Source organism: Trachurus trachurus, assembly GCF_905171665.1.
Source record: "Trachurus trachurus genome assembly, chromosome: 5".
NCBI classification, from domain to species: domain Eukaryota; kingdom Metazoa; phylum Chordata; class Actinopteri; order Carangiformes; family Carangidae; genus Trachurus; species Trachurus trachurus.
This window is the reverse complement of record NC_139896.1, coordinates 2,413,798-2,485,886: the sequence shown is the minus strand read 5'-3', so window position 1 is coordinate 2,485,886 and position 72,089 is coordinate 2,413,798. Positions and strand designations below refer to the sequence as shown.

At 40.6% G+C, this 72,089-nt stretch overlaps 2 protein-coding genes across 2 annotated transcripts in view; both read right to left on the bottom strand.

The window, feature by feature from the left end:
- Nucleotides 1-14,598: 14,598 nt before the first annotated feature.
- LOC310985545 (separin-like) lies at nt 14,599-59,029 on the bottom strand (the record flags this gene model as incomplete). The annotated part of the gene is made up of 33 exons (XM_083971160.1): nt 14,599-14,964; nt 17,417-17,581; nt 18,292-18,375; nt 19,054-19,169; nt 23,115-23,219; nt 24,613-24,783; nt 25,463-25,612; nt 27,599-27,721; nt 28,945-29,072; nt 30,878-31,086; nt 32,444-32,657; nt 33,741-33,872; nt 35,304-35,721; nt 36,843-37,328; nt 38,579-38,827; nt 38,870-39,327; nt 40,674-40,783; nt 41,498-41,654; nt 42,231-42,371; nt 43,046-43,217; nt 44,248-44,364; nt 44,468-44,602; nt 45,288-45,427; nt 47,338-47,497; nt 47,636-47,780; nt 47,939-48,181; nt 49,670-49,863; nt 50,638-50,765; nt 52,020-52,131; nt 53,250-53,351; nt 54,158-54,934; nt 55,877-56,179; nt 58,949-59,029. 33 exons carry the CDS (start codon nt 59,027-59,029, stop codon nt 14,763-14,765), a joined length of 6,627 nt encoding a protein of 2,208 aa, XP_083827286.1. The 3' UTR covers nt 14,599-14,762.
- Nucleotides 59,030-61,213: 2,184 nt separating this feature from the next.
- pfkmb (phosphofructokinase, muscle b) overlaps nt 61,214-72,089 on the bottom strand; it is a 20,554-nt gene continuing 9,678 nt past the window's right edge. The window contains exons 10-22 of the mRNA XM_083972369.1: nt 70,431-70,556; nt 70,223-70,287; nt 70,070-70,133; nt 69,380-69,526; nt 69,158-69,228; nt 68,025-68,112; nt 67,660-67,812; nt 66,180-66,344; nt 64,794-64,855; nt 64,596-64,707; nt 64,397-64,496; nt 63,375-63,480; nt 61,214-61,469 (exon numbers count right to left, since the gene is read on the bottom strand). Coding sequence (XP_083828495.1) covers nt 61,328-61,469; nt 63,375-63,480; nt 64,397-64,496; nt 64,596-64,707; nt 64,794-64,855; nt 66,180-66,344; nt 67,660-67,812; nt 68,025-68,112; nt 69,158-69,228; nt 69,380-69,526; nt 70,070-70,133; nt 70,223-70,287; nt 70,431-70,556 — 1,401 coding nt within the window. The 3' untranslated portion in view covers nt 61,214-61,327. The remainder of the gene's footprint in view (nt 61,470-63,374; nt 63,481-64,396; nt 64,497-64,595; nt 64,708-64,793; nt 64,856-66,179; nt 66,345-67,659; nt 67,813-68,024; nt 68,113-69,157; nt 69,229-69,379; nt 69,527-70,069; nt 70,134-70,222; nt 70,288-70,430; nt 70,557-72,089) is intronic.

Here is a 72,089-nt window from a genome sequence, read left to right as displayed (position 1 = left end):
ATGTAGTCATTTTTCCACATCATAGTAGCAGTTTCTCTGCAAATTCTCTGCTGTTTTACAACATTATCATTTGTTTATGTCATGTCGGTCAAAATGAACTATACTTTTGAATGCTGAATAGTCTTTCCCTATAAAACTAATAGTCCTCATTTCATTGCTTGAGTCATTACATACAAAATTGTTGAACTAGTTTTCAAAATCTGTCAAACTAATTTTAAATGCTGGGAGAAGCACTGTGAATTCAATGATTCAAACATTTACAGTAAGGAACAACAGGTATGTATGGTATTGGACAGTAATTCAGCACTAAACAATCTGCACTGCTGTCATTGTGTCAGGCATTACTGTAAGATACAGTGGGACATTTACATTTAGACTCACAGCTTCACTAGAGAACAGATTTACTGTATTGTAATGTATTACAACAACCACAGTAAAGATGTCCCATCTTTACAGTACGGTACTGTACTACAGCATTTTACAAGTAGGAAGCACTTTGACAGTATTGTACACTACAGTAATAATGGTTGATGCAGTACATGTACTGTACATTACTGTAATTTTACTCTGCATCACATAGGATTACAAGACAACCTCACAGAGGTGGAAGAGACTGAGCCCATTACAAACAATGGCATAAGGTTGAAAGAGATACAATGTAAAGATGACATTACTGTATCTTTGGGAATATTGAATCTGTTTCAATCGCTACAATTGACAGAGTGATGTAGATGAAAATGTGACTGGAACGTCTGGATGTGCAGGAATGATTTACAGTACTCTGTAGGTTCACTTACTATATGTACTGCAACATTGTTTACGTAAAGTTGTACCCAAAGAGTGTTTCTTATGTTTGTTGTAGATGACTGTAGTGTATTTTTCCTTTGCACAACGCTGTGAACAAATCAGAATTGCAAAGAGCATAATGCAGTAGAAATGTGAAACATACATATTCAGTATCTCCACTAAATACAGTAATGTGTAACTTTACTGTAGTTTTCACATGGCTGTACTAGTAGTGTATAGTGCTGTCTGGAGCATTTTCAGGTAGTATCATCACTTTTTGCATTGGAAAACACTTAGAGAATAAAGTGTCCTAATGAAAACATGACAAAGCCTTTGACTATCTTGTTCATAAACGATGGTGTCAGGACTTCTCATTTTGACGACACTGACAGTTTCATTGACATGAGTTGACATGAATCCATTTTGAGCAAGTGACGCACTTTTGCAGGTCATCCACTAGGTTTTGCAGTTTGCAATAATTGTTCTGAGAAATGCACTAACTGTTGTGCAGATGTTAAGAGTGATGTGAGAAAAGCACCAAAGCGATTGAGAAAAACTGTAAGTCTAAAGTCTAAGTTCTTCTTTTTGTTTTACGGCGGTTGGGGGCATTCCCCTAGGGCGCACCTAGGGGAATGCCCCCCTGAATTCATTCATAAAAAGCATCATAAAGTCACATCCTCTAAGTTTGAAGCAGACCAGCTCTGATCTCAGAAAGTGAAAAAAGTTTCCTCACCAAGTCCAAAAGTTCAGAAATCTGCTTCTCCACGGTCCAGGTGAACTTTTTTCAGCAGCAGAAAGTCTGACTGACGGGATCAACATGTGGCCCAGTCACTGCCCATGGGAAACTGTATAGCCTACTTCCTGCCTCCTAAATGGGCGTGGCCACCGTCCCCACCTCGTTCTGTGTGTGTGGATTCATAAAATTTGTAGATAGATTAAAGTGAGATATTTATATTTTCTTATGATAACATTAAATACTTACACTACTACACTCCAGGACATTGCAGACACCCCGGCCACGTCCTTTTTGAACTCCTGCCCTCAGGGAGCTGACATACGGTCCATAAAAACACCGCACCAACAGACTCTTGCACAGTATTTTCCCCAAAGCGCATCCAGACTCTCAACAAACACACACAGTAATTTCACTACTCCATACACCCGGTTAGACCCCGCCTTTCCGAAAATAGACTTCCATTCATCGTAATAGCGGGGTTTTCTATTTTTTCTAAAGACCCCGCTATTCCGAAAAGGTTATTGGGGAAACCCCCCCACTCCGAACGGACAGACGGACGTAATCAGAAAGGAACCGGAGGCTGTGCAGTGCGCATTGATCCTTTTTTCCTTTTTGGGGTCAAACGGATCATACATGTGTAGGATCATGTGCATAATTAACTGCAAAACAAGCAAATACTTCATATTAATGACATATAATGTTCATTATGCTTCTAGCCTGTCTAGCCTCTACCTGGTCTTTTTACTAAACTTAACCAACTCCTTTCTTCATTGCCTAAACCTAACCAAAGCATCTCCCTCAGTCAGCTGTCAGCACGAGCAGCGGGTGTGGACTCACGCAGGGTTCAGCCGGGGTGGGGGGGTGGGTGTATTTCTTTTACTGTGTGGGAGATCTCCAACAACGGAGTCGGGGAGAAAGCAAGTGGGACATACAACACAGAGTGTAAACAACCTTGGACATTGGACAGCTGCAGGGGGAGGGTGTCGGAACAGCGGTGTTTCGAAGTGGGGGTATTTCGGAACAGCGGGGTGTTGGAGTGGAGGTGTGTCGGAAGAGCCGTCCCCCATACACCTATAGCCTACACCCAGTGGCGGCCTTAGACATCTTGGGGCCCGTTTCAATATTTCATATGAGACCCTACCCTGTTAAACATAACATTATTTGCCAGCTCTGTGCCCATGTGTCGCTGATGCTTTAAACCCTGAAAGGACACAGTAGGCTAAACGCACTATCCATGCATCCCAGGTACGCACAACACATTAAAGGAAAGGGAGGCAGAAATCTAGAAAAAAGCTTTGAGTTGAGTCCACACGGTTCTCATCCCCTCAGCCAGAGCAGCGAGTAGAGAAAAAACGTCTCTTTCTTACGTTTTAAAACGTCCAAATAATACGAATAAGGGCTGCTGCTCTGTGATTGGTCAAAATCAACCGTCACGGGTAGATTCTTTGCAGGCTGAAAACAGAGCCTAGGGGAGACGCAGACGTCTGATCTTTTTTCACATCACTTCATTTACATTATCCCCAAGGTTAGTGTGTAAGTTTTTGCCTAATACTGTCAAAAAAAAAGCTGCCTCCCTAGCCTTTAAGAGTTAAAATCACTACCAGGGCAAGAAACCAGGACTTAGCAGAAAAAACGAGGACTGAAGTTGGTTTTCATCAAAAAGCAAAATCATTTCAGACATTAACAGGAATCTTAACACAAAGAAAAACTACAGGCTTTAACAATATTCTGAATTTAAATTGGCAACAAAAGTAATGAGATCAAAGTGCTCCGCATTATTTCAATATTTCATATGAGGCCCTACCCTGACTACCCTAAAAAATAATAATAATAATAATAATAAATTTTATTTATTGGCGCCTTTCAAGAACCCAAGGTCACCTTACATGTAAGAAATGAGACAAAAACAAGAAACAAAAACAGATATAAATACAATAGCACATAGATGAATACATACAAAGAAAATACAGTGTGGCTAGAAACATAGATAAGGTGGATAAAATGGTTAGGGGACAGAGTGTTGTAGGGAGTAGGATAATTTAAAAAGGTGTGTCTTGAGGTGGGATTTGAAGGTGTCGATGGAGTCCAGAGTGCGTATGTGTAGTGGGAGTGAATTCCAGAGTCTAGGTGCAGAACAGCTAAAAGCCCGAGCACCAAGTGTGGTAAGTGAGAAAGAGGGGGTGGAAAGCAGGGCGGCGGATGAGGAACGGAGTGAACGGGGTGGGATATAAGGATGAAGCAAATTAGAGAGATATGGGGGGGCCTGGTTATGGAGAGCTTTGAATGTTAGCAGAAGGAGCTTGTAATGTATACGTTGATGAACAGGGAGCCAGTGAAGTTGCATGAGGACTGGTGTAATATGATCCGAGGACTTGGTACGGGTGATAATTCTGGCGGCGGTGTTCTGGATAGTCTGTAGGCGGTGGATGAGTTTCTGTGGTAGACCGGTGAGGAGGGAGTTGCAATAATCCAAGCGGGAAGTGACCAGGGCATTTACAAGGATTTCGGTGGAGTGCTGGGTGAGGGAGGGGCGGAGTCTGGAGATATTGCGGAGGTGGAAAAAGGCTGTGCGTGAGATGTTGTTGATGTGGGATGTGTATGAGAGGGTACTGTCCAAAATAACACCAAGGCTTTTAACTGCGGTTGAAGTGGAGACCAGACAGCCGTCAATGAGAATACTGGGGGGATGTGATTTGGAGAGTGATGATTTGGATCCGATGAGGAGAATTTCACTTTTATTGCCGTTGAGTTTTAACTTATTGTTTGACATCCAGTTTGTGATGGTTTGCAGGCAGTCGATAAGGGCAGTAGGTGGTGATATAGTGTCCGGTTTGGTGGTGATGTAAATTTGGGTGTCGTCAGCATAGCAGTGAAAGTGGATACCAAAGTGACGGAAGATATTGCCAAGAGGGAGGATATAGATGATGAAAAGTAGGGGACCAAGGACAGAACCTTGCGGAACACCGTGGGGGAGTGGTGAGGGTGATGATCTGGAATTTACTCCTTGAATAAACTGTGAACGGTCAGACAGGTAGGAATGGAACCACTGAAGAGGAATACCAGAGACCCCAGTGCCGGCCAAACGATCTAAGAGGATGGTGTGAGATATTGTGTCGAAGGCGGCACTGAGGTCTAAAAGTATGAGGATGGTGAGTAGGCCAGAATCCGCTGCTAAAAGAAGGTCGTTTGTAATTTGAATGAGAGCTGTTTCTGTGCTGTGATTGGGACGGAAACCAGACTGGAAAGGCTCAAAGAGGTTATTGTTTGATAGATGGTCTTGGAGTTGGCTGGCTACTGTACGTTCAAGGATTTTTGAGATGAATGGGAGGTTTGATATAGGGCGATAGTTATTGAATTCAGTGGGGTCTAAACCAGGTTTCTTTAATATGGGAGTGACTGAAGCGGTTTTGAGTAGGGAGGGAACAATACCATTTGACAGGGAGGAGTGCACAATTTCCGTGATGAGTGAGGAGAGTGTGGGGAGACAGACCTTGACCAATGTGGTAGGAAGTGGATCGAGTATAGAAGTAGCAGACCTGGAAGACATGATTAGTTGAGATACCTGTTGATTTGACGGAAGATGGAAGGCAGACAGGGTAGTGGTGGGCCGGACAGTAGCATTGAGCCAAGGAGTGTTTGACTGAGAAGACAGGGAGGGGGTGAGATGGTGATGTATGGAGTAAACTTTGTGATTGATAAAGTCCAAGAATTGCTGACACTGAGGGGCTGATGTGAAGCGTGTGGCAGTTTCTTTGGGCTTGAGAAGTTTGTTTACTGTGGAGAAAAGAGTCCTGGTGTTGTTTCCGTCGCGGTGGATGATGTTGGAGTAGAAGGCAGATTTGGCAGCATTTAGAGCAGTCTTGTAGGAGGTGATATGGTCCGAGTACATTTGAAGATGAACAGTGAGTCCGGTTTTCTTGGCAAGGCGCTCAAGGCGGCGGCCATGAGTTTTAAGCTGGCGGAGATCTGAGGTGAACCATGGAGCAGTCCTAGGGAAAGTCACTGTGCGGGTTTTTATTGGAGCCAGGGAGTCCAGTGCGGTGAGTAGTGTGCTGTTGTAGTGGTCGACAAGTTCAGTAACAGAGAGAGGGTGTGGATGAGAAATTGACATAGAAATTAAACTGTTGAGTTCTGTGGTGTTGATGTTCTTAATGTTACGGAAGGACATGATACGGTCTTGACGGAATTTGGAGACAGGAAGGTTGACATCAAAAGTTATGAATTTGTGATCTGACAAAGGGAGTTCTGTACCGGAAATATTAAATGGGACAATACCAGAGCAGCAGATCAGATCTAAAATATGGCCCTTATTGTGTGTTGGAAATGTGACATACTGTGTGAGGTTAAAACTATCCAGTGTGGAGATAAAGTCAATGGAAAAAATGTCATTAGGATTGTCAACATGAATATTAAAGTCCCCTGTTAAAATGATATTTGGAGTGATGGCACATAGATCTGCTAAGATAGATGAGAGTTCAGTGATGAAGGTGGAAGAGGCCTTAGGTGGACGGTAAACAGATACAATAATGGTGGGTACAGGTCCCTTTAACTGCACAGCCAGCACTTCAAATGATGATGAATCATTCACAGGAACGGGGAGTATTTTCAAACTCTCGCGATAGATCAGGGCCAGGCCACCGCCCCTACCGGAAGTGCGTGGTTTAGCAACGTAAACATACCCATGCGGCAAAGACTGATTTAAATGAAAAAAGTCATTAGGCTGCTGCCAGGTTTCAATGAGACAGACAATGTCCAAATTAGAGTCAGCAATAAAATCGGAAAGAAAGGTTGCTTTGTTCGTGAGAGACCGAATATTAAAAAGGGAGAGCTTGAGAGTGACGCTGGAAAGTTTCTGAGTCCGTAACACCGGGATTAACACAGAGTGGTCAACCGACCTCCTAACTCGGTTTGGCTCACGTGATCTCGCCGTCCAAAAGGGGGAAATGACGCGGCTGTTATCATCCCCGGAGCAAGGAGTGATTGTTCGGTTATTTATTATGAGTGTGGGAGAGAGAGGAAAGGAGAGAGCAGGCGGACAGGTATGTACACTTGTAAAAAGTCAATCTTGTGCGTAACGCACAGCGTGCCGGAGTTTGGCAGCGAGCATGCGGCATCCCAACACGCTCAGATGTAGACCGTCCTGCCCAAAGAAGGAGGGACGCTCCCAGAATAAGTCAAAATTGTGGATGAAGCAGATGTTATGTGCTGCGCAAACGGATTGGAGCCAGGTGTGGAGATACAGAATCCTGCTATAACGAACATCGCCACGGCCCATTGTGGGGAGCGGGCCAGAGATAAAAGCGGACTTTCCAGAGTTATTAAGAAGATTAAAAAGTTGAGCAAAGTGGACTTTTGTCAGCTCGATGGCGTATGGGTGGTGTCGTTCGTGCCACAGTGAACGATAACTTTTGTAATTGTGAGGGGCGCTGACTCCAGGAGACCAGGAAGTTTTTCCAGGATGTCGGCGGTCGTGGCTCCAGGAAAGCAGTGAGTAAGCGCATTCGCAAAGCGGATGTGCCGGACGATGGAGTCGCCAACGATCAGAGCAGTGGGGGGGAAGAGAGGAGTGGGTTCCAGGTTCACAGCAGTGTGAGATGGGACAGGAGCAGCAGCAGCAGCGGCGGGAGTGGAGGAAGAGGAGGCGGAGGAGGAGGATGGGAGATCCACAGCGGCTGCCGGAACACCAGGTGCGGGGCTGCGATCCAGTTTTGGAGACAGCTCTTCGGGTAGTTGAGGGCGGGGAAAGCCACCAGAGCGCCTGTTGACAGCCTCCCTCAGCAACTTGCGGCGGTAGGAGGACGACTTCCCCCGCTGTTTGTCCTGCTGAGAGGAGGCCGAGTGTTTGCCACGGACCACATCTGTCCAGGGCAGCAGGTGTGTGGACCGGTTTGGTGGGAAGGTGGCTGAGTCCTTAGGTCTGGCTCCAGACCTGAGCCATGTAGCGGCCGGAGATGGGAGCGCCGTCGCCGCAGCTGCCGCTGGAAGAGTCGACGCGTCTGGGGGGGAAGTTTCCACCGCTGCCGCCGCTGCATCTGGAGAGGAAGCTTCCACCGGCGCTGCCGCTGCATCTGGAGGAGAAGTTTCCACCGGCGCTGCCGCTGCATCTGGAGAAGAAGGAGGAGAACCAGCTACTGCAGCAGCATCGGCCTCGGGAACATCAGCAGGGACATCAGATGGTAGCATGGCAAAGCGGTTAGTGAGATTGAGGGACGGGGACGAGGCAGTGCGAGGACGCCCACTCTTCCCTGCTTTGCCCACTACCACTGACCAGGGGGCCTGTGAGCTGGGGGTTGAGCAGGAAGAGGGCCGGTGACAGAATGATGAAGAGGGGTCCCAGAGGATGGTGTCGGCGATGGCTGAGTTCATGGAGGAGATGATTTTGGACTGTGTGGCTGCGGTGTCGATGAAATCGGCGAGGAGAGAGTCTTTTTTCCGGAGTTCGTCTGAGAGTCGTCTGATGTTTTCCTTGAGGTGAGTGATATGTTTTCCTGCTTTCCGGCAATCATCGCAGGGGGTGGTGGATGGTGAGGTGCGTGGTGACATGGTTGGAGCAGACGGTGACTGTGGAAAGAGAGAAAACATCTCCGGCAGCAACGATGTTTGTAGTAGCCTATGGAATTTGTTTGGCTAGCAGCTAGCTGGATCGCTGGTGTAACATTAGCTTCGGTGAGGGAGGAGGTAGACACTTACACACGAGGACTCCAGATGGAGTCCACGGCGTTGAAGAGGCACATATAGCAGACTGTTAGACGGTGAGAGGAAGCGAGACTTACCGGGACGGGTCCAAGCACTGGACCCGGTGAGGTGGTTGGGTGTCCGGTAAGCTAGCTGGTTATCAGCTGTCAGGGATTTTCCCACGCTGTCAGACGCAGTTGGATCAAAGTGTAGGACAGAGTGCAGCTTAAAAACAGGATTCAGAGACTAGAGATCCAATGAGCGGTTAAAAACAACTAGAGCAGAAAAGCAACTACTCTACTTGTGTATTTGATGAGTTTGATGAGGGAAACCAAGAAATCCAAAGGGAGCGCAGTCACGGCGTGGCCGCTCTCTCACTTCCTGGTTTGACAAAAGACAACTTCTGGTCATGTCACCTTGATTAATGTCAAGTTGTCATAATCAAGCACTGATTCTTGAGAGTCGGGACAAAACACGTTCTGAAAAACTTTTTTTGAAAATTTACACTATATTGATTAAAGTTATATATTCATGTAGATAAAGATCTGTTCTATTTAACCATGTAAAGGTGCAGGCTGGAGGTTAAAAAACATTTTTAACAAATTCACATGTTTACCTTAAGGACTTGATTTGTGTCAACTCCGTCAGACACACTAAAAGTATATAATTATATAATTATAATAGCCTAACAAGAATCTTAAGTTCTGATGTATGTTTTAATAGTGTTTAGTTACTCTGATATGCAATAAAAAGTAAGATATAAACTTAAGGTTTAATTTCACACTGCATTAGCATTTTCAAACTTTATCTTTTATTTTGCCACTATTGAAAAAAATCCTAAAGTGAATAAGACACAAGAGGATGTAGATCTGATGATCCTTCATTACTTAAACAACAAAAACTGAAGAAAGAATTATTTGTTTTCCCAAAAAATTACAAAAACATACATCTGACGGTGCTGATGAAGATCTGACGGAGCTGACGGAGTTGACAAAACTGTATTTGCATTTCTGATCAATGAGCAAAAGCTTTTTTAAACAGATGGAAGTGACACTAAATTAAGAAATAGCAATCCCTTGTCTTACTGAACATATTTTAAATTCAACTATAATAAACAAAACTGTAAATACACCATTTCAAACTATAACAAATTGCACTTCTTCATTTTGTACTCTGAAGCCCTTCTATAATGTCACAGTATCTAGCATTTGATTGGAAGATGTGTCTGTTTTGGACAAATCTGCCACAGATGACACTGTACTGCATATATTACACTAATGATGGTGGAAAGGCAGGGTTTTGCACACTGTCCGAGTCAAAGAGACTGGATGCTGTGGCATTCTGGACACATATCCTATGGATCATGTCTTAAAATATATCAAGACAAAATTACCACAGGTGCACTTTTGGTATGATGGTCCAAGTAAACTGATTTGAAAAAGCAACACTGAACTTCTTCCCTGCTCTATAAGAAGTGTGTATATTTTCAATAGTGAAAACTACACACTGTACCTTTAAAATTGTACATCAATCAATGAATCAAACATGTAGACAAGTGCTATAACACATGTGCTGGAAAGTCATCCAATAATAAGCAGATAGAAAAGAGAAGACAATTATTCAATAAGCAGACCACAGCCTGGCCGTGCTCTACAAATCATAAGTATATTGTAAAATAATGTAATTGCATGCTATATACCTACATTAATGTGCAGATAAAACCCTAAAATAACATTATATTCCTTTACTATGTTTGAAAAAAGTATAATCTTAGCACATTTAAGCAGTTATTGGTGGATTTGTCAACTCCGTCAGCTTACATGTCAACTCCGTCAGACATAAAACCTGATGGAGTTGACTCTGACGGAGTTGACGAAATGGCATGTTTTTTTCCTTCTGCAGAAAAAAGCCCTGCAGCTAGCTAGCTAGTTTTTTGGCTATTGCTAGCTGTCTCCATTATCTCAATAAAATACTTTCATTGAGTCCACTATGGTTTAAAAAAAGTATCATAAGTGAGAGATGGTGTTGACATGCTCCGGCTGTGACCATAGGAAAATTGACATTGTTCATCTAAAATATCAAAAAATGTCAACTTTACCAGACCATGTGTGGTATTGATGCATTCACCACAGCCAGGAGAATGAAGAGGGTTCCTCAGGGGATAGCTGGCCATGCTATTGCCTGATTTAATGAGGTTTATGAAAAAATCTGACGGAGTTGACGGAAACAGAGGACACAACTTTGATGGGCAGCTTTCTGTGGAAAATATTTTTAGATGTTCATGGCATGCATTGTTTTATACATTTATAACCCTTATCTTTGATTTGATATAAATGTTTTCACAATTGTAGAGGTTTTTAAAGTTTTTGGGGGCTGGTGAATGTTGTGACCTATTGCTGAGGACAAGAGAAATAACATGGGCCGTCTAACCACTGGTCATAAACAAATATCCCCTAAAAAAGGAATTATCTATGCTAAAACATAACATCAGTATTCACAATTCATTTAGATCTAACTTTGTGAGTATGTCAATCATTATTTATTTATTTATTTTTGATATAAATAAGACTTTTCTATGTGGGACATGTTTTGTCCCGACTCTCAAGAATCAGTGCAAGACAACCGAAACAATGTCTTACTTATACGGACATTCGCGCTGATCTATTTAGTAGGCTACACTTTCTAAGTTCTATTTTAATTTTAATGATCTTGATGATATGAATAAATTGTGTGTAATTTTAGCTGGCAAATACTGCATTAACGAATGTGCTAAAGCCTGCCACCTCATCCTCAATAGAAGACTGTCTCTCATGAGTTCCAGTTCATAAAACAATTGTTTTGTTTTGTTTTTGTTTGTATGGTACCTACTATAATGTGCGTTTTTTTTATTCATGATTTTATTAGTTGGTGTCTCAACTCTCTTTTTGAGTGGTTCCCAACTCTTTTAATTTTGTCAAGGGGGAACGGTTATTTTGTAATGAATACTGTATTTTTATATTGTCTCTGGATTTTTATTGTGTGTTGTGGAGTGACACCAAAATAAAGCTTATCTATATGTCAACATGTCCTTACAAAAACGAACGACACTTAAGCCTAATGACAGTCATAAACGTTAAATGACATTGACATAGGCTAATGTTTACTTTTGTCATGACAGTTATGTTATGACTGTGTCACTCTTGGCGGTAGGCTACCTTCAAATAAAGTGGTATCAAATAATTTTCACGGGAGTTTGCGGCCGTTTGTTTGTGTTGTTGAGACAGGTCGTGAACAAAGTTCATTTTCACCTGATGTGTCCGTCTGGAAATTGCCATGTGCCAAAATGTTCAGAAGCGATGTGGCTTGCAAATGAGTTCAACATTTACTTCAGTAGCCTATATTTACTTCAGTGACGTGTCTGAATGATTATTAAACACTAATGCAGCGGAGCTAATGCTGTTGTTTTTATGCGATAGCCTACAACCACATAGGCCTATCAACTTAACTCGACTTTTACTGAGGTGAGGTTGGAAGCCACGATATGACTGCTCAAGCAGCTGTGTAAACAGAGAACAGTCAGTCGGCCGACTGCTCAGTCTCTTTGTCTGCAAGTGTTATGCCGAGAAGTGCCTGCTTGCCGAGATCTGCACGCCACACAACAAATGTGGAACTGGATCATTCATTACGGGGACGGGGACGCAGTATTCGGCACAGCAGTTTTTGGACCTGCCGAGATTTGCATCCCCTGGCTGTTTTAGCCAATTACACTACTTGCTACATGTATGAAATGCATGTTCATATGTATAAACACCTAAACCGTACAATGTGCGTAACTCCAGCAGAGCAGGCACTTCTCGGCATGTGTTGAAAAGTGCCTGCTTGCCGAGATCTGCATGTCGCTCGTGGAATGCCAGGGGCATCAACCAAATCCCAAACAAGAGTCAATGGCAGAAAAAAGATTTGGCACATTTTTCACGGGTGCAACCCAGATACTTAGCTCTGCTGCTCACCCCACAAATGCATGTTCCTTACAAGTGTGGCACCATTTAAAAGGGCAATAAACATGCTTTCCAGTGCTATACGATTTATTTCCAAGAAGCATTGTTACATAAAAGAAATAATCTACCAAACACAAATTTCCTTACTTTTTGTGCTATGTTTATTTAAACAACTTGTAAGAAACTGGTTTGTACAAATAGCTAGTATTGTAACAGATGGACTTGAAATAGACAAAAGGGAATTACATTTAATATTTACTGGAAAATTTGTTTACAACTTATGCATTAAGTCTGTGGTTTGCAAAAGGACCTTGTAGCAACCAAAAATGTAGAAACGGCCAATAACGTAATAATCTTGGCCTTTTCAAATGTAATGAAGCCAATAATGTAATAAAACTTTTGAGCAAATAACGTAATAAGTTAACATTTATTCACCCATATGGCAGAGATGCAGAATGTGCCCTGACCTGGACCTCTGTCTGACACTGAACTTGGCTATCAGTCTGATGACGACCCCCCCTCTATATCTGATGAACCTGGCTTTCTGTTTCAAACTAAAGCTGGGTTTCAACATAATTCTGATAAACAGTCTATGGCTAACTCTTTGGTTGACGTGGTCGAGGATGCTGGAAATGAGCTACTGAATATATGGGTGAATAAATCCATCAAAACTAACATATGTACAATTGTGCTGCCACTTCATTTGGAACTTTAGTGGGTGTTCACACAAAACATCAAGTTGGACAAATGATGGCTGAATATGATAATTAAAAAAAGAAATTCAAATAGAAAGAGAATGGTAAAACCAAATCAACTCCATTGCTCCTCTGAGCCATGCTGGGATTACCACATTTCACATTGTCTATTCCCAATGGTTTGTCTGAGGCAGGAAGTTATACATGACTGTAACATAAACTGGCTGCAGACACCATTCAATACACAAGTTTGGTTATGTTTTGGAGGTTGTTGATAGCCCACAATTCTTACTTCTTCCATTTGCAAACATATCATTACGCATGAAGAACAGAGAGAGAGTGAGAGTGAGAGGTGAAAGATAGTACATATCTTGGATGAATAAATATGACGACTATGTCATCCACTATACCTATTTTTGATTAGCAAACTGCACAAAAACTGCAAAAAAGTAAGAACTGCAGTCATATTTATGTGTTATTACATCATCGGCACCAGTTATAACATTTTCAAAAGTTTTTTTAATACCAGGCCAATAATGTTATAAAAATGTTATTACATTATTGGCTTTATTACATTAAAAATGGCCAAAATTATTACATTATTGGGTAGTATTATGTTATTGGCCGTTACTACGTTTTTGGTTGCTATAGACCTGAAATTGAAGGAGCTGGTGGAGTTCTGGACAGACAGGATATCAGATGGAAAACACAGAATAAAGGTCAAGTTTAAATTTGATATCACACCACCACTGACACTGAAGAAGAAAGAAAACAAATCTAAAGTGACTTCAGTCGTAGCTCTTTTAAAACCTGTTTCATTCACATTGAAAAGTTGGTAGCATTTACTGATGAAAGTTTTCAACAACTCACAGTGACGTTATTGGTTAAATTCACTTTTTGTTCTGGTCCATCTGTAATAAATCCATATTTAGAGTCACTGAGTTTCTATTTCGCTCATCTCAGGGTTCACAAGTGTATTTGATGGAGTTTCACATTATCCGCTTCCTGAAATAACATACCCCTCTGGTCTCACTCAGGAAGCAAACACATTTCAATGTCAGCACACTGAGCTACAATTAAAATACTGAAAGCGAGTATTAACCTACATAAAAGATTTATCTTTTAAGTTAGAATATTTATTTGAAATAAATATGTTTTTTTTAAATTACATATGTATCTATTACAGCAGGTTGGTTATGTCACATGAAACCTGCTGCGGTGACAGACCAGAGTTTCAGATCAGTCGCCGATCAGTCATACTGCATTGAGAGCAGCTTCCGGTTCCAGTCTGAAGAAATATGAGGAAAACCTCGACATCAGAGTGTTACTCTGCTTATCGCTCCATACATCCGTGCATTATCATCTTCATATTACCAACATCCAAAATAATGAAGCCATAGACAGAGTGAGCTCTGACTCTAGTGCATCCAGAACAAACTCCACAGGTAAAAAAAAAAAAAAAAAAAAAGAGTTAAGTGCTATAGCTAAAGCCTTCAGTTGTAATCAGAACAAAGTTACAAGGAAAGAAACAGATGCACACAGATAAACCTGTAAAGCTCCTGCTCTCTACATGAATGTGACAGATGATAAAGTAATTTCCACAACAGACACCAAACCTTCTGAATGCCAGAAAACATTTATTCAAACATCTGTTCAATCGAGACATTAAAAAGTGAAGTCAAACACTTAATAAAAAGATATTTAAAATCATCATTCACACTATATTAACATTGGTTTAAAAAAAACTGAAGTATTGGTTTAAATTAAAAAGATGCAGTTGAATGAGCTTTAAAAATCTGGACTGAACTGGTTCAGTTAGCATAAAATGTTACAGTTTATCTGCTAAAATAGACCAAACGTTTAAATACTGCACAGGTAGTTTACATGAGGCTTCTACTGCAGGTGAACAGGTAAACCGTAGACCACAGGTGCAGCTCCTATCAGGTGTTTGAGGTGCGTAGCCTGACGTGACGGCCCCATGTGGTCCAGGAGAGCAGCTCCACACCCAGCAGACAACCACGACTCCAACAAGGCTTTGGTGAAACGGTCGATGTCCCGGTCCGTCACGTCCCACAGGTTCCCCAGCACCAAGGGGCTGAGGAGGGACAGAGGAAAAACTGACTTTAGATGTGACTGTTTTAAACCCACGATACACGTTTAATGTTCAGTTGTGTTGCTGTTAATTCGACAGTTGTGATTCGTTAAGTGGCCAATTCTATCACGTAAATAAACATATTTATGGCCGTTTTCCACTACACAGTTATAGCACTATTCGGCTCGACTGTGTGTGTGCGAGTGTGCTAACAATCGTGTGAAAGGATAATTTGAGTTGTAGTACAGATCACCATTTATTTGTTTATTTGTAACGGGACTCTTACAAATTTGTTGTAAATATGTCAGATTAAGCTAAAGAGAAAAAACAAGGGTACGGTACTCGCAACTCTGCAGGACTCAGCGTATCAATTTATTGTAGTGACGTACGTTTCGAGCAGTGAAGAGCACACCTTCACTGCTCGAAACGTACGTCACTACAATAAATTGATAGCTGACTAGAGTACAGCATAATTTAATATTTTCAGGACAATTATTCCAGATGTTTTAACCCCTCTAACAGAAAGACGGTGATTTTTTACAGTAGTTCGAGTCTTTGGTTTCTCAAATAATAGTGGTCTTCTCAGGTTATAACTGGAATCCTTCATTTTAAACAGATTCTGGATATCTGGAGGAAGAAGTTTATTTTTTGCTTTGTACCTGGTTTGTATTGTAATGTAATAAACTAAGTCCCTGAATTTCAAAATGTTCAGGCGACTAAATAGTGAGTTGGTCGGCTCACGGAAAGGTTTATTACTGATGATTCTTATAGCCTTTTTTTGCAATAAAAAAATAGAATTTGTATTTGTTCTGTATGTGTTTCCCCAGACCTCAATGCAATATGTCATATAAGGGGCAATTATTTATTATTTATTTGAATTGTCTACTCTGGTTTGTTCTTAGATTAAGCTGAAGAGCCAATTTCCATCTGCAGTCCCATGGTCCACTAATAAAATTACAGTAAACAAAACAAATGATAAGCGTAGTACAAATACAACACATCACACAAAGTTGCATCAGTCGGAAGGAACAAAAGTGGTGAAATATTAAAGTGCATTTAATGTTCTAATGTTGTAAGGTGCTATTTGAGATTCGGTAAAGTGCATCAGTATCTGTCATAAAGTGCTATTTTTTAAAGTGAACGGAGTAAAGTGCCTACTGTTGTAAATAAAAATAAAAGTAAAAGAAAACTTCCCTTAATGTTCACAGCTGGTTTTTACTGAACCGTGTTTTTAGCTGTTTCTTAAATGCTACTATGTTGTGCTTTCTCTTATGACCAGCGGGCATTTTTCCCCTAAAATTTGAGACATTGCAAGTAAATGTGCAACAGACAACCCCCCCTCTCTCTAAAGACCTGCTTTTGGAAATAAAAGACAAATTGAATCTTTTTAAAAACCTGTTTTAAGTATCAGTGTCAGCAGTGGTTGGAATATTAATAATATCATTTATGTAATTGTATGTGATTTTTTAGACACTTCTGAGCTGAACTGTATCATATCTGAACCTCCATCAGCTTAGACTGTTGACCGCTGTGTGTGTGTGAGAGAGAGAAAGGAAGAGAAGCTCTGAATCGCTTGGGGGGGAGAAGTCGTTTGGCGCCACCTGTTGGTTTGCATGTGCAAATGTCAGGACCCCAAATATACAGCTCTGGAAAAATTTAAGAAACCACTCCCAAAATGATCAGTTTCTCTGGTTTTACTATTTATAGGTATGTGTTTGAGTAAAATTAAAATTAAAAAAAAAATTGTTTTATCAACTACCAACAACATTTCTCCCAAAATTGAAATAAAAATATTGTCATTTAGAGCTTTTATTGGCTAATGACTAAACTAGTCTAAATAACAAAATATCAAGTCTTTTCATAACTTGAATAATAATAATAATGCAAAGAAAACATTTTCATATTTATTCCTAAACAACACAGCAAGAATATTTTAACTCAGGAAGAGTTTATTAATCAGTTTTAGTGGGATAATGTCGATGTTTAATCCCAGCAGTGGTTTTTATTTATAATCTTCCTATAAAACCAGATGTGGTTCAGGTGATGACCTCATCAGTGTCTCATTAAGGGGAATGAGTCGTGTTTGTGTTGGTGTTTAAAAAAGAAAAGAAAAGAATGACTGACATACATGTAGAGATGCTTTTAAGAAACATTTGTGAAAGTGGTCTCTTATTTTTTTTTTTAAAGGCTTTTTCAGTCTTTTTCAGACTTTTTCCGAGGGTAAAAATACTGTCTTATTTCCGGGTCAATACAGTAGCATAAACTGTCTACCAATTGGGTCGGGTTCAGGCTGAAACTGAGAACTCTAGGTGACGCCACCTTTTAGTATCGGCTCAGTTTGCTTGGAGCCTCACTAGAGGTGTTAGGAAAAAAAAGTTTTATCCCTGATGGAAAACCATAAAAACCAAGCAGAGCAGAGTCGGTGTTAAAGAGCCACAGCAGCCGGTCGTCTCACCAGCCGGCGATGAGGTAGCTGAGGATGATGCCTTGTCCTTCCTGGTCTCCGCGTACGGCCAGAGCGGCGCTGCTGCAGCCGAACAGCAGCGACGCCGCTCTCATCTGCCGCTTCAGGACCGACTGGCTGTCCAGGAACCGAGCGCCGGCACCGTGGCCCACGTAACTGAAGAAGGACACAAAGACAAAGACACAAGAGTGTAAACCCTCATGGACTCTTATGGCAAGGCAAGGCATCTTTATTTATATAGCACATTTCATACCAAGGCAACTCAATGTGCTTTACATAAAGACAAAACATTAAAAAAAGAAGCATAAGAGAGAATAAAAACAAACAAAACACTAAAAACAGAGTTAAGAGCAAGAGCAAATAAAAGTAAAATAAAAAAAATAGATAAAGTTTTAAGTTCTCAGCTATAAGCACGTGAAAAGAGAAATGTTTTTAACCTGGATTTAAAAGTGCTTACAGTTGGGGCTGATTTCAGTTCTGCTGGTAGTTTGTTCCACTTGTGTGCAGCATCACAGCTAAATGCTGCTTCACCATGTCTGGTCTGAACTCTGAGCTCCACTATCTGACCTGAGTCAGTAGATCTCAGAGCTCTGCTGGGTTTATACTCTACAAATCACTGAATGGTTTAGGTCCAGAATACATGAATGACATGTTAGTAAACCAGTAGCAGAACTTTAAAATCTATTCTGTAGCCGACCGGGAGTCAGTGTAAGGTCTGAAGAACCGGGGTGATGTGATCTGATCTCTTTGTTCTGGTTAAAACTCGAGCTGCAGCGTTCTGAATGATTCTGAATGAGCTGCAGCTGTTCAGTGAGCATCACGTCTCCTCCCTCTCAGTAAAAAGCTCGACATCATCAGAGACTCACATGTACAGATCTTTGGTTGCCACGGCCTCTTCCAGCCGGCCGGGCTCAGGAGCAACGCCACACACACCGTCCCAGTCCTGTTTACTGTGGAGGAGAGGAGAAATGTATTTCAGGCTATATACAGGAATCTTTAAGTTAATTCTAAAACCTTTTTAAGACTTTTTCAAGACCTTCTCAGTATTTTTCAATACCTCACCGCCACTTCAAGCTGTAACCGTTTACATCAGTGACACTTTTAACTTAACAGTTTTAGTTTGTGATAAAGACTATAGACCACTATGATACAACAGAATTCAAAATAGGCTGGGATAATAAATAAAAGGCAAAGTTTATAAAAAAACAAAAAAAAAACACATTGCTCCACTCTCAAAAAACAAAAACAACAATCTTCATTTCTTTTTTATGTACCGGTTCATCTTTGTTTTTTTTTAAATGAATAAATTCACACACTTTCACAATGTTTTTTAGGACTCAAACTCTTGGACAGTGAATTCAGAAAAAATACCTTCAAAATGTAAGACTTTATAAAGTCGTGAAAAGACTTTTTAATACTTTTTAAGGGTCTTAATTTTCCCCAAATTGATTTATCACCTTTTAATACTTTTCAAGACTCCGCGGATACCCTGTATTTAGTAAGTCATTAAGGAAGGAAGGAAGAAAAAAGAAAGAAAGAAAGAAATAAATAAAGAAAGAAAGAAAGAAAGAAAGAGCAGTGACAGAGAAATCTAGTTTTCTACTTTAACCGAGTCTCGGTCTTCTCACCTGCTGAACCACTCCTTGAACCGGTCCTGAGAGTTTCCTAAGTTGGCGTCAGGGTCCAGAACATAAAACACCTTGGCCGTGTCGACGCCGTGCTGCAGGATGGACTCAGAGTCCGACTGAAAGGGAGAAGAAACATTTAAGTGATGAGACGAGTGAAACACTGGAGTTTTACGCTTCTGAGTCTACGTATGGCATTGTCTTCTGTATTTTAGTTCTCACACCTGCTCTCCTTGTGTAAAACCTCAGCCCTGTGATGACCAATCAAGTAACTAACATCCTTTTTTTCAGGACAACCTGGGCTTTCAGAATATTAAACTGCAGAGGTGTCATATGAATATAGAAAAAGCTATATGATCAGAAAAAGCAAGGAAAATAAAACACATATATAGTGTCTAAAAAGAAGTTTCTGTGTGTTTCCAACTAATATAACTGTTCTTTGAGGTTCTGGGGATCAGGGGAAGAATAATAAGGGCTCTAACTATTATACAAAATATATTATTTACATGATGCCCCACTGGTCTGGTATGAAAACAGAGTGTCAGACATTGACATCACAGGTCTGACATTACCATTGGCTGCACAGGTTGTTTTTTTTTGTCTTGTTTCCTGCAGTGAACAAACTTTCTTCTTCCATATGATATGATCCCATCTCTTGGTCTTAGCTTGTGTAAAATGCGTAAATGGTAAATCTACACATTATTTATTGCATTTACGTCTGATTTTCCGATAATTGACCCTTTGTCAAGGCCCCGCCCCCCACGGTTACTGTTGCTAGGTTGGACAAACAATGGTCACGGAAGGGTTAACTCCCATTGGAAACCATTGAAAATTAGGCAGATTTAAATTGCTTGTAAGGAAAATTTGAATTAATTTATACTTCAGAAAAATAGTGTCCATGATAGAGGACAGACGTGGCTCCATAGCGATTGAACGGGCATTACCTGACTTTTCCGAAAAATGGGGAAAAATCATTGTTTTGGTCACTCACTAGCTAGTAGCTAACGACGCTAGCTAACGTTAGCTACAAGCTAACGCTCAATCTCCGCCGATCTCCCGTTTCTCCTCGTAAAACTTCACTTAGTTCAAAAGACATTAGTAGCGGTAATGTTACGTTTGTTAGATAACTTTGAAGGTATTAGATCTTCTCTGTCTATGAACACGACCAGAGAGTGGACTGGAGAATGAATGAGCTTCAATAGCACTTCAGTAGGCTACAGCCAGGGAAAGACAGGCTCACTTCTCATGAGGACTGCACAACAACAACAACAACAAACAAACCTATGCAATTAACCCCTGACCTATGCCTAGAGCTCCCCCTAGTGGACCACCCCCAAACCCTACTATTAAGCTCAACTAAATACATAACAGAAGGTTAAAGTAATATTATATACAGTAGCCTATGTTTATTGATGTCTTGGGTTTGGGGAAGAGCTCCGGGAGCTGACGTCACGGTGACGTCACGCAGCCCCGAAACTGACAGCGACGCCATTTTGGCAGGAATCAGCAGATTTTCGTAGAGTAGATACAGGGGAGAGCCGGGTGCGGAATGAGAATAACAAAGCGATTTTCTCCGAGCCCATACAAGTTTTACATGTATAACTTTGTCAGCATGTAGTATGACCCAACAGAACTGCTAAACATATTGAGGATATGTCTTACTTTGACCGAGTTACGTTCAAGAACCAGCTGTTTTCAGTGACAGAAAAAATTCACTCCGGAGTAATTTTTTCGATCGATCAGCTGTGTTTACCGTTTCAGGTGTCATAGTTATGATGGCTAGACGGATAAATTAGTCCTCAAACACACCCTAAAGCTTGACATGTCAGGGTTTTTCAGTATAGAAGCAACTAGGTTTAAGTGTCGGGAGTCACTGTGGGGAGTCAGCTGTCCCTCATCCCTCTGCACATTGACAATGAGCCTGTCTGTCACTCTGTCGGTACCGCGATCACACTGTGTGTGTTACAGGATTAATTAAAACACACAACGTAACGTAAACAATGTGACTGTACATGTAGATAGTGCGGGAGGAGGGCAGACGTGGATCGGTGGACCAGGAGAACAGCTGCATAACATTTAGGCAGTAAAATGGAAGATTTAAAGCCGTCTGTTCACATGATCTCACTTTATTCCAACACATTGGACTTAATATATATAAAAACTAAATAGATTAAATATGACCGACCCTTATAATGCCCCCGGGGTGCTTTTCAAAAGTATCTCCGGCCCCCGGCGGACGTCCAACCTGCAGTATGCGGACACAGCTAGGCTAACTTACCTGATCAACTTCGCATCGCGCTGCTGCTTTTGCATACAAAAGCCTGGAGGGTTACACATGGACGCAGTCTGGCTTTGTGGTGAACGTCCAGCTGTGGAATCTACCAGCAAAAACCTGCTGTATCCTCACTAGAAGGGTAAGTGTCGTATCATCCCAGTTAATGCAGTGTAGCATGGCTAACGTTAGCTCGTAGCTGTCCGGGGTGCTATCGGGGTGCCGGCCGGGAGCTCTCCCCGGTGCTGATCAGCCCGCGGCGGGTGCGGCGGTGCGCTGCGACCGGCTTTGGGTCAGCTTGGACAGGCTGGAGGCGAAGGAGACTCACAGCTTATGTGTGTTTGCCTCTTTCTTTTCTTTTTGTCACCGTCTTTCCTGCTTGTGTCATTTTGTGGAGCACAAAGAGCATAAAGCTGGCTTTTGTATGCTTGTAGAGTAGTTGATCAGGTAGCTGTGTCCAGATACTGCAGGTCTAGGACGTCCTGTTAGGCAAAAATATTTTTGAAAAGCACCCAGGGGGCATTATAGGGGTCGGTAATATTTAATCCATTTAGTTTTTTTTTTATATTAAGTCCAATGTGTTGGAATTAAAGTGAGATCATGTGAACTCAGACGGCTTCGGCGCTTACAGTCAATGCTTCCACGCTGGTCAGTTTCCTGCCAAAATGGCCGCTCGAACGCTGGAGGTCACGTGGGGTCCGGAGCTCTATACGTTCCAGAGGGTATGCGTTTACGTCACGTTGCCCTCGGCAACGCCCCGTTCGATCGGACTGAGTGGCAAAACAAGCGTCCCTCAACATGCTGGCGGATAGCGGTGGACTTATAAACTGGATAAAATATCTTATATCAAAACAAATTGATGTCAAAAGGAATCGACAACCAGCTCCCCAAAGCCGTCTGCTGCACGGACACTTCCTGTAACACACAGTGTGACCGCGGTGCCTGCAGAGTGACTGACAGGCTGCTGTTACTGTGCAGAGGGAGGAGATTACAGCTGTTACTGTCGTCCTGACAGTGACTCCCGACACTTAAACACGAGCTGCTTTTATTCTGAAAAACTCTGACCAGTCAAACTGTAGGATGTGTTAGAGGACTAATTTATCTGTCTAAACATCAGAACTATGACAAATGAAACTGTAAACACAGCTGATCGATCGAAAAAAAATGACCGCTCCAGTGAATTTACTTTCCGTCATTGAGAACAGGTTCTTGAATGTAACTCGGTCAAAGTGAGACGTATCCTCAAGATTTTTAGCAGCTCTGTTAGGTCATGCTGCTGCTTTACATGCTGGCAAAGCTACACATGTCAGACTTGTGTGGGCTCGGAGGAAATTGCTTCGTTACTGCGTCGTTTTTAAACTTTGGCGGCTCTGCCACTCGTCTTTTTGCCACTCAGTGGACGTTCCACAGCGACTTCAGAGTACCGTGACGTCATGTGCATACCCTCTAACCCAGGCACATTTTAACCATATTGAAAAATAAAAAAGTAGTTTTTGCCGAAAAACTTGCTGTCTACCTATCTCATTTCATAGGGTTTCATGCCAGAGTTATCCAACCTTAGAATGTTGCGCAACACGTGACATGGGGAGAAGCGCTCTGATTGGTGGAACAGCAGACCAATCAGAAGGTCAACTAAGGGTACATTGTGATCATACAAGTGTCCTGCGGTTTCAATAAAAAAACGATTTGTGTCGCTACCATTCGGCGTTCTGGAGATAGACACGAGTAAAACCAAACCTGCCCTCAGAGGGTTAACAACACATCAGTTAGTAAATGACTAGTTTGACCTCACCTCCCTCTGGACGCTCAGGCCGATCAGCGAGTGCAGAGACGGCATCCGACTGACGGAGCGAGACGACAAGACGGAGACGCTCTCCCACGGCAACTTCTGGAGAAACTGCAGAGGGAAACAGGACGGAGGATGAATTTTACCTGGTCAGACTAACCCCTAACAGGAGAGGTTTTGACAGAGGCGATGAAAATCTTCTAATCCGTTTGTATAATAACTTTCATCCAAGACTGTCTGTCTGGGTATGTCTGATTTCAGTATCAAATCAAATCAATTTATTTATAAAGCACATTTAAAAACAACCAAAGTTGACCAAAGTGCTGTACAGTTCAGTGAACACAAAATTACAAACAAGGTACAAAATACAAAATAGCCATGGCTGGGACAGCCAGAATGAAAAAAAAAAAATGACACACACACTTGAGACCATCAGGGACATTTAAAGGCCTGGGAAAACAAAAAGGTTTTTAGATTTGCCTTAAAGGCAGCTGCAGAGGAGGAACATCTAATTGAAATGGGTAGGCTGTTCCATAGCCTTGGGGCTGCAATGGCAAAGGCACGATCACCCTTTCCTCGTAGCCTAGACCGGGGAACGGTCAGGAGCAGTCGGTTCGAGGATCTAAGAGTCCTTGGGTTGGAAAGAGGGGAGAGTAGGTCACAAATGTATTGGGGGGCCAGGCCATGTAGTGCTTGAAAAACAAATAAAAGAACTTTAAACTCTGTCCTGTACTTGATGGGGAGCCAATGAAGGGATGCTAGTATGGGTGTTATGTGTTCTTGCCTCCTAGTTCCTGGCAATCTGGCAGCAGAATTCTGAACCAACTGTAAGCGGGATAGAGATGACTGGCTAATACTTAAATAAAGTGAGTTGCAATAATCCAGCCTGGAGGTAATCAAGGCGTTGGTAACTGTATTAAGGTCTGAGAGGGAGAGAATTGATTTAAGTTTTGCAATGTTTCGTAGTTGGAAAAAACAACTTTTCACCACAGAGTTTATTTGTTTATCAAATTTTAAATCATGATCGAAGATCACCCCAAGATTTTTGGCATGGGTATGAAGATTGGGCGCCAGGGGACCTAAGTGATCTGTTATACCTATGGAGGAGTTTGGGGGGCCAAAAAGGACCACTTCTGTCTTCCCATCATTTAATTGGAGATAGTTATTTGCTAACCATAGTTTGACGTCTTGGAGGCAGTCAAGAATGGACTCCAAGGTGGAATTGTTGCTATGACCAGGTTCGAGTGGGAGATATAACTGTGTATCATCGGCGTAGCAATGATATGAGATATTGTGCTTTTGGAAAATGGAGCCTAAAGGGAGCAGGTATAGGGCGAATAGGATGGGGCCTATGGTATGTCGTGTTATTGTTTCATAGTTTAGTCTTACATTGTGCTGTAGGACTTGAGTTCGTGTTTTTCTGTATGAATGATATACTTTCTGAAAACTCAATAAAAACACTTTGATTATTATTATTATTATTGACAGAGGCGATGAAACCGACCCGGTCCAGAATGAGGACGACGTGACCGCGCGGCTGCTCGTCTCTGTCCGACAGCTGGGACACGGCCGAGTGGAGCAGCCGGTCGCACTCCGAGTCCCAGTGAGGAGAAAGACCCAGAGCAAATCTGTGAAGGTCGTCGTCGGAGAGCAGAGGAGAGGCAGAGAGCACGGCCTGAAACACAACCCAGAGAACAAGAAGTCAAGTAGCTGCTGTGTTTCTGCCTCTCAGGTCAGGTTAGGGTTACCACACGCACCCTAACTCACTGTTTTTGGTCATGTCGAAAACTGCAAATGTATTGGTCTAATGTAGCCTACTATCTGAAATGGAGAAGATATTTGGTTTAAAACTGGAGATGGACCCTGTGTCTCTCATACTGGGCCTCCCAAATCGTCGTTTAACATCAAAACATAATAAGAGGCTGTACTGTATACTTACTTATGCAGCGAGAAAGAATATTCTGTTACAATGGATCAATGACAGGGTACCAACTGTTAAAGGCTGGCAAGGAGTAGTGTTTGACCTAGTGCCATTAGAGACCTTACATGCATATTACATTTAAGAACAGACCAATTCCATAAAGTTTGGGAACCCTATTTGAAGTATGTAGAGCCTGGTGTCTCTTGTATAATGTTGCAGGGATTTTCTTGAATGCTCATACTGTATATTTCTTCTTACTGGAACCCTAATTATATAGATCTGAGCTGACGGTTGTTGTTTTTTTTATTATCATTTGTTTTGTTTGTCTACTTGTTTTGCTTTTCATTCCTGTGGATCATATTATGTATCCATCCCTTTCTTGTAAAAGTTAAAAAATCAATAAAAAATATCGTTAAAGGGTTACCACACGCACCTTGAGCATCTCCTGGCTGCAGGCCGCTCCTCTGGCGGCCGCGGCGCTGTGGAGCCGCTGGGCCTGAAGCGAGAGCTGTGGGTCTGAGGCGACGGGGAGGAGGAGGCTCCTCCAACATCCCAGCAGCTCCTCCATGTCCCTCAGCAGCCGCTGGAGGAAACAAATCAAAACAAAAATATAAATAAACTCAAAAAGGAGGGAGTATATAGAGTATTGCAGGATTATTACACCAGTCTCTAGATCAGGGCTGCCCAATTTGGGGCCCCACGGCCGATTATTTTTGGCCCGCTGCCAATGCTTGAATTTTTAATTTTTTAAATTTCTATTATTTTCCCACTGTAATGTAAAATTCACATGCTACTCTGCTTTTCTGGGGACAACACAAGTAGCAGACAATGCCCTTCTCAACCACAGTAGACTACCAGTAACTTTGCTTTGTTTTAACAGCAGCTCCACACTAACATTTTTCACTAGGAGCACAGTGGCCCCTAACTTAACCTGCCACCTGTAATTACAAACATCAGATTTTTTGAGTCTCCCCTTTCATGTTTCACCAGCGTTACAAAACAAAAGACAGGCAACTTCACTGGTTGCACATATGCACAAGTAGATGACAAATTTACTGGCACTGTCCCAAATTTTAGGGGCAAAATGCCCCCATTTAGGGGCAGTCTGGAGCCCTGTTTAACAGTGAAACACAATAATCAGTAGTGTTATTTAAAAAATACTTTGTATGAGTGTTTATTTTGCACAATTAACCCAGGGGTGCAGGTCCGATGTCAGGATTGGGGGGGACACAAAAGTGATTTTTTTTTTTTTTGCCTGTATGCAACTCATGCCACCATAAATTACAACTTCGTAGAGGCTTGCCATATCATTCAAAAAGTATTGCACAGGGAATCATTTATTGTGCTTACCATTCTTGTTTATTCGTTCTAAACGGCCAACAGTGCGTATCACTGCTTACCTAACTGTTAGTAAATCATAATTTTAAGGGTCTCAGGCATGTAATGTCTAATCGCGTTCTTATTTTTTAGGGTTAGGGTTTCCCCAGTTCTTCTCACCATCTTCCTTTTCTCCATCTTACTTTATGCATGATTAATTGATGGATGGTTGGCTGAATATCAAGATTTGAAGCCCTAACCAATTGTGTAAACTAACTGATCATGTTTTTACAATGCCAGTTATCCTGTCCGAAAATACATTTGTTCAATTTTAAATAATTTAGGGTATTTTTATTGGGGGGGACAATTCATGTTTTTCAGAAATTGGGGGGGACATGTTTCCCCCGTCCCCCCTGGGATCTGCACCCATGAATTAACCTATGTTATAGGCATATTTAATTTGAATGTTTAATTTTGGCCCGCGACCCTCCACCCCGATTCATTTTTGGCCCTTCACTGAGAAGAATTTGGGCACCCCTGCTCTAGATATTATTGCAGGTGAATGCATGTATGTGGAAACTGCACACATCAGTCAAAAGGTAAAGGGCCCAACAGGGATAAAATAATGACAATAATTTAAAACACCACAAGAAGCGTCAGACTCATATTAAAATGTCAAATCAGAATCATTCAGATTCATTTTAACAGTCATTTCCATCCTGCATTTGCATACATAAAAACAAGATAATGTTTAGCTTAAAAAAAAAAGAAAAAAAGAGAGAATGAATAGAATACAAGGCAAGATTTACAAATATTAGTAAATAATCATAAATAAATAAGATGAGAATCTATGCTCATTTCAGTGGCAGTCTATTTTCCAGATAGATAAATATAGATAAATTCAACATAAGACAAGAGATAAAAAACAAAACCAAAAAGCATAAAAAACAATTATGATCCAGAAAATGGATAAGCAGGTACAATAGGAGTTAAAATAGAAATAAGAGTGACCTTACTGAAAGGAGAAGGCGGCTTTAGGGCCCTAGTGTTGAGCAGGTTTGTTAATCAGAGCATGGATGTAGGCAGGAATGAGAGCTTATTATAGCGATTAGTTTTGTGTCCGTTTGCTCTATAACGTTTCCCTGAAAGCAGCGTTTCATATTCAGAAAAGATGCCAACACCAACAACATCATTTAAATATTTCTGTGAATTGAACCCTCCAGTTCACTTCTCTTTTCTCATCATGACTCACCTCGACTCGAGCGTCCAGCGCCCGGCGTCCCTCCCACCACTTGGCTTTCTCCGACACGCAGCTCACGACCTTCTGCTCCGCCTGGATGGCGTCCATCTCCTGCACCAGGCGGCTGACGGGACGCTGCACAACACGGAGAGATAAGTTACAGTCAGGGTTATTTACGCTGTTGTTTACCTGTGTGGGGGTCAAACGTGTTTCCTCTGCTGCTACGTTTCCAATGTCTTGATTCTCAACTCATCTGGAAACTTTCTCTGCACTTTTACTGATTTCAATTCATTTCTAAATTCTACTCCTCTGAACTCTGATGGGCCGACGATGTGAAGTAAACCAATGTCAAGTGGTGTAACCGGTATTTTTTCCATAAAAATCTGACTATATTCAGGTAAATAAATCTGGACTCAAGCGTGGAATATATGTAATTCACTTTTTGTTTAAAAATGCAACACTGTTTCTTTCTTAAAGCAGAAGTAAGTGATATATTTGTGTTAATATAAGTCTTAAATAGTTGTATCTTCCGACAGCAATCACTTACATAGAGTGTTTGGTCTGAAACACGGGTCTGTCAGTCCCTCTGCTCTGCTCTGAGCCGAAGAGAAAACATTTATCGTATCCTACAGTTTTTATCCAATGAGGAGAGAGAACGGCATGCAGGGCTGTGTGTGCAGCCAAGGAACGCCGTGAATGTGGCGACGTAGGGACGAGGACTGTTATGGTGCGTTCAAGGAAACTCGTTTTTTTCCCGACCGTGAAGTGGTACCAGTTCGATCTGGTACGAGTTCACCGGTCAGAAGTTACGAGTGGCCGTTATAGTGACTTTCACCGGTAAAACAGGTCGGAAAAACACGAGTGGGTTGCCTGGAACGTAAGTCGTAAGTTGTGACTTGAAGCTGTAATTTACGATTTCAAAAGCCTGCCTCGAACGCAGCATTAGCGAAAACGACCGGATCACTCACTTCTGCTTTAATAATTTGTCACATTTAGAAAAAAAGCATTTTGTTTTTAGATTCTTAGGGTTTTCACTATTATTGCCAACACTGAGTCACTGGAACAGACAGTGAAAAAAAAGTCATTTTTGTAAAGAATAAATCAGATTGCCAAAAAAATATGATACATTATACATACACTACATACATCATTTTAAAGATTTTTTTATTTAATTTGGGAGACTTTCTCCCGTGGTTCCTAGACTCCATATTGCTCAAGTTACCAGTTTTCACATTCTGGTCCTTTCTCACCTTGATTTTGAGCTGTGTTTGTTTTGATAAAACTTGTTTAGAAGAGAAAACACAATCATCCATCTCAAAATAATATAAAATAATAATTATTATCATCATAATCATCACCTGCTGTTTAGCTGTGGAGATGTGAACGGTGACGGGGACAGATCCTTTCTCCAGACGCGTTAGAACGACGCTGTCGCCCATCTCACCGGGTTTCACTCCCAGCACAGACATCACACACACCGTCACTCCTGCACAACACACACACACAGACAGGATTTAACACAACTCAATATGAAACCATCAGATCAAGTTATAGACGAATTATATATATATATATATATATATATATATATATATATATATATATATATATATATATATATATATATATATATATATATATATATATATATATATATATATATATATTTATACAACAGTTAGTTCCGACCGGTCCCAACCGAGCAATTTGATTGGACAACGAGACATTCCATAGTGCTGATATACAGTATAACAGCACTGGGACTTTTCACAGACATAATCACTCCGCTGTTCAGCTGGACAGGAGCTAAGCATGGATGTATTATATGAGCTAAGTCAGAGCTACGCTCCCCATACAGGAGCTGCCCCATCTCTCTGCTGCTGCTGTTGCTGCTGCTGCTGCTGCTACAGTTATAAACGGACCTGAACATTAAAACCTGGACCTGACCTGGTCCGTCTAATTGGAGATAAATCTCTACTAAACCCGGCTGGGGAAAAAATCGCCGCGGGGGCAACTACGTTTTGACGGTGATGTGTTTTGATATTAGCGTTAGCTGTTGTTAGCCACGTAGCTCAGCTACTTAGCTTCAACTGTGTTTATATTGATTACATAGATGATGAACAAATGTAATACGGTATCGATAACGTCTCTGTGTCTTCATGCTGGTCCTGTTGCTGCGATGCTAATCAGACACGGGCTCAGAACCAGAACCAGCACTGGAAGCAGCTCGGTGGAAAAGCTTGTAGCTAGTAGCAAGCTAGTATGAAATGTTTATGTGTTGCCTGGCAACAGCCTTGTCTCCCTTCCAGTTGCAGAACTATTTCTGTTGGCGGAGCCAAATAAATGATTAAATAAACAAACAAATCATAATCTCTTGTAGTTTATTACTGTTCTAAAAATGCGCTCGTAGCACTGTTGTATAAAAGCAATATCACACTCGAGGTCGTGCTGTTGTACTGTATATCAGCACGGTGTGATTATCTGCGGCACTCGGCCTGCGGCCTCGTGCCTACGACCGAATCACAGCCGTGCTGATATACAGTACAACAGCACTCCCTCTCGTGTGATATTGCTTAAATATATATATATATATATATATATATATATATATATATATATATATATATATATATATATATATATATATATATATATATATATATATATATATATATATATATATATATATATATATACACAGCTCTGGAAAAAATGAAGAGACCACTTCAAAATTATCAGTTCCTCTGGTTTTACTATTCATAGCTATGTGTTTGGGTAAAATTAACACTTTTGTTTCATTCTATAACCTACTGACAAAACTTCTCCCAAATTGGAAATAAAAATAATGTCATTTAGAGCATTTATTTATTTATTTGCAGAAAATGGCAACAGGTCAAAATAACAAAAAAATTCTGGTGTTTTCAGACCAAAGAAAACATGTTCATATTCATTTTAAAACAACACAACACCACTTTTTAAACTTACGAAGAGTTTAGAAATCAACATTGGCAGAATAATCCCACTTTTTAATCGCAGCAGTGTTTTTATTTATTTATTTATTTATAATCTTTCTTCCTCATTAAATCTGATTTGGTTCAGGTGATCAGCTCAGTAGAGTGAGGTGCTTGTGTTGGAGTTCAATAGACACTGGAATCGATGGCTGCCACATGTAGAGAAGCTGATTTATTAACAACATTTTGGAGCAGTGGTCTCTTTATTTTTTTTTCCAGAGCTGTATATTTATATTCATATTTATTGATATAATGAGGTTAAAAGTGTTGATGACTGCACCTGGAGGAAGGTGTTGAAGTGTCTGTGTGAACTCTTGACAGTGGTTCTGAGGGAACGACGAGGAATCGGCCGTCGGGAATGAAAACACGTCGTCCAGCTGCTCCAGCCTCTGCTGCTCCGTGGAGGTTCTGGACTCGGTCGGACTGAGCTCGTTCAGACTCAGAGCGTCCATCTTGTCCGTCAGCTCGGTCGACGACTTCTTCAGCTTTCTGTTAGAAACGTACAAAACAGAAGAAGCTCAGTGATAACATGATGCAACCCAATGTCAAGTGGTGTAACCGGTATTTTATAAAAATCTGACTATATCTGAGTAGGAAAATAGCTTACTTTTCTTTTTTTAGCAAATTTGGTGAGTTATTATTTTTGCTTTTCTCTCTTTCTTCTTTTTTTTTTTAGGCATCTGGAGGTTTTGCTCCAACAATATTTCATTGTAAATGCACAAATTATATATAAATAAATCTGGACTCAAGTGTGGAATAAATGTAATTCACTTTTTCTCAATGCGATTCTATGTTTGACAAATTATACACAATTTGTCACTTTATTAAGAAAAAAAAGCATTTTGTTTTTTTAGGGTTCCTACACATTTGAAATTTCAAAAAGTCTACACTTGTTCCAGACTGTAATTTCCAGACTTCTTGGTAAATAAATTCAAATAATTTGTGTGTAGATGTGTATCATGTAAATAAATCATGATGCAATTTGTTTTCATTGTTCTTCTGAATTTGTATGCTATTATGTCACCAAATAATCTCCAGGAGACTGTAGCTAGGTACAGCAAAAATAATTAACCCAATAACTTCAGATGAGACCAAACCCAGATAAGTATTAAGATAAATACATTTCCATACAATAGTTTCCATTTTCCACACTTATCCAGACCTGGAAATGTATAAATTCAAATTCCATACGTTTCCATACTTGCGTAGGAACGCTGTCCTGCTCAATGTTGCCAAAATGAATTAAAATGTAAATAAAGAAATACACAGAAGAGACTTTCAAAAACTGCACAACACACAAAGCAACGGAAAAGCTCAGTGACTTTCATCATCATGGAAGTTAAAGGTAATACTGTATCTATAAAATAAAATATCTATAACTATAAACACTGCCAAAAAATCGATTCACATAAGAAATCGCAATTCTCATTTAATACGATTGAGAATCGATATAAAATGTGAAATGAAACAAATCTGCTGTCGGCCTCCATTTCCTTAGAATTTAAAAGGCAGCATGTTTAACTGCACTGTTTTTTTTTTTTTTTTTTTTAATAAAGAGGCACTTTTAATTTTGTTACTTAAGCAATATGTGATATTGGTTTTATGCAACAGTTTCAACTAAGCATGGATAAATGTTTAAAACTCAATAAATGTGAAAAAGACACTTCAGTCATTCTGTCTTGTAAAGCAGACTGAGTAGATCATGAGGATCCTTCAACACCGACAGACTGAAGCAGAAATCATTAGGAATCAAATCCTTTTGAATCGAATCGTAGCCCCAAAACTCAGAATCGAATCGAATCGTGAGATAGTAAAAGATTCCCACCCCTAATAAACACGCTCTTACTTGAGACAACTGGCTAAATGCCTGACGGTGCGATGGCGGCTGGTGATGCCCAGCGACTCGGCGTGCAGCATGGCGGCCGTCACCGGGTCGTCGTGTCCCAGCGCCAGCGCCAGGAGAACGGAGAGAGTCGGGAAGACGGTGGGAGAGGGGAAGTGGTGCAGGGCGAGCCACGCGGAGCGCAGCAACGTCTCAACGTCCTCCAGAGACACGTCATCTGACAATACACACATTCATTACACAAAAGGTCAAGACTGAGGTAAGAAAATATAAAAAGGGTTACATGTTATAAAAAGGTTAAATGGGGGTTTATGATCATTTGACGCTTTGAAATGGCCGTAAATAAGAAACTAGGTGTGTAGCGCTGCCGTCAACGTCACTCAAAAGTGTGGATTTGAAACTCTCAACCAGTTTTTATTGTTAATCAAAGACCAGGAAACATTCACAGCATGTTTAGTCAGAGGAAAGGAAAACATAGTAATTTAAGGGGATTGTTTTACTTCACAAAACCAAAAATAGACAAGGAAAAGTTTTTGCGTGTCTATATGTGGTGTAAAACTATGGAACAGTCATCATGAAGCAGTTCAAAATGAAGAACAAAAACATGACGAAAGGGACAGTGAACAACAAAAAACTAAACAATGGGTACTTACTTTTTATTTTGTAATGAGGGGCAATTAAGGAAGTGGGACAAGTGTTCGATTTATTTATGATTTGTGGAAAAGGGGTGGGATTCAATAAGCAAAGCTATTTATCACTCCTTTTCAAATATGTATGATTATGCTTTTGTGTTTTTTTGTTTCCAATTTTTGTTCTTCAGCTTATTTATGGTGTTTACAGACGAAGGAACAAACTGAAATTGTGCCTTATTTTGTTTTACATGTTCGAAAAAAAAAAAGAACTTTGATAAATCATGTAAAACCAGAGATATGACAGTTTTTTATAGTACAATAAATATTTATTCGGGAGATGGGAGGGGCAGACGTTGCATTTCTTTCCATATATTCGTCATTTTTTTGTCATTTTACAAAACGAGAAAAAGTGGTTGAATCAGTCGATGACGTCTGACGTGGATTGGGGGAGTATAAGGTTTGGATTTGATGTATTTTTGGGTCCAATTTGTTAATGAAGTAGGTTAAACTGAAAAAATAAATATCAGATCAAATAGATGAAGTTGTGCTGAAAAAAAAATACCAAGCACAAGCATCTTAAACACATGTTAAACATTTTTTATGTGGTATATTAAAGGCAAAAATCTAAAATAAGATCTAAGATGTAGTATAAGTGTAGAGCTGCTCACCTGGCCTGGTGTCTGAGTGAGACAGGTGAGTTTGTAGACCGTCTCTCAGGTGACCTCTGCTCCTCAGCTCAGACAGGTCGTCTCTCTCCAGGTCGCAGCACAGATCCCTCCGCAAGACCTCCAAGTCCACGTCTGCACCGGGACACAAGACATTAGAGCTGCTACTACAACAAAGTCCAGATACAGGTGGACAACTCGACACTGAAACGACCGTTATCGATAGTTCCCGTCATTCTTCATATATTAAAAGGAGCTGTATGTATGTACTATGTAAGACTGTGGCCCAAACTGCTGCTGCAGCCTGATTTCAAAACACTGCAGGAGTCATTACGACGTAGTAATAGAAGGAAAGGAAGCTGATAAATCTGTAAATATGCACTGGGAAAACAGATTGTGTAAAAAGAAGCTAGGTGTGTGTCCAGGAAAATTAGCCACTTCCTCAAGTTCCTCTCTTTCAGCTTTCAGTCGTCTCTTTTCTTTTCTTTTCCCTTTTTAACTCATCTCCTCCTGTGCAGATTCTGCTTTTGTTTCTGCTTTTGTCATCATAGCGAGGTCTTTTAGTGTTACTAACGTCAGACATTAATAATCCACAATGCTTGTTGTAGCTGCAGCTCAGTAGGAACTTGCAACCTGGATGATGCTGAACTGCTACTGACTTGGTGACTAGGAGATTGCACGGTGTGATACAGGCCAAAACACTAAATCAAAACATAAAACATGATTTGCATGCTCCATTCTGGCTGTACTATTCACCATTCGATTAGTATATTTCAAATGAACATGATACCTTAGTGTCTGGTGACTTGTCGTACATTTCCTACATATAGCTCCTTTAAAGTTTAATTTTTTACTTTTACAGCCTCAAATCTACAAATGACCTTCTAGCTTGTTGTTGATAATCTTGAACATACACTTTGAGTTTTACTACCTCAGAAGAAACTCCTCCCTAATATTAAGACAAATAATTAAAAGGATAGTTCACCCAAAATTCAAATTTCACTCATTATCTCCTCCCCCTCATGTGGACTAAGGGCTGGGAGAAGTTTCAGAGTCCTCCGTGGCTTCTCTGAGTTACAGGGGGTCTCGGCGTAGCAGTGCATGTCCATATAACGGTTGCAAATGGATACCAACTGTCTTCGTAACAAAAAGACACACCAAAAAACATCCAAATACCTCCATGCTGCTCGTATGTAATGTCCCTCTTGTATTGAAGCCCCGAAATGCGAAATTGCCCCGAAAAAAATTTAATAAGTCTATATTTCAAGCTTGTTTGTAGCGGAAGCTTCTCTTCCTGGTCCGTCCAAATCTCACGCGAGCACTATGGAGGTATTTGGATGTTTTTTGGTGTGTCTTTTTGTTACGAAGAAAAGTGGTATCCATTTGCAACCGTTGTAACTCAGAGAAGCCACGGAGGACTCTGAAACTTCTCCCAGCCCTTAGTCGACATGAGGGGGAGGAGATAATGAGTGAAATTTCAATTTTGAGTGAACTATCCCTTTAAGCACAGATACAATAAACTTCCCATCATGCACACAGAATAAATCCACAGTGTGGTATCTTTACTTGAAGCGGCGTTTCCCTCCGTCTCGGTGTCTGACGTCCTGAGCTGCTCGATGCTGATGTCCAGGACGTCGTCGTCGTTGTTCTCTTCCTCCTCGATCGTCCTCAGCTTGTCCGGCTCCTCCTCCTCCACCTCCTCCGTTTCCTTTCTGCTTCGTCCTCGTCTCGTCGACGCAGGTTGTTTCTTCTTCTCGTCCTCGGACGACGACGTGGTCGGGACCAGGGCCGCGGTTTTCTTCGCCCTGGTTTGTCTCGTCTTGGGAGGAGCTTTTTTCTCTGCAGGTGGATCCACTGCTGCTGCTGTTGTTGTTGTTGTTGTTGTTTTAGTTGTTTTAGTTCTCCTCGTGGTCGGCTGCTTTTTAGCCACCTGGGTTTTCTCTTTTGTCTCCGACTCAGAGTCGCTCTCATCGCTGAACTCCACCTGTGTTAAAAAAACGTAAAAAAAATATATATATATATCATATAATTTCATAACCATGTTTCTTTAAAGATGAACTCTCCAAGTCTGGTCTCTCCTCCTCTGTGTCTCTAACCCTCCTCTCCTCCATGTGCATTTTTTGTTTCTTTTATTTTTTATTTTTTGTCATTTACTTTTTATTGGTTTTGACTTTACATGTTTTTTGTTTCTTTTAAACACCGGTGAAACTTAGAAGGGACAGCTTAAAGAATCTGGAATCTGTCATTACAGGTGGCAGCCCATCATAAATTACAATAAAGGACATGCAAATATTTGCTTTGCAAGTTGATTCACAGTGTACGCCCCTAAATGTTCTGCTTGCACTGCTTAAAAAAAAGGGATAATTCAAGGCAAATTGTCCCATTGCCATAATCCCTATAGTCATAGCAGTAGGTTCGTTACCTTTAATTGTCGTTGCAAGCTATTTTTAGAACGGCGGAGCAGAGCCGTGAGCTGCTCAGAGCTACGCTACGGAGGCTCATTATGGGATTTCTTGGTTTCCCTCATCATCAAACTCATCAAATACACAATCCAACAACTCCACAACGCTCTGGTGGACAAGTTGTGAGCTGCACATTCACCACGCTATGAGATAATAACACAACGTTACCACACAGAGTTGTTTTAGAGGGAAATACAGAGACTGTTGATGAAAAACTGTCCCTGAAGGCAACGTGCATCAGCGGTTTTGCATGAATTTCCCTCTAAAACAACTCTGTGTGGTAACGTTGTGTTATTATCTCATAGCGTGGTGAATGTGCAGCTCACAACTTGTCCACCAGAGCGTTGTGGAGTTGTTGGATTGTGTATTTGATGAGTTTGATGATGAAGGAAACCAAGAAATCCCATAATGAGCCTCCGTAACGTAGCTCTGAGCAGCTCACGGCTCTGCTCCGCCGTTCTAAAAACAGCTTGCACTGACAATTAAAGGTAACGAACCTACTGCTATGACTATAGGGATTATGGCAATGGGCCAATTTGCCAAAATGTTGAACTATCCCTTTAAGTCTGGGTGTTTAACTAAGGTAAAAATGTAGCATAGTTCCTCTTTAAATAATAAAACCTGCATGTGATGAGATTTGTACCTTGAAACGTGATTTCTTGGTGCGTCTCGGAGCGGCGGGAACAGCTTGAGTTTTCTCCTGAACCGGCGACAGCTCCTCGTACACACGAAACTCGAGTTTGGACGCCGTCTTCTGTGATTTCTGCCCCGACGCCGGAGCTTTAACCCTCAGCTTCTGAACGGGAGTGAACGCCAGAGTCGGCACCACGGTGTTGAAGTCGAAGGAGCCGAGGTCTTTGGGTTTCGACTTCACGGCGACCGGCGTCATGGGAACCGGTCTCTTCGCTCTGGAGGAGCTCGTCGCTTCAGTCTTGGGTTTGACGGCTTTGACCTTCTTCGGCTCCTTTGTTTTGTCGGGAACGTCCGTGTTTTTACCCGAGTCTTTAGACTTTTTAACCACAGACGACGACGAAGAAGGAGCCGACTTCTGCTCCGATTTCACATCTTTCCCGCCTTTTGGTGCGGTCCAGGTCCAGACGTTGGAGAAGAGCTCCTCCGGGTTGCAGCCCTGTGGGAGAAAAAATAGATTTTCACATCAATTTTTTTTTTTTTTTTTCAAAAAATCTATTTTTTTTTTCAAAAATGCACATTGCACAATATTTTAAAAAATTAAAAAAATAAAAAATAAATAAATAAAAAAAAAAAACGATTTTATTTTCTAAATAATTATTTTTTTCAGATTTTTTTTTCTTTCTAAAAAAAAAAATCGACTTTTGAAAAAAAAAAAAAAAAGAAGAAAATCGATTTCAAGATTTGTTTTTCTAAAAATTAAAAAAAAAAAAAAAAATCATTTTTCGATTCGATTTTAAGATTTTTTTTCTTTCTTTGGAATTAAAAAAAAAAAAAAAAAAAAGCATTTATTTTCAAAAAAAAAAAATTATAAAAAAAAGGCTTTTTTTAAAAAATATTGTACAATGTGCTTCAAGTCACAACTTACAACTTTGTAGCGTTCCAGGCAACCCACTCGTGTTTTTCCGACCTGTTTTACCGGTGAAAGTCACTATAACGGCCACTCGTAACTTCTGACCTGTGAACTCGTACCAGATCGAACTGGTACGAGTTCACAGGTCAGAAAAACAAGAGTTACGAGTTGCCTTGAACGCACCATAACAGTCCTCGTCCCTACGTCACCACATTCAGGCGCGTCCCTTGGCTGCACACACAGAGAGGACTGCCCCTTTATGCCGTTCTCTCTCGTCATTGGATAAAAATTGTAGGATACAAGGAAAGTTTTCTCCTGGGCTCAGAGCAGAGCAGAGGGACTGACAGACCCGTGTTTCAGACCAAACACTCTATAGAAGTGATTGCTGTCGGAAGATACAACTATTTAAGACTTATATTAACACAAAAATATCGCTTACTTCTGCTTTAAGTTCACTTTATAATGGAGTATGTTCATTTATAGGCTCCTACAGTATTTGTGTGCAGATAAATGTTAAAATGTAGCAGTTTACCTCAGTCTAGATCTCATTTTGTCAGAAAGGTTTCAGATGTCTGTTTTTTCTATACTCTTTTATGCAGTCCAGGCTTTTGAAAAGAGAGTAAACATATACTATATTGCTGCTGAATGAATCTTAAAAACTGACTGAAATATGGTTCCTGGAATAGTCTGTAGACAATCATAATCATTCAACTGTTTCACTGCTGTTAAAAATGCTAAAACTAAAAATCGAGAAAACCAGCAATATCGTAGAATCGCAATTTAAATCGAATCGGCATCCAAAAAAAAAAATCGTACAAGAATTGAATCGGCCCTACCTGTTTTGCGGCCAAGGTGATCAGCGACGCGACGGCTTTAGTGGCCATGAGTCCTGCTCTCACCGGCCTCAACACCGGCGACGGAGACGAATCGACAAACGCCAAACCGGCTTCTAGGACTTTCCACACGCCGCCGCCGCAGACCTTGCTGAGCCGCGGCTCGAGCCCGGTCAGCGCCATGGAGAGGTAAACACGGCCGACCAGGTCCTGCATCAGCGAGGGCTTAGACATCGGGGAGGAGGAGGAGGAAGAGAAAGAGGAGGAGGAGGAGGAAGAGGAGGAGGAAGAGAGTTTATCGGAGCCACATGGAGGGAAGAGTTTCGTCAGTTTGGCGCCGAGCTTGGCCGTGACGCTCTTACAGCGAGCCAACGCCGCCGACCGAAGCTTCGGTGCGACCTTGGCGTCGTCGTGGGGGTGGAGCTGCAGCTGCAGGACGAGGTCGGCCTGCGCGGCGGCCCAGCGGGCGGTGGCGCGGCCCAGACACGGCTCGGAGCAGCAGGGGCAGGGACAGTCGGCGGCGTGCGCCAGCGAGGAGAGCCAGCGCTGCGGCCGCGGCTTCAGAGGCGGCGAGCAGCTCGGGTCCGAGGCCGAGGCCACGACGCCGCCGGGCTCTGAGGTGATCCACCGGGTGCTGAGGACGTCCTGCAGCTCGTCGTCCACGCCGCGGAGAGGAGACTGGGACCGCTGAGCCGGACGACCTTTCCTCGGTTTGATTTTCACTCCTGGTTTCTGCACCTGGTCGGAAAAATCTGAAAAAAAAAAGACAAAAAAGAAAATCTGATATGAAGCTCAAGAATCACGACAGATATTATTAAATATTTACAGTTTTTCTCAAACTCAGTTGCCTGAACCCACTGATTGAATCAGTCACTCTTTTGACAAAACCATGAACACTTTTCATAGACACACAACTCACCAACACATTTTCATTGTGATGCACCTGTGTTGCATAATGCTGAGCACAGGTGGCAAAAGTCAAACACAACTAAAGCACAAGTTGAACACAACAACTCAAAATTAATCACACTTGTGGCTAATGATGTGAGGGAACATATATACTATATATGATCCAGTTCAGGATGAAGTCCTGTGGCCTGATCCAGTACAGAGAAATGATGCTGTGGCTGAGTGATGCACTTCTCATTTCTATATTTTTGTACTTTATTTTTACTGTATGTAGGCCTACTGCATACAAGTGCTAAATGCACAAGATTTCTGTTTTTTGTACTTGTTTTTTTTTTTACACTATGTACAAGTGCTAAATGCACAGGTGTTTTGTTTTGCAACATGCATTTATGGAGGGAGAGGAGGAGGAGAGGAAGAGGAGAAGATGAGAGACGACAGGGTGAAGGAAGAGAGGATGAGGGAGGGAGGGATGAACTGGGAAGAAAAAAGAAGAAGGAATGAAAAGGGGATGAAATGGATGTGGGGAGGGAGAGAGGAGGGTGAAAGAAAGGGAAGTATAGAAGTGCTAAATGCACAGGTTTTTTGTTTTGCAACATGTATTTAACTACAGTGAATGATAAACATTTATTTCTACAGCTTCATGTCCTGAGCGTTGTGTTTTCTATTTGTCTATGTTGTGTTTAGTGGCTGCTCAGTAGTGTTTTTAATTTTGATTGAGTCAGTTTGAGCACCAGATTGAACTGTTTTGAGGTGAAAGTTTGGTTTTGCAAGAAGAGTCTGAGGTTTTGTACAATTGGGGTTTGTGTTCACAGTTTAGAGAAAAGGAGAGCAGCTTTCCAGAAATGTGTCTTAGCAATCGAGAAAAACTGATATATTTCAAACTGGGGATGAGAGATCTGCATGAAAACTTCAAAACACACAAACACAAAACAGAAATTTTAACACAATTTACAGAAAATTACAATTCAGTTGACTTATAATAATAAACATAAAACATGAACAGACAGTATCATCGCTACACAACTTCACTGAAGGTCACAGATGTTCTGTGAATCGTTTGCTGTGTTTTTAAGGTAGATGTAGGTACTTTATTAATCCCTCAGGGGGAAATTTCAATGTCACAGCCCAAAATACATTTAAAATACACAAAAAAACAATATAAATACATTAAAAAAGGACAGACACGTACCTGTGCAGAGCTCCAGCAGGTTTCTGACTTTGTCTAAATCGATTCTACTCTCCTCTCTCTCCCCCTGCATCAGCTCCAGCTCGGCTTTCATCACCAGCAGCTCAGCACATCTAAAAAAAAAAGTAAAGAGAATAAAGAGTAAGTTAAAAGGTATAAAGAAAAAGATGAAACTCCATTAAGAAAACTAACCACAGATTGATCTTGTACAGTGTTTATATTCAGCTGCATCCTGGGACAGTTTAAGTTCATTTTAAGTTGAGCAATGACTGAATGAGCATGTGGTAAAATAATAAATTCAGGTAGTACAGCACTTTAAAGTTACACCTGTACAATTCAACTGTAAATACACTTTTGAACCCTTTTAAATACAAAAACCAGTAAATCACAAAAACAGCAAATCAATAAACAGTCTATAATAAATTGTAAAAAAAATTTCATAAAATCTAAATTTGCTCGACAATGAAGTGTAACTCAGCAGGTGAGCATTTTAATTAGTAAGTAAAATAAAAGTACACTTTCTACATACTGCACATTTAAATTATATCAACTTCTCCCAGTTAAATCTACAGATTCTGTAAATATGCTTAGAGATTGTGTACTGTAAGTAACTTTCACAGTTCGTCTTCACTATTTTTTACATCTTCACCCACTAACGAGTGTGTGTGAGAGAGGAAGAAAAGCTCTGAATCTCTTGGGGAGAAGTCGTTTGGCGCCACCTGCTGGTTTGCATGTAGAAATGTCTTTAATGGTCTTTTTCAGCCTTTTGTGTGTCTGCGTTGTGTGTGTGTGTGTGTGTGTGTGTGTGTGTGTGTGTGTGTACGTACTGGCTGAGCGCCTGCAGCTTGATGGCCAGTTTCAGCGCCTCCAGACACTGAAGTCTGGCGTCGTTAACGGCTCCACAGCTGCTCCGGACAGAAACCATCTTCATGGAGCAGCTCAGCAGCTCAGAGAGCAGCTGCCACTTCAGCACCAGGTTTCCTCCTGCAAGAGAACAAGAAGAAGAAGGAGATAAATGACAGAGGAAGATATAAAAACATGCAAGTGAGGGATTTTCAGGTTGTTGTTTTTTTTAAGAAGCGAGTACAGGGTTCCTACAGCTTAAGCCAACTTAAATTTAAGACTTTTTAAGACGTTTTTAAAAGCCACTTGAAATTAAATTTCACAATAAACACAAATGCAAAAACCTCACCACATCTATTACATAGGGTTAGGGACAATTTTACCCACTTTCCTATGTGGTCCAAGGTAAAGTGACTGCTACATGAATGATTGGGGGGGGGGGGGGAACTGATTTGGGAGCTGGTGGCGGTGAGAGATTTAGCATTGACGGCCGCCACTAACTTCTCTATGTGAGAATGTTACCAATTATTTTGAGATTTGAGACTAATTATAATCATAAAATCCCACTTACCAAGTGTTAACATTTTTAAGACTTTTGAAAAATTGATTTAAGACATTTTAATGCCAATTAAGGCCTTGTTTTTAGATTAATGAATTCAATGCCTTTTAAGACTTTTTAAGGATCCGTAAGAACACTGGAGTAAGACGTTGTTGTACCTTGGTCGATGAAGCGAATGTCAGAGCTGCTGCTGCTGCTGCTGCTGCTGGTCCCGTACAGGCCTTTCCCCACCAACGTGACCATCAGGCTGCAGAGAAGCTTCAGACTCTCATACAGAGCCGAGTCCGGGCTGGAGAAACCTGAAACACACAAACACACAGCCACACGATGAGATTTAAATACTTAATAATAAAATAATTAAAGCCATGTTGATATATTGCAGCTCTGGAAAAAATGAAGAGACCACTTCAAAATGATGAGTGTCTCTGGTTTTTACTATTTATAAGTTTGTGTTTGAGTAAAATGAACATTTCTGTTTAATTTGATAAACTATTGATAAACTGAAATTAAAATATTGTCATTTAGAGAGTTTATTGGCAGAAAATAGGTCACAAACTAGTCAAAATAACCAAAAATATTAAGTCTCTTGAGACCTTGAATAATAATGCAAAGAAAACATGTTTATATTCTTTCCTAAACGACACAACATAAATATTTTAACAGGAAGAGTTAATAAATCAGTTTTGATGGGATAATGTCAATGTTTAATCAGCTGTGTTTTTTATAATCTCCCTATGAAATCAGATGTGGTTCAGGTGATCGACCACCTCATCAGTGTCTCATTAAAGGACAATTCAGGGCAAATTCAACATTCAACAACATTTTAGGTCTAAAAGAAGTAGAACGAGTTGTGTTTGTGTTGGTGTTTAAACTGGAATGAAACGAGTGCAGTACATGTTAGAGATGCTTTTTAAGAAACATTTGTGAAAGTGGTCTCTTTATTTTTTGTGGTGCAGCAGCAGCTTCTTCTCACCGTGCTGCGTGATGCGGCTGCGTTGGGCCTGAGGCAGAGCGGCCGTGTCCAGAGTCAGGAAGCAGCTGCAGCTCTGCAGCACCTGCGCTCGCAGCAGGTACCAGCTCTTCGACTGACGCTGCTCGTTCACTTCTTTAAGCACCAGACACAGGTAGGACACGCCCTGACTCACCTGCAACGGCCACAGAGGAGAGGAGAAAGGAGAGGAGAGATTTAATGAAGGAGAAGGAGAGGAAATCATCCTGTTCCAGAAAAAATATATATGATATATGATAGGGGTGTGACGAACGAACATTCAGCTCACGAGACGAGACTTTAAGAAAACTACGATGACAAAATATATGACTGGACCAACAGACTTTTATTTAACCGAGTTGCACATGCATTTTGAAATGTTTTTTATTATAACTCTTTACATGCATGATGTAAGCATGAGCTTTTAATAAACTAAACCCCTAATATATGAGAAATGAAGTTACCGTATTTCGTCAGATAGTGACCTTTATTTACCTCAAAATCCCAGAGTTAATAGGCCCTTATTGGAGGCAGAGAGGCCTTTATTTATAATTCCCTCTGTTTTATAAGTATATTTCCTCATATTTTAATATGGGGCCACCTGATTTCCTGTTTTCCTTCCATTCGCTCTGTTAATTTTTACACATTAGTGACTGTATGCAACAACAAGCTCATTGTTCAGGAGTTTTTTTTTTTTAAAGATTTTTAGTTTTTCCCGGCCTGTTTCTAGGGTCGTCCTTTATTTGTCCGTGTAAACAAACCTGGCCATTATAATTGACCTGGTTCTTAACTGAATACCGGCTAATAACTGAGGAAATGCGAGATATAGATAGAGCTGTATCATTATGGAATGACCTACCTCCATATCTCCGCTGTAGCAGGCACAACAAATCAGTCTTTAAAAAGGAGAATTTATTCAACTTTATTTAAAAATGTAAATTGATAACAGTATTGGAAGGGAACTGTTTTAGTAACTTTTTGTTGATGTAATTTATTTTATTGTTTTGTGTGATTTTTTGTTTGTTTTGTTACATTGGATTAATTTCTGCCTTGTAGGTTTTTATATGTATATTGCATATATTTAATATGGATCTCAGGAAGATCAGATGAACGCTACGGCATCAGTTAATGGGAATCCGTTATAAAAATACATTTTAAAAACTGGTATGTGTGTAAAGGTTGTGTACCTGTCCTGTGCTGTAACAGTACTGAGCCTTCAGCAGCACAGCGAGCATGGAGAGGGAAGACGGTCCGTCACTGGTGGAATCAGCAGCGAGATGTTCTTCTGCTTGTTCCAACTGGACCTAAAAAACAGGAACAATTAAAGAACAATTACGTGTATAATCAAAAAATGTGGCAGATAAATTCTAGTTTTCTTATTGGTATGAATGAATGAAGAATCGTTACCAAAGCCAGATCAGCAGCACCGAGCTCCAGAAGGAGGCTGGCTGACTGACAGAGAGCGCTGGCACAACCGTGGGCGTCACCGAGGAGATGTGAAAGTCCGACAGCGAGTTGGTAAGCTTCCAACGCCTTCAGAGGCTGCAACAGCAAATACGGAGGTTTGGAATTCATTTTTAGAAGCAAAAGAGATCACCTAGGATCATGCATCTAATCTGGTAAATAAACTAAGACAAAAAATAGTTTTTTTCTACAGAAACAAATCGTCCTTTCCTTTTCACTGCAGGAAGAAACTTATTGAAGCAACTTTTATGTCAGTTTTAGACTATGGAGACGTCTTATACAGACATGCATCAGCTACAACTTTACATCCACTTCAGCCCTGAGGTTTATTACTGGCAACAGCTACAACACTCATCACTGTGACCTGTATTCCCTCACTATCTACTGTAACAGGCGTGATCGACACTGGATTTTATTTATTTTTAAAGCTCTCACTGGCCTCTTACCATCTTATATTAACTCACTAGTATCTTTTATCAATAGGATCATTTAAAACCATAAGTACATCTTATTTTACCTCCAACTGCTCGACTGCTTTTAACTACACTTATGTCTCAATTTATCCTTGTCACCTTTAACTTCCGGTATTCTGTTATGCTTTTGTGTGTTTCAAATGTTTTGTTTTCTGTCCTTATATGTTTTGTGTTTAATCTCGGCTATATTGTATGTAATGAGGTTACTCCTCAATATACTTTATCTCCGAGTTTAAATAAAGGTTATGAAATGAAATGAAATGTTTGCCTTCATCTTCTTCTCTTCTTACCTTCCCCATGAGTCTGAAGAGAGCTGCAGCCAGAGCGACAGAGCTGCAGGTCTGTTTGTGGTTCCTGACCGAGGGCAGAGTCTGAGTCTTCAGGAGAGCAGACCACTCGTCCAGCGCTCGCTCCAAAGGTTTGCACAACTCTTAAAAATAGATAAAATATTGTTTTATAAGTGAACACAGAGCCAGCAAGTGATGAGTGTTTAGGACAACTTATATACACAGCACTGTGCAAAAGTTTAAGGCACTGTAATTAAAGTGAAGATGTTTTCTAAAGTTCAGTTGACGGTAGAAACCTGAATCAGATCATAATATTTTAATTTTTAAATAATTCTGTGTTGCAGGACTCAGTCTTCTTCTCGTCAATTAAAATAGTTCTTTTGGACACTGGCTGTAATTTTTGGGTCGTTGTCATGCTGCAGGATAGTGGAGAAGAATCTAAACATTTGAGAGTCTAAAAACGTTTACACAGTCCTGTATGTATCATTACATGAACCTTAAACAAGGTGTAAAATTAACTTTTTACCTCATCAGCCATTGGCTAGTGACCTCCAAAAATTTACCAACCAAATATATTTTTCACTGGCCAAATGAAAAAATCATGCCTTGTTTGACTAAAAGTAATTGCCTTACGTTTTTTGTATAAAAATCCAACTTAAGCCACATTTAAAAAGCTGCACATCCTGGCAGCTGAGAATATTACTGTCGGGTTTTGTCCCTCCTCTTTGAAATATAAAAAGAAGCTGAAAATCACAGGACATGTCGGTTCTGTCCTGAAATGTGTGTTTCTCTTCTGTAACAGATTCTACATCTCGGAGGCGACGTCTTTCCACATACGGGCTTCCTTCACCTTTTAGACAGGGCAGAGCTTCGTGGGAACAGGAGAGACACAACCTGAGGGAGCAGGTCTGTGGAGCTGTGCGAATGTGTGGCCATCAGTGGGTTGATATACAATACCTACATCATTATTATTTACATGTTTAACAATTTGCATTTAGTACAGCTCAGCTCATATTCAGAGTATGGTGATATTTGTCTGTGTGTTTTCTGATAAGGAAAGGTTGGTTTATTGTTTGAAAAATGTAGTGTTATCTAGCAGTATGCAGTGTCTAACTCCGACCAGCAGAGGGCGCTTTCGCTACACTGTGTGTTCAGGGACAAGGGAAGTCTCGCGTGAATACGTTCAGAGAACGAGAACACACACTTGAGTGTGAAGTTACTGTGTGTGGCGAACTCTGATGATAAAATCCATATTTTTAAGACTTCCAAATCAAATGTGTAGTGGAGGGCAACTTCATTCTGTACCACGCTACGCGCTACCACGCTGTACACGCGGCACGGTTGGGTTGTGAGTGCGGTTCAGAGGCGGTTTATAAGATGGACAGAACAGAACCCTGACAGTTCGCATCGGGGTTTTGCTAGCCAGAGAAATAAACTCTGTGGCAAAGGAATTGCAGTTCAACATTTTCAATCGGCCACTGGCGGGTGTGTGTTTTTGTTTTACATGCCAAACTCATTTTTAACCCGCCATTGGCTGTTGGCGAGTGTTAATCTTTACACCCTGACCTTAAAGCAGTACTAAAGAACTTTCAGTTTTGGTTGAGTTTGGCGGCGCCTGTGGACCAAAGCGGTAGTGTTTTGCCTGAAGGAAGACTCCATTTCCCATGAACACTAGCGTGAAGCCCTGTAAATATCCTGCATTAAAATGAACAGAAGACATCAAAACTAAGTTTCTGTTTCCAGTGGATCATTTCAAAGTGAAAACACAAACATAATCCATTGCTAAAGTGCCGTTTTGCCTGTTCCCTCCTTGTTGTGACTCGCAAAAGTGAAAGTGAAAGTAAAGTGAGAGCAGGGTTCCTACCATGCTCCTCAAAGCTGCTTAGTGCCAGAGAAAGAGATACAGACCCCCTCAGACCATGACAGAGGTGTCATTCAACTTGTTGTAAGTCGATGTACCATCACCAAAGTTATGAAAATATTTTATGAAGGTTGAAAAGTTCCTTAGTGTTGGTTTAAATATAAAGGATAATATGAGTGAAGAGTCTCCTACTGTTCTCTGCAGCCAGGTTGAAGTGCAGGCCTTCGTAGACCTGGATGTTGTCCTGCGTCTTCTGCTTGTCTTCATAATCAAAGTCATTGGTTCCTATGGGGTTGGACACACGTCGAGTCTGTTCACGCAGCTCTCGCAGCTTCTTGTCCTTCTCAATGCCCTGAACACAAACACAAACATCATAACAGTGGTGTTTATTATTTATCAATGCATCATCCACCTTGATGATTAAACTACTTAATAGGCTGAGAAAAAAAATGACATTGTTGAAATGACTTTGGACTGAGAGGAAACTCACGTCCTGCAGGTTCTTCTCTAGAGTGCAGATGTAGAGCCACAGTAAAGCATGAGCCTTGTCGTCCTTCAGTCTGTGAGCGTTGTCCGCCGTCTCGGCTTCTTCTTCCAGCAGCCGCAAAGCTTCATGGGTAAAATCGACGGCCGAGCTGTAGAGTTGCAGAGAAACATAATGAAGAATATTCAACAAAACTATGGTTTAGCGAAGTTTCTTTCTCTTGCTCACTCAGTTTTTCATTTGTTTCTCACATGTTTGCATATGAACCAACATGTCAGATTGGATATTCACAACAAAAAGTGTATTTACCAGTCGGTCTGTTCACTGAAATCCTGGAAACACACAACTTGGGCCATCTCGCAGAGGTAGACAGCTCGTAGGTGAGTGTGTGAGCTGTCCTCGTGGCAGATGTCCAGCAGGTCGCAGAGTGTGTTGTAACGCTCCTGAGCCGTGTCTCCGGCCACCTCCTTGTAGGCGTGCAGCTCCTCCTCCAGCAGACGGAGCATCACGGCTTCGTCGGGAACGTCGGGGCCAAAACCGTCACGCAGAGTTCTGTTCCAGGACGACAACATAGTTTATCGTTTAACCCTTCATTCAAGAGTCTATGGTTATTTTCTTCTGTATTTCTGTCTCTTTGTGTATTAATGTTTGTAAAACTGCAGTCCTGTGATGCACAATCAAGTTTTAACATCCTTTTTTTTTCCCATGACAACCTGAGTTTTCAGAATATTAACACTGTTAGTGGTGTCATATGAATGTAGAAAAAGCTAGTATATGATCCGAAAAAGAAAGGAAAATAAAAATGGAAAATAAATTCCAAAAATATCTGAAAGACAGAGAAAATGTGTATAAACTTCTTTTTAGACACTGTATAACTGTTCTTTGAGGTATCGGGATTAGGGGAAAAAGAATAAGGGCTCTAACTATAATACAAAATATATTATGCTCCTTTAGCCTGCTATGAAAACAGTGTGTGTCTGCAATGAGGCAGAGACACAGCATACGGTAGGTCCATTGGCTGCACAGGCTTTTTTGTTTCCTGCAGCGAACAAACTTTCTCCTTCCATGTGATATGATCCCATGTCTCGGTCTTAGCTTGCATAAAAGCATAAATAGAAATCTATTCAATATTTATTACATTTACGGCTGATTTTCAGGTAGTTGCGCCCATACAAGGAAACAGAGCAAACATCTTGATGTGAATGAACTCGCTTTGGCCCATGCTGTGACAACACATGCGTTTGCTATTGAACCCTGGATTTTAAGACTGGATTACTCGATATATATAGCTCTGGAAAAAATAAAGAGACCACTGCTCCAAAATGTTGTTAATAAATCAGCTTCTCTACATGTGGCAGCCATCGATTCCAGTGTCTATTGAACTCCAACACAAGCACCTCACTCTACTTAGCTGGTCACCTGAACCAAATCATATTTAATGAGGAAGAAAGATTATAAATACATTTTAAAAACATTTTAAAAACACTGCTGCGATTAAAAATTGGGATTATACCACCAATGTTGATTTCTAAACTCTTCCTAAATTTAAAAAGTAGTGTTGTGTTGTTTTAAAATGAATATGAACATGTTTTCTTTGCATTATTATTCAAGGTCTGAAAACACCAGAATTTTTTTGTTATTTTGACCTGTTGCCATTTTCTGCAAATAAATAAATGCTGTAAATGACAATATTTTTATTTCCAATTTGGGAGAAATGTTGTCAGTAGTTTATAGAATGAAACAATAGTGTTGATTTTACTCAAACACATAGCTATGAATAGTAAAACCAGAGGAACTGATCATTTTGGGAGTGGTCTCTTCATTTTTTCCAGAGATGCATGCATATATTTTTACGTCACTACCCTTTGGCATTCTGGAGATATCCTCGATGAAGTAGAGCATAACCTGCGCCGACTTCAGAGAGTTAAATAAAAACAACAACTCAAAAGAACCTCAGCGACGCAGCCAACAGAAGATCTTGGTTTAAACACATCCAGGCAGATTTATTGTGAGACCTCAGTAGTTTTTTTTTGTCGGTACCTGAGTCGGATGTCGTCCTCAGCGTTTCGCGCTGCATCGGTCTTTGTCTTCACCCACAGAGACACTGGTTCAGACAGATGTGTGGACATTTTGTCCCCCAGAGCTTTCAGCCACAGAATCACCCAGTCCAGCGCCCGGGACAGCTGACCTGCACGGCGAGAGGTCTGCACCGCCAGCGTGAAGGGTCTGTTCAGCTGGGAGAGGACGACAGAAACAAGACAGGAAGTTCATTTCCACTACGACTCTCCAGGTTTGTTTTAGGTTAAAGGGATAGTTCACCCAAAATTCAAATTTCAGAGTCCTCCGTGGCTTCTCTGAGTTACAGCGGGGCTCCGTGCAGCACTGCATGTCCATATGACGGTTGAGAACGGAGCTCACTTTTCTTAGTCCAAAAAGACACACCAAAAAACATCCAAATACCTCCATAGTGCTCGTCTGTAATGTCCCTCTTGTATTGAAGCCCCAACATGAGAAATTGTTCCGAAAAAAATTAAATAAGTCTATGTTTTAAGCTTGTTTGTAGCGGAAGCTCCCAGCACTGCTCTTCCTGGTCAGTCCAAATCTCGCGAGATTTGGACTGACACCCAGTTCACGGCTCCTCAAATCGCGCGAGATTCCGGCAGAGCAACACTGGGAGCTTCCACTACAAAAAAGCTTAAAACATAGACTTTTTTCTTTTTTTTTCGGAACAATTTCTCATGTCGGGGCTCCGATACAAGAGGGACATTACAGACGAGCTGTGTGGAGGTATTTGGATGTTTTTTGGTGTGTCTTTTTGGACGAAGAAAAGTGAGCTCCGTTCTGAACCGTCATATGGACATGCAGTGCTGCACCGAGCCCTGCTGTAACTCAGAGAAGCCACGGAGGACTCTGAAACTTCTCCCAGCCCTTAGTCCACATGAGGGGGAGGAGATAATGAGTGAAATTTGAATTTAAGGCCACTCTATGACAAATACTGAAGCTCTTACTCTATCAACGGAGAGCGAAGCCGGACATTTCTTGCACAGATCCCTGCAGACGATCTCCACCAGGGTGAAGGCCTGGTCGTAGAGACGGCGGTTGTACAACCCACAGGCCAAGTTGCTCACGGCAACGACTACAAGACACACAGTCGACAACACAGAGAAAAAGAAAAAGTTATATTAATATTACAACATTCATGTCTATATCTGAGAGAGCAGGTTGGAAACACTCGCATTAATAAAGTAGAGCAGTGATTCCCAACCAGTAGGGAAGGTGGAAACATTTATTAGTTTATTCCCAGGGTGAAAAGTAAATATTCCCATTCATTTCATAATAATCCCATCACTAAAATGGTACCATATGTTACATAAATGTCTTATAATAACAGATGTTTATGATAATATTTTCAAATTTCCAGTCAACTTTTAACATTGATCATAAGGCCTTATGGAATCCCACCTTATAAATGCTACTGCTCCATTAATGAATCTGTTACCTACAGGGCCCTGCCATCAGTCAATGGTCAGGGTCACAAAAAAACATGCTTGGGCACCGGTGGCCCAGCGATGGGCCGCGGATGGGCCGCCGGTGCCACCCTACCACCGGGCTTAACAAGTTTTCTGGGGGAAACCCTGCAACATATAACAGGACCAGACGTGGCGTTGTTTCCTCTTTTCACCTACAGCTCCACTCTCTCTTACTTACACTAACTACTGTTATTGTTGAGGCCAGAGAATTGTGGGATTTGTAGTTTTTGACCAATCCCAGGTTGTGCTCTTTCTGTTTTTGTGATTTTCCTGTATTTTTTTTTTTAGGGGCAAATGCAAGTGAAATGCTCGCCCATGGTGGGCATAAGAACATTTAAGACCTGTCTAAAATTATTTAAGACTTGAACACAATAATTCAACAAATTTAAGACATTTTAAGGCCTAAAATTTAGATTTTCAAATTTTAGACTTTTTAAGACCCCGCGGATACCCTGTTATTTCATATAAAAGTTTAAGTGCATACATATTTTATGATGCTGTGTATTTCAGGTGTAGGTTAATACACACACCTCAGGAGGCCTGTCATTGATTGGTTAAAACAAGGTAATCAGTAGATGGGAATTAACGTCAGATTTAGTCACGGATCACCTTCAAACTCTCCTTGTCATGATATTTGAATTAATTATACATCAACACCAGCATCTATAAAAACCTGATGATTTTTATTCATTTTTACAAATATTTTGAAGGCAGACAGATTCTTATTTAGGTATTCAGTCAAGACAAAAACATGTAATATGGACCCCCTCGAAACTGAGAAGGCACATCTCAGGGGGCTATCCTGTAAAATAAAGTCAATAAAGTCAATGTTGGGAACCACTGAAGTAGAATTTAATCACCTGCTTTGATGAGGAGACTTTCAGAGGGGAGTTTGTGCAGCTCAGTCATCATCTGTCCAGCTGAGGCCTGGCAGAACAGCAGCACTCGGTCCAGGGCCTCGCTGTTCTCCAGCTAAACACCACAAACCACAAATCACAGCGACACCATGAGACCGAGAACGTTTAGAGCTGTGGAAACTAGGGCTGACTCGAATATCATATTTTGATAATCGAAGCTTCGCGCCGGACATAAAATCGATTTTAATCGAAGATTCGGCGGCCGGCGGGGTGTGCAATCGTAACGTCTGACGGGGGGTGCGTGAGCAGAAATAATGAAAGTAATGGCAAACAACCACTGCATATCTCCAAAATCAGGCAGGTTTCCAGGATGCCAAGTAGCCGACTCACTTTAATGTAACAATTGCCGAACCGGTGTCAAAAAGGGAAAAAGGAGGAAAAAAAAAATCAATCACGGACTTTCATGATCGATTACCATGGCAAATTTTTTGGGTCAGCCCTAGTGGAAATAGTCTACTTGCCAACAATGAGTACCCGGAAATGTTGAGTACCCCAAAGTTTTATGTTAGAAATATGTAGTATGGGTCCCCAGTATTCAGAAACTGCTGGATGCTAATTTATATATATTGGGCAATTAGCACAATTTACATAATTAGCATAAATTAGCATATTTTGCCTATATGGGCAATATTTCAACAAAATTGACTTGGCTGATCTGGGCAATATTGGAGTGGTTTTAGGGGTTATTGATGATGCTGAATCCATTTCTGACATTTTCAAAATTCAAAATGGCTGTCTAAACCGGAAGGGACCAGATTGAAATCCATCAAAATCGGCCCACTGGCGGTTTAAATCTGGTCACTACCGGTTTTGACAGCCATTTTGAAATTTTAAAATGTCAGAAATGGATTCAGCATCATCAATAGCCCCTAAAACCACTCCAATATTGCCCAGATCAGCCAAGTCAATTTTGTTGAAATATTGCCCATATAGGCAAAATATGCTAATTTATGCTAATTATGTCAATTGTGCTAATTGCCCAATATATATAAATTAGCATCCGGCAGTTTCTGAATACTGGGGACCCATACTATATATTTCTAACATAAAACTTTGGGGTACTCAACATTTCCGGGTTCACAATGGGGCACTATGGGCTGGCAAGTAGACTAAAACGTGTCGCATCTGTCAGTTTAGCACCATCATCAGCAGATGTTACAGATGTTTCCTCACCTGTGATGCCAGCATGCTCTCATACGCAAACACGAAGCCCTGGTAGAAACTGAAACAGAGAGTCTGCTGCAGTCTGCTGCCTTCAGCCGGACACGTTGTTGAACTCTAGAGAGACAAGAAGCCACACATCAGCATCAGGATATTATATGTACACACACACACATTGAATCGCGAGGCCAGTTAAAGGGATAGTTCACCCAAAATTCCAATTTCATTTCTCATGATCTCCTCCCCCTCATGTGGACTAAGGGCTGGGAGAAGTTTCAGAGTCCTCCGTGGCTTCTCTGAGTTACAGGGGGTCTCGGCGTAGCAGTGCATGTCCATATAACGGTTGCAAATGGATACCAACTGTCTTCGTAACAAAAAGACACACCAAAAAACATCCAGATACCTCCATGCTGCTCGTATGTAATGTCCGTCTTGTATTGAAGACCCGAAATGCGAAATTGTTCCCAAAAAAATTAAATAAGTCTATATTTCAAGTTTGTTTTGTAGCGGGAGCATTTCGGGGCATTTGACGAACCGGGAAGAGGAACTTCGAGAAGCTTCCGCTACAAAACAAACTTGAAATATAGACTTTCACATTTCGGGGCTTCAATACAAGAGGGACATTACATACGAGCAGCATGGAGGTATCTGGATGTTTTTTGGTGTGTCTTTTTGTTACCAAGACAGTTGGTATCCATTTGCAACCGTCATATGGACATGCACTGCTACGCCGAGACCCCCTGTAACTCAGAGAAGCCACGGAGGACTCTGAAACTTCTCCCAGCCCTTAGTCCACATGAGGGGGAGGAGATAATGAGTGAAATTTCAATCTTGGGTGAACTATCCCTTTTAAACTCAGCCATAACACACACATGAACGTACTATGTACACACACACACAGAAAACTTTCCTCCACTCACCTTCTTCAGTGTTTTTAACATCCTCTCCTGCTGCTCCTCCAGGAAGGAGAACCAGGCCAGGAGGCTCGGAGCCGTTAACCCCTTGTTGTGTCCGTTCTCCACCGCCCAGGCCACCAGCGAGCATCCCTCCAGGACGGCGTGCGCCTCGCGGTCCCTCAGGTCGCCAGGCAACGCCCGCAGCGCTCTGGCGCTCTCTGTCAGAGCCCGAGCGCTCTCCTCCTCCTCCTCCCCACCGGCCTTCAGCGCTGCGTGGACTTTTACTGCACACTTCCCGAGCGACAGAGCTGCACACGGACGGTCGGAGCGCCGCCTGACCCTGAGCTCGCTCTCCGTTTCACTCAGGAAGGTCGAGGCGAGGTCGTAGCGTCCGGCTTTACACAGCAGCTTCACCACAATCAGCAGCATCTCAGACATCACAAACACACGCTGCTCTGACCCGTCGCCACCACCGCCGTTCTCCTCCTTCTCTCTGCTGATTCTGCTGAAAAGCAAGCGCACCTCCTGGAGAAGGAAGGAAGCATCCTCGGTGGTGACGCTTCCACAGCCGCTCTCAAACTCAGCGACGGCGTCTTCTGTGTAAACCAGAGCCTTGGAGACGGGGGGGGGAGCCGTCGTGGTGTTTTCTGTGCCCAGCAGGAGGAGGAAGCTCAGCGCCTGCATCTGGCAGCTGAATTTGACCCGAGGACTCAGAAGTTTCTTGTCTTTGGCGGCAGATACTCCGGTCCAGAGCACGGAGAAGCAGCTCCGCACGAGGACGTCGTAGTCCGACTCCTCAGCCTGTGAACCAGACAGAAGCCACATTTACATCTGCATTTTTACTACAAATCTGATTACAGGATAAATACATACAGGAATCTTGAAGTTAATTTTAAAACCTTTTTAAGACTTTTTCAAGACCTTCTCAATATTTTTCAACACCTCACCGCCACTTCAAGCTGTAACCATTTACATCAGTTTTATTTTGTGATAACGACTATAGACCACTATGATACAACAGAATTCACAATAGGCTAGGATAAAAAAAATAAATAAAAAAAACAATCTTCTTTTCTATGTACCGGTTCATCTTTGTTTAAAACTTTATCTATTTTCTTTTATTTGCTCTTGCTTTTAACTCTGTTTTTAGTGTTTTTATTCTGTTTTATGCTTCTTTTTTAATGTTTTGTCTTTATGTAAAGCACATTGAGTTGCCTTGGTATGAAATGCGCTATATAAATAAAGATGCCTTGCTTTTTAATAAAATGAATAAATTCACACATTTTCACAATGTTTTTTAGGACTCAAACCCTTGGACAGCTAATTCAGAAAAAATACCTTCAAAAAGTAAGACTTTATAAAGTCGTGAAAATACTTTTTTATACTTTTTTCAGGGTCTTAATTTTCCCAAAATCACCTTTTAATACTTTTCAAGACCCCACGGATACCCTGGATTATAATCATTCTGACATGGACGCGAAATAAAGTGATTAAAACATGCATGTAAATCAAGCAATTAATCTGAATAAATTCACTGTGACATGTGCAGTAAAGTGTTGTTTTATTCGGATCGGTATTTATTCCTATTTACAGTATCTCACAAAAAAGTGACTACACCCCTCACATGTGAGGGGTGTAGTTCTTTGAGATACTGTAATTCCGATTATTTGTGTCCGTGTAAACTTAATATTACTGACATTAATCAAACAATTATGCAGTGTGTATGTCAAAAGTGAGTCATACCTGTTGTGCTGCAGTAAGCCTGCTGTAAAGTAACCCGGCCAGATAGCTGCACGGACTGTGAGCTTCCAGGGAGCTCAGCTTCTTGACGATGTGGAAGAGGATCTTCTCCATGTACATGGGACTGCTCTGAGGAACGAGCGCCGCAGAGACGTCATAGCCACGGAGGCAAAGCTCCACCAGCTTCACCAGCTGAGCGACGTGGTCGGAGGGAAGAGATCCGACTCCCAGCTGATGGTTACAGGCTCGGATGACTCTGTCACACAGCGTGCGACCCTGAAGGCCCGGACGACTCTGCACATAATCCTGCAAAAAACGTAAAACCACATTACGGTTAGTCAGTCATTTGGCAGCAGATGCTTTTATCCAGAAAGATTCAGTGCAGTAGGAATCTTAGTTTAATAAAATGTGGCTTGAGTCAAATCTCCTCTCAAGGACAATAAAGTTAATCTGATTCTGAATCATAACTCATCATGATCACCTAATGCACCTAATTAAAATCTATTGATATTTACAGGTAAACAAACAGTTCAAAGTACATAAATACCAGTGTCTAGACAGACCAGTGACTTACGACAATCAGCTGCAGCTCAGAGTAGCATCTTTTTTCTGAGGTGATTAAACAGATTAAAACCAACATTTTCCCTTCCAATAACAATGCTTATAATGCTAATGCTAATAATAATAATCATATCACTCTTTTTAAAGCACACCTCTTATGATTTGAAGTTTGCAACAACTGTACATATAGAGATTGCCAAGACACGTGACCAACTGGGCGGCAACGTCATCAGAAACGCAAAGGATTGTGGGTATCTTTGGCCAATTTCCCCCGATCTACATAGCGCTGGACACGGGACGATTGATACACAGCGATTTCCTCGAAAACCACACAAGCTTGAACCGTCAGATTTTGTCACTATGTTCAGCACTCAACACCGACCAATCCTGGGAAAGCTTGTGAAATTACGTCACGCCATTCAAAAGTTATTAGCGCGAACCTGTTTTTGACTACGGAAAGTAAAATGTTAGGTGCTGTAGTTTTTTTGTGATCAAAAGTTGTATTGTGTGTTTCATGCAATAATAATATGACCTAACAACAGATGAATTCGTACATAAACAGGTCCTAAACTATGCAATGTCATAGTTTTGAAGTTTAGAGGCAAAACAGGTTGAAGTGTCAGTAGTCTCTGCAGGGACGATTGATACAGCTGTTTCAAATGTCCCTCACGCCACCGTGCGTAGTGATTGTGGTCACATTGCGCGATCAATATCTGTATATAAATCACCAAATTAATACCCTAACTGTTTTGCAATGAACAACAACCGATTTTAATGAACAACATGTATTTTTAATAAACACCACATATTTTTAATGTTCGTGTTTATGACGTGAATCAACAGATATTCAGCAAAGTGAGGGGAAAATGCCGAGGGTAAAATGACAATATGTTCAACTGTGTATCCATAAACATGACTCAGGACAGGGAAATAAGTAAATGAAATGAAAATGCAGTTGTCCAACAACTCGTACAAAAGAAGAAAGGCGAGTTTAATCGAAATGCGGATCTTGACAATTACGCACGGGACAAAAATATTTATTTGACCTATTTATATTGTGAGAAATTATGTGACATTTTGGCAATAACTAGTACACTAGTATGTTGTCTGATATGCTGCATAAAAACGAGAGTAATGTCAGTAGTTTCTGTTTAAAACATGCTGTTTCAACCGTCCCTCCTCTGTGTCTCAAACGACCCGCATAGGTGGGGCGTTTGAGACAAATGTCAACTTACGTTCAAAGTTATAAAACAGCGCGATCATCCAACATATGTGTTAAATTACACTTGTAATTAAGAGAATACACATGTGAGTTGTTAATCACATGATAAAAATGTTTGTGTACATAACGTCATCTTTGAAAAAGACGTCTAAATGAAAAGTGTATCAATCGACCCGGCGCTCCCCTAAATAATAACAAAAGTACAATAAAAAAACAGAATTAACTGGCACAATGCAGCGGGCAAAGGGAAACAACAAAGAACCATACCGCCTAAAACTAAATTTTAACCCAAAGAAACGATACGAGGACAAAATAAAGACAATCAAAGGGCTGGATCCCTATGAACATAAGGTGTGGTCCGCTGACATTAACCTGCTGCCCAACTTTCCATGCTGGTAAACAAAAAAACGAAAGTCCATTGCGGATCTTTTTGCCCTGTCTATCGTGCGAACGACTGTTGCAATTCACAACACAGCAGGTTGACGGCATCTTCAAACCAGAGCAGTAGATATTTGAAACTGGCGTTCTTGCCTCCACAAATTCAAAGTCTGGCGCGTTTGTTTGTGCCATAGATTCCCACAATGCTTTGCGTTCCCCGCCGGGAATACGTCATGATGACGACACGCTGGCAATCTCTATTGCATAGACACTGAAGAAAATGTGAAAGAATATATTATATATATATATATATATATATATATATATATATATATATATATATATATATATATATATATATATATATATATATATGGGTGAGGAGATTTAAAGAAAAACCCGAAAAATAGAATTCACAACCTGTTAAAGGTCTTTCCATCTTGTTCTTGCTTGTAGCCTAACTGGGACATTTTGGATAACTTTTATAATGGTCAAAGTATTCCAATGCTAAATGTAACAGTTGGTCTTCAAATGGAGGACAAAATTACAGAGTTTGGGAACAATAATTCAATAATTTTGGCAAAATACTTAATACATAAATGTCGTTTTAAACCACCCCAATATTTGCTGCATACAAGCTCCCAAAAGCATCATTTTGTGTCATGACTCAGTCTCTTCTTTGCAAATTGTATTGTTTGGAAGTTATGACGTGTGCCTTTTTGATTGTAAAATAAAGAATTTGATAACAACTGTAAAAGGTTATCAATTAATAGCACGGGTTTGAGCTACTTCCCAATCACGTACAGGTTTTTTTTTTAGACAGGTGATACCATGGTAACCTCCTTTACTTTCACTGTTTACCTGTAACGTTAATAATCTAACTTATAGTAAAAATGAACGTTGTGCTAACTAACCTCTAGTTCTTGTAGTAAACACTCGGTCTCTTCCACAGACGCAGTCCGCTTTATGTACTCTTCCACCTTCAGACACTTCATGTCGGCAGCTGTAGAACAAACACATTAGTTAGTAGTTAAATGTTTTATTTTAGTTTAAAGTTTCAAGCTTCTGCTTCTGCTTCTTCCAGTCGGTTAGCCGTTAGCTAACGTTAGCGCCACAACATGTCACTGCTCAACTAACTAACGACAACAATTTCCCCCCTAAAAATAGAATAACGTGACTCACCGTAGTAAAGTCTTTATGTCGAGCTGGTAAAACCTAGATCTAACATACTTTTAAATAAGTTTTCGGCTGCTGATGAACGTCAGTAAAGTGACATTAGATTAAAAAACATTCAAATCGGCAACAACTATCATGGAAAAATGCTCGCGCACTGTTTTTGAACGGCGCTCGCTGACCAATCAGAGAGCACATCCGGTTTTACTCGCACCATAAATGGGCCTCTTCCTCTTCGTTGGGTTTTCACGGAAGTTGACATCCGGTGGGAATGAGCCGTGACCGCCACGTTTTCAACGTATTCATTACAATGGTAGTTACAGTAATCGTTGCTTTAAAAATAAATAAAGAAAAAGAAATATGAAAGAAAAAGAAAAAAAATCTAATCTAATAATACAAAATAAAAAATATATTATAATATACTGCTCTGGAAAAAATTAAGAGACCACTCCCAAAATTATCAGTTTCTCTGGTTTTACTATTTATAGGTATGTGTTCAAATTCAATTAAAAAATGTTTGTTTTATTCTATCAACTACCGACGCCATTTCTCCCAAATTTAAAATAAAAATATTGTCATTTAGAGCTTTTATTGGCTGAAAATGACTAAACTAGTCTAAATAACAAAAACTATTTTATTCATATTCAAGGTCTTTTCAGACCTTGAATATGAATAATGAAAGAAAACATGTTCATATTTATTCCTAAACAACACAGCAAGAATATTTTAACTCAGGAAGAGTTTATAAATCAGTTTTTGTGGGATAATGTCGATGTTTAATCCCAGCAGTGGTTTTTATAATCTTCCTATAAAACCAGATGTGGTTCAGGTGATGACCTCAGTGTCTCATTAAGTAGAATGAGTTGTGTTTGTGTTATTTAAAAAAGACAGGAAAAGAATGACTGTCATACATGTAGAGATGCTTTTAAGAAGCATTTGTGAAAGTGGTCTCTTATTTTTATTCCAGAGCTGTATGTTTTTATATGTGCATAGCCATGACATGCCATCTCACTGTCCATTTTTAAAACTCATCTTAAACCCCATTTTTATTCCTTTGCTTTCAACCCAACATGAAACTCTGGTCTTGTTTTAGTGATACATTGTTTTTTATTGTTTTAACACTGTTATTGTTTTATTGTTTTTATATTGTTTATGTTTTATGTCTTACGTTCGATTCTTATTTATGTACAGCACTTTGTTCCAGCTGGGGTTGTTTTTAAGTGCTTTATAAATCTATCTATCTATCTATCTATCTATCTATCTATCTATCTATCTATCTATCTATCTATCTATCTATCTATCTATCTATCTATCTAACTGTAACAGGCTGGTAGAAAAAAATAAGAAAGTAAAAGAAAGAATCTTTTACTTTCTTATTTTTTTCTACCAAGACTTTTAATGTCTATTCTTTTCCACATCTTTCCCCCTGATAATCCACGAGAACACCATTCATATCACATATGAGAAGTCTGAGAGATTGCTGTCTCATGGAAAGAGATTTTCATGTAATTATCCTTCTTTCTTTCCCTTTTTTTAAATTAGAGAGTGACGAGTAAAAAATGCTTGGGAGGAATTTATATCCACTAGAGGGCGCAGGTCCACAGTTCACCACTTGGCTCACTCATTTGGTGCTGCTGGTTGTGGCATCTTATCGATGGTGAAGGATTCAGGACACACACAAAACCTCAGTAGACTAAAAGTATGTGTCACTGTTCTGTTAAATATCAGACCTGTGGAGAACAGACAAAGGATGCGATGTGAATCCTGATTTCTACTTTAAAATTGGTATGGTAGACCTAGACAGAGTAATGTTATACTGTATTTTCTTGGGGCTTAGTTACAAGGCAGGATAAGAAAGGAAGACATAGCGGTTTTCCAATTTAGTTTGGTAATTTTAGATGAAAAGTGTGAGTGAGAGTGCAGAAGATGAACCAAAACCACAATTTTAATGGGAAAAGAGCTTCTGTGATGGGAGAGCAGCACAATAACAAATACAAACACCTGTGTGAGTTCTGAGTGTTTATTGTTGTTGTGATTACTGTCTTTATTCATTCATATTGCACTTTTCAGAGACAGGGATATGTCTGTTTCCTGATGGAGAGAATAATCACATAGAGAGGTTACTGGTGGACTAAGCCTCTCTTCTTGATGACGTGTTCCATCGCAGCCTTCTCGGAGGTGTCCAGGGCCGTCTTGTACTTGGCCAGGATTTTCAGGATGGGAATCAGCCTCAACCACCACTGTACCTTTGGAATACGATGGCTGCAGGGAAAAACAGCACATCGGTGTGAAACGACAGGAGCAAAAAATGACGTAAGTAAAATATTCTAGACTGTGGATTCAGAGTAAGCAGTCTATAGAGCTTTATAGCTACACGTAACGTAACTAACATGCCCTCCCTGTCTGAAAGGCGTGATAGACGCTGCACTGCAAAAACTCAAAATCTTACCAAGAATATTTGTCTTATTTCTAGTCAAAATGTCATTTCTAGTCAAAACAAATCTCATTATACCCAAAATAAGTATATTTATACATATACATACATAGTTATACATAAAAAAGTAACTTGTTTTTAAACACTTTTTAGTTATTTCAAGCCTATTTTCACTTGAAATAAGTAGAAATAGTGGAGCAAGTTTTTCTTTCTTATTACAAGTACAAAAGACTTCCTTTCACTGGCAGATTTTTCTACTTATTTCAAGTGAAAATTTGTTTGAAACAAGTGGAAATGATCTAAAAACAAGTTAATTTTTAGGCGATGAGTCTTATTTTAAGTGGAAAGAGATTAGTTTTGACTAGAAATTAGACAAATATTCTTGGAAAGATTTTGAGTTTTTGCTGTGTGGGATATTCCAGCGTAAGTTTAACCCATGGTCCAACAGAGAGATCAAGTTTGCCGACCGCAAACTTCTCTAGTTGTAGCGACTTCAGCACAGACAGCCAGATAGCAAAACACTGCTGTCTATGGAGCCACGAGACAACCTCCATCAAAAAAGCCACTCATCGCCACAAATAATGCTCAGAAAAGCCCCAAACTTCATCAACAGTACAAACAAGGTCCCAGCACATATTACGAGGCATCAAACACCTGCTAGCTTTGCCTGGTTTCTATTGAAAACAGACGAAAAGACAACACACCCACTCCCCTCCAGCCGCTTCCTACTAATGTGGAAGCCCTGACGAGTCGATTACCGAGTGCAGTAGAAAAGTAAGAAGTCCAGTGATGTTTAGTCCCAAAAATGCAGCACGCTTTGCTGACTCAGAGCAACTGAACTCTGTTCATTTCCCTATCAACACTGACTAGTTATTGTTAGAAACAGAGAGGAACACTGATGCATTCGGTAATCGACTCCTCAGGGCTTTCACACAACTAGATAATGGCTGGAGGAGAGTGGGTGAGTTGTGTTTTTGTCTCTTTTCAATAGAAACCAGGCAAAGCTAGCAGGTGTTTGATGACTCGTATTATGTGCTGGGACCCTTTTTGAACTGTCTATGAAGTTTGGTGCTTTTTCTGAGCGTTTTTTGTGGATATTCACGGTTTTTTTATGGTGGTGGTTGGCTCGTGGCTACAAAGTCAGCAGTGTTTTGCTATCTGGCTGTCTGTGCTGAGGTCGCTACAACTAGAGAAGTCTGCAAACTTGATCTCTCCAGTGGGGGTACTACACGGTCTGACGGTGCGTTAGACCATGGGTTAAAGTTACGCCGGAATATGTATATAATAATGTCTTTTACCCTCTTATATTAATTCTTTGGTGTCGTTTAATACAAGCTCCTATCAAACACGCTCAAATGACTGGATTACATTGCAGGTCCCAGTTGTTTTCACTGAACTTGGAAAATCAATTTTTTAGTAATGTGCGCATGCAGAACGATCGTTAATTTGTTCCCAATGTAAGTTTCTGTTACTTTTACTTTTCTCTACATACTACCTGATATGTTGATTGTGTATTCTGAATGTACTTTTTTTGTTTAGGCTATATTGTAAATTAGGTTTCTACCTCAATATGTTTCCGAGTCTAAATAACTAATAATACTAATGTTATATATGTGCACATGAAGCACAACCGTACCAGATCTAGTTCTGTTAGAGAAATATTATTCATGTTTTCATCTTTTTGTGTACACTTGAGAATAAGTAACAAGAAAAAGACAGAAATGAAGACTTACTCAAAGTCGGTCTCTGCTTTAAGGTCCTCAAGAGATGTGAAGACCAAGGCTCTCTTCTTCATCCCCAGCACACAGGCTGTATCCGGAGAGTTGGCAAATATGCGACCTGGAGGTTTGAAACAAACAATAGAAACTTTCCATCAGGTCAGAGGGAATCACAGGAAGTCAGCAGCACACACCAAAACTACACAAGTACACATATTATGAAAGTTCATTATATCCAAATGTAATAATTAGTTCCCTTCTTTCTTTTTAAAGATAAGAAGTTTCTCACACTGCAAAAACTCAAAATCTTACGAAGAATATTTGTCTTATTTGTAGTCAAAAACAAATCTCATTATACTTAAAATAAGACTCATCACATATAAAAAGTAGCTTGTTTTTAGACACTTTTTACATCTTTTAAGCAGATTTTCACTTAAAATAATCTGATAGTGGATCAAGTTTTTCTTTCTTATTACAAGCACAAAAAAAACCTGCTTTCACTGGCAGATTTTTCTACTTATTTCAAGTGAAAGTTAGTTTGAAACAAGTGAAAATGATCTCAAAACAAATTCATTTTAGGTGATGAGTCTTATTTTAAGTGGAAAGAGATTAGTTTTGACTAGAAATGAGACATTTTGACAAGAAATAAGACAAATATTCTTGATAAGATTTTGAGTTTTTGCAGTGAAATACAATTCTACAACTACAAACATATTACTGCCGAAAGTCACAGTGACAGTTCTGTAGTTGTAACAAGTGAAAATTATCTAAAAACAAGTACATTTTTAGGTGATGAGTCTTATTTTAAGTGGAAAGAGATTAGTTTTGACAGAAATGAGACATTTTGACAAGAAATAAGACAAATATTCTTGGAAAGATTTTGAGTTTTTGCAGTGCATATCTTTGTTTGATGAGAACAGATACTACTATTCTTATCAAACAAAGGTATGAGAAACTTCTTGTCTTGAAAAAGAAAAAAGGAAACTAATTACACAAGTAGATGTTGTGTTTTTTTAGTGAGTTCATGTGTAACGCACCGTGTCTGTAGCAATCCTTCAGCTTGTCAGTCAACCACAGCACAGACTTGATGCCCATCTTGGTTCCAAAGTTCCTGTCAAAAGGACTGGGTGTTCCTCCCTAACGACCAACACATTTATGGAAATCAGTTCAGTGGTAAAGTAGCTACAGTAAGGACTCTGCAGCAGCACAACAAACAGAAGATCTGCACACACACACCTGCTGCATGTGTCCAAGTACGTTCTTCCTGCAGTCGAACACACCCTTGCCCTCCTCTGAGTACAGGTTGTAGATAAAATCTGTGGTGTAGTTTGCGTTGCATTTCTCATTTCTGGAAACAGAGGAAGGGGAACAATGGATCAAATACTGAGTAACAGAGAGCTGCAGAGTGCAAAGTTGAAATTAAAAGGTTCAAACCTCAGAATCAGTCCTCTCTTCACCGTGGTCTTCATCTTCTCCACCAGATGTTCCACATTCACCTGCAGACAAACCAGCTCATCAGATCCAAACACTCATCCCTCAGTGATCTAGGCTACTGTGTGTTGGCTACAGAGTCGTTTTAGAGGTAAATTCATGCACGTTCCCGTCGGGGGCAGTTTTCCAGCAAGCAGTCTCTGCATTTCCCTCTACAACAACTCTGTGTGGTAACGTTGTGTTATTATCTCATAGCGTGGTGAATGTGCAGGTCACAACTTGTCCACCAGAGCGTTGTGGAGTTGTTGGATTGTGTATTTGATGAGTTTGATGAGGGAAACCAAGAAATCCCATAATGAGCCTCCGTAGCGTAGCTCTGAGCAGCTCGCGGCTCTGCTCCGCCGTAGCTTGAACCGACAATTAAAGGTAACAAACCTACTGGCAATGGGCCAATTTGCCAAAATGTTGAACTATCCTTTTAAGAATATAAACTATCATTTGGTTGAGTGATCTTTACAGACATTTATCATTTTACTAAAATAGTGACCGGAGCCACTAAGCCAAGCTAAACTAAGGCATTTTTCCCAATCCCATATGTTTTAATGGGAAATTAGTCATATTTTAATAGTTTCGATTCACCCCCATTTGTCTTTTTAAACACCAACTCAACACTTCCTGTGTTCTTTTCAAAATTTGAAACTCACTGCTCACTAAACTCACTAAACAGCAAAGTGCAATGTTCAGTGTACAGTGACTTTCATGATTGCATATTTGCCTTCAGAATCATTAATAAATATGCAATGATGCAATTAAAAAAACAATTTTTTATGTCTGTCTGATTGATTTGAGACTTGTTTTGCCCCCCAACTCATGCCTGGGTAGCAGGGCCGTTGTATAGGGGAGAAAGGTGATGATAACTCTAGGGGCCCAGCGCCCAGCGGGGCCCACAAAAAACCCCAGTAGTATAATGTTTGTATGACTGATTTATTCTGCATAAGACCCTGATTAATACTCATAGTAATGTCTCAAGGAAATTTAAATCGAATGCAACTGGACTTGGTTATTTGTTTTTATCCAAGTCCAGTTGCATTCGATTTAAATTTTCTTGAGATAACTATGACCTGGACAAATTAGAATATTCACAGGCTCACTTATAGTAATGCTGCATTAGCAATTATTCAAAACAAAGTAGTAGACATACATAGTCTAAGAAAAAAAAAAACTGGAAAAGTTAGGGGGTAGTGGGCCCACTTTAGTATTCTTTAAGGGGGCCCAGAATCCCTAGCAACGGCCCTGCTGGGTAGTGGTAGTGGTGGTGGTGTAATGGGAACCACTTCTGAACATCACCACTCAGCCTTTCTGTCGTTTTACACAATCATGAGCTCAGACCTCAAGGTCATGAATGTTGAAATGATCCTCGTAGATGTAGGCAGCATCGGCTCCGGAGGCCAAGCCGGCCATGGTTGCCAGGTAACCGCAGTATCCTCCCATGGTCTCAACGATGAACACCCTCCTCTTGGTGCCAGCAGCAGATTGTTTGATCCTGTCGCACGTCTGCAAAAGAAGGAAGAGAGACAAAACAACACACCATAGTGAGAAGGACGTGTAAGGGTTAGTTAGACCAGTGGTTCTTAAAGGAGCATTATCGCAAATCCAAATTCTTAATTCGGCCACTAGATGGAGCCAGGCGGAGTTTATCAGATATAAACAAGTGGGCAGCTGTCAGAGAGAGAGAGCAGCCTCGTTTAGTCCCCCCCGCCCCCCCTCCTCCCTCACCAGGCTGAATGAACGTGCAATCGCGGGAAAAAGAAAACTCGCTAGTGGAAGCGGCAGCTCTACGTCGCGCACAACCACAACAACGACAACAACAGCAACTGCAACTTCCTCCTCCTTAATAACGCTGAGAGGACAGCTGAAGAAAGACACAGGGACGTGGAGACAAAGTGTTCTACCAGCGATTCAGTGACTGTGAGCACCCTGACACTGCTACATTACTATTTACTGTTGCATATTTGTCCGGTTCGGAGGTCGGATTTGCGAGTTCCGAGTGCAATTGAACGCAGCAACGCTTTGTTGGATCATAACAAAGACAAATTCTGCATTTGCCCCACGGACACTACACTGTTGGCGATTTTTTTTGTAAATTTAGTTATGGCTCCCCCCGACCCATCTTTTGCATATTTCAGCTTATTTTATGCTATTACTGCTGTATTTGCGATAATGCTCCTTTAACTGGTGGGTCGGGACCCAAAAGTGGGTCGTGGACCCGTTCTGGATGGGTCGCAGACAGCTGGTCAAAAAAGTAAATAATATTTAATGCACATCTGATGTTGGACATGTCTTTTATTTTGAAAAATAATTTATTTTGAAAGGCGGGCGTCACGTGAACACATGCAGTTGTAATGCTCCTCCTCAGTTTCTTATTATTTGCTCTGAATGCAAAGATATCAGTTTCTTATTAATGTGGCCTGAATGCAGTGAATCTTGTTTTGTTTTGTGGGTCTTTATTTTGTGCAATTTGATATTTATTCACTTTTGTGAACATGCTCTGAATGCAGAGATGCATTAGAAGTCAAATATATCATTTTGTTGGTCTCCATTTTGTGCAGTTTGATATTTTTTTATTTACTTCTGTACATGCAGTTGTCATGGTAACTCCTCAGTTTCATTCATGTGCTCTGAAATGCACTTTGCTCAATAAAGAGCTAAATTAGTTTTTAAAGGCTTTAAAAAAAAAATCTTGGTTTGAATTCTATAAAAGTGGGTCGTGACTTAATGACCATGGGAAAATGTGGAGCCCAGAGTGAGACTAGTTGAGAACCACTGAGTTAGACTGTATTATTTTGTGCACCACAAGAGTTTTTTTTACCATGGTGATGGTGTTGAGGGCGGTGTCGGCGCCGATACTGAAGTCAGAGCCAGGGACGTTGTTGGAGACCGTAGCAGGAATAACGACGATGGGAATGCACACTTCCTCATACTTCTCCCTGGCCTGCACCATCTCCAGACCTCCGATGAAGGCCTGATGAAGACATGAAGGGACGAAATGAGTGAAATCGACTTCCACAATCGTTTACCTGCAGCTTACGTCGGGATTTCAAGATGTTTATTTGTCATATACACAGTCGGCTCCCTTCACATCACAAAAAGATAGATGAAATAGGATAAGAAATAAATAAAAAGACTAAGAAGACATTGACGGTATATGATATCAATAAAGCAACTGCTGCTCACCTCGAAGCCTCCGATGATGATGAGAGCATGAATGTTGAACTTGGCTATGGACAGACTGATGTCTTCCATGCACTCAGATGGCAGGGATCTTTATGAAAAGAGAAAACACCATGTTAGCCTATATTATAAGCAACTTTCGACACAAACGTGACACAAACGTGCCCCATAACCCGTAATCTCTTGTTTATGACAGATAACACTACGCAAATATACACATTGGTAACACATACATGTTGAAAACAAATGCATAGCGGAAAGGAGGGTTAGCAAAACAGAGGAAAAGCAACTGGACTTGTATAGTTCCCCTTTAAAGCAGAAGTAAGCGGAATATTTGTGTTAATATACTAAGTCTTAAATAGTTGTATCTTCCGACAGCAATCACTTCTACACTGCAAGAACTCAAAATCTTTCCAAGAATATTTGTCTTATTTCTTGTCAAAATGTCTCATTTCTAGTCAAAACTAATCTCTTTTCTCTTAAAATCAGACTCATCACCTAAAAATGAACTTGTTTTGAGATAATTTTTGCTTGTTTCAAACAAATTTTCACTTGAAATAAGTAGAAAAATCTGCCAGTGAAAGCAAGTTTTTTGTGCTTGTAATAAGAAAGAAAAACTTGATCCACTGTCAGATTATTCTACTTATTTCAAGTGAAAATCTGCTTGAAAGAAGTAAAAAGTGTCTAAAAACAAGCTACTTTTTATGTGATGAGTCTCATTTTAAGTAGAATGAGATTTGTTTTGACTAGAAATGACATTTTTGACTAGAAATAAGACAAATATTCTTGGTAAGATTTTGAGTTTTTGCAGTGTATAGAGTGTTTGGTCTGAAACACGGGTCTGTCAGTCACTCTGCTCTGAGCCGAGGAGAAAACTTTCCTTGTATCCTACAACCTTTACTATCCAATGAGGAGAGAGAACGGCATAAAGGGGCAGTCCTCTCTGTGTGTGCAGCCAAGGGATGCGCATGAATGTGGTGACGTAGGGACGAGGGCGGGGACTGCTAACTCCATCGGCTGACAAGAAGTTACAGTAGCCAAAACGACCGGATCGCTTACTTCTGCTTTAAAACAGTGTTAAAACAGTGAAGATGTATCATTATTAGTTCACCAAGAGGTCTGTTGAAATATCTCACCTCTTAGTTCCCAGCAGAGAACCTCCTTTTCCGGTCCATCCAGCCACTCCAGACCAGCCGATGGGCTCAATCTGTGCAGGGACAACAGCATGTGAACTCCTTCTTTTGTGTGTTTACCGTGCATTAACAAGGCTGAAGCTGATGAACTGTCATGTCTGTGGAAAACCTCCATGTCTGATTTTGTGTGTGTGTGTGTGTGTTTGTACTGTAACTGGAATTTACATTCCCATGTGCCAAGCCGTCGAAGCTGTCATGCACTGCCAACATCTGGTGGCCCTGGAGGAGGCCGATCCTGACAGCCGAACGGACGGCGGCGTTCATCCCGGCGCACGGAGCTCCCACATTCAATATGGCAATGTTGATATTACTCTGGCATGGGCAAGAGACATTTGTCAGAACAATTGTATTTTCCACCGAGACTTCTAGACTGAGAGTGAGTTAATGTAAAAAAAAACAACAACAAAAAAAAAACACTACTACACTGCAAAAACTCAAAATCTTTCCAAGAATATTTGTCTTATTTCTTGTCAAAATGTCCCATTTCTAGTCAAAACTAATCTCTTTCCACTTAAAATAAGACTCATCACCTAAAAATTTACTTGTTTTTAGATCATTTTCATTTATTTCAAACAAATTTTCACTTGAAATAAGTAGAAAAATCTGATAGTGAAAGCAGGTTTTTTGTGCTTGTAATAAGAAAGAAAAACTTGCTCCACTATCAGATTTTTCTACTTATTTCAAGTGAAAATCTGCTTGAAAGAAGTAAAAAGTGTCTAAAAACAAGCTGCTTTTTTATGTGATGAGTCTTATTTTAAGTAGAATGAGATTTGTTTTGACTAGAAATAAGACAAATATTCTTGGTAAGATTTTGAGTTTTTGCAGTGTACTACTACTACAGCTGCAGTTCCTGACCTTTGTATCTGGGGGGCGCACATGAGCCAGCATTTTGTAAGTGTTCCAGTTGTTCTCAAAGCTCCTGTGGTCAAACATGAGCAGAAATGTTACAGATCGGCCGCGGCTCAATTTCAGATTTTAAAATGTAAAACACAAAAGCGAATGCCTCACTTTCCCCTGAGCTTCACGGCCTCCTCGTATCTCCCTTCACCCATGGCGACGGTGACGTCTTTAGTCTGATGTTGAGGAAGATGAGACAAGAAAAACAGAAAGAAGATTGAACAAACAGCTGCACAGCATTTCATTTCATTTCATTCACTTTTGTATTGATTTGTGTGCAGTGTGTGTGTGTGTGTGGACGATATGTGACTCGACTCACCACTTGGACACACTCCATGAGCGGCAGCCTCACCGCCATGTTACCAGACAGGCTGACCACACACGCGGGAGTTTCTGGCGTGGCCTCCAGCAGAGCCATCACAGCCTCCACGCCCATCCTGCTGGCCTGGGGTCAGCACAAATTATAGTCAACTAAAACTAAGACTATACAACTATAACTAAACTGAAACTAAAACTAAACTGAATGTCAGATAACAGCAGCTTAGTTGTAGTTTTCTTGTCGATGTCTAAAGCTGCAGGAAGAAAACGCCACAGCTCAATAGCTATGGGACGACTTGGAGTTCGACACCACAGGTAGATAAGAGTTAACACTGCAAAAACTCAAAATCTTTCCAAGAATATTTGTCTTATTTCTTGTCAAAATGTCTCATTTCTAGGCAAAACTAAACTCTTTTCACCTACATATTGACTAATCACCTAAAAATGTACTTGTTTTTAGATAATTTTCACTTGTTTCAAACACATTCTCACTTGAAATAAGTAGAAAAATCTGCCAGTGAAAGGAAGTTTTTTTGTGCTGGTAATAAGGAAGAAAAACTTGCTCCACTGTCAGATTTTTCTACTTATTTCCATTTAAAATCTGCTTGAAAGAAGTAAAAAGAGTCTAAAAACAAGCTGCTTTTACTTTACGTTTTATGTTATGAGTCTTATCTTAAGTAGAAAGAGATTTGTTTTGACTAGAAATAAGACAAATATTCTTGGTAAGATATTTGATTTTTTGCACTAGTGAATGTAACATGAGGAGGACTGATGAAAACATTTATGGGATGCAACTAAAAAGGAAAAATCCCACAAATGTGGAAGTTCATCTTCAGAAGTCTGACAGAGTCTTTCTCCTAAAACCTGAAAAACTAAGACAAAGACTAAATAAAAACAGGTCAATTCTTGAAAAATAAAAACGAAACTAAAACTGTTTACAGGGACTACGAGGAGTTTCGGAAAGCGAAGTGTTTTCGCACTACATTTCCCATGAGCCTCCACGCACAATTCACGCACACAATTTTTGGACCGGCGCAAGACGGACAAAAGCGACAAATGTTTTGACAAGAATGTTTTCATTGATCAAGAATGAAAGTCGGAGGTTGGAAGACGATCAGATATCGTCGTAGTTCCGACCATAAACGATGCCAACTAGAGATCCGGCGGCGTTACTGGGAAACTGAAACTAGGAAATGCTGGGCGAGTCGACCACTAAATAATAATATCAAAATAACTATAAAGACAAAACGATATATTTATCTAAAATGGACCCGTTAAAGGACAATTCCAGGCGAATTCAACTCAGGGCTGTATTTTCCTAACATTTTAGGTCTAAAGAAGGAATCTGAAGGTTTCCAGTTTAATGTCTCCTGTTTTGCGGTAGTTGTGTCTGTCCCTGCGTCGCCACGGCAGTGATGAATGGGAGCGGATTGAAGTTCTGCTGCTTAGGCTGTTTCCATCCCTCAAAGCCACAGACAGCGTCAGATGGCGACTCAAACATGCAGCCAGAAGTTTATTTACTTCAAGCAAGCCGGCATGTTTGTAAAACTAGATCTAATTCAAAGTCTCCCGGAGTCTCGCGCGAGACCCAGTTGCCGTGCTCGGTGTGTTCAGGTGCAGTGGGAAAAGCTCCCGTTTGTGTCATAAACACAGGAATATC